At 38.0% G+C, this 60,948-nt stretch overlaps 7 protein-coding genes across 8 annotated transcripts; 3 read left to right on the forward strand and 4 right to left on the reverse strand.

The window, feature by feature from the left end:
- Window positions 1–6,873: 6,873 nt before the first annotated feature.
- Window positions 6,874–7,692, reverse strand: LOC122050896 (zinc finger protein 36-like). The gene has a single exon (XM_042611764.1). It carries the CDS (start codon window positions 7,690–7,692, stop codon window positions 6,874–6,876), a length of 819 nt encoding a protein of 272 aa, XP_042467698.1.
- Window positions 7,693–14,401: 6,709 nt separating this feature from the next.
- Window positions 14,402–15,100, reverse strand: LOC122050898 (zinc finger protein ZAT10-like). Its single transcript, XM_042611765.1, has one exon. The coding sequence runs from the start codon at window positions 15,098–15,100 to the stop codon at window positions 14,402–14,404; it is 699 nt and encodes a 232-aa protein (XP_042467699.1).
- A 5,562-nt stretch (window positions 15,101–20,662) lies between these two features.
- On the reverse strand, window positions 20,663–25,798 carry LOC122050899. Its single transcript, XM_042611766.1, has 4 exons — window positions 25,130–25,798; window positions 24,337–25,062; window positions 24,127–24,145; window positions 20,663–20,958 (listed from the first exon to the last, which is right to left on the reverse strand). The coding sequence occupies exons 1-4, from the start codon at window positions 25,796–25,798 to the stop codon at window positions 20,663–20,665; spliced, it is 1,710 nt and encodes a 569-aa protein (XP_042467700.1).
- A 3,816-nt stretch (window positions 25,799–29,614) lies between these two features.
- On the forward strand, window positions 29,615–37,167 carry LOC122053414 (MADS-box transcription factor 50-like). 2 transcript variants are annotated; one of them, XM_042615459.1, is made up of 9 exons: window positions 29,615–29,786; window positions 29,865–30,063; window positions 34,904–34,982; window positions 35,271–35,332; window positions 35,449–35,548; window positions 35,631–35,672; window positions 35,757–35,798; window positions 36,211–36,252; window positions 36,881–37,167. In XM_042615459.1, the coding sequence occupies exons 2-9, from the start codon at window positions 29,882–29,884 to the stop codon at window positions 37,001–37,003; spliced, it is 672 nt and encodes a 223-aa protein (XP_042471393.1). In that variant the 5' UTR covers window positions 29,615–29,786; window positions 29,865–29,881; the 3' UTR covers window positions 37,004–37,167. The 2 variants fall into 2 exon arrangements, with proteins under 2 accessions (XP_042471393.1, XP_042471394.1); XM_042615460.1 differs by lacking the exon at window positions 36,211–36,252 and having other exon boundaries at window positions 29,616–29,786.
- A 418-nt stretch (window positions 37,168–37,585) lies between these two features.
- LOC122053413 (ribose-phosphate pyrophosphokinase 1) lies at window positions 37,586–43,525 on the forward strand. The gene is made up of 10 exons (XM_042615458.1): window positions 37,586–37,826; window positions 38,125–38,304; window positions 39,254–39,502; window positions 40,380–40,523; window positions 40,679–40,846; window positions 41,614–41,683; window positions 42,177–42,258; window positions 42,843–43,002; window positions 43,094–43,175; window positions 43,304–43,525. Exons 1-9 carry the CDS (start codon window positions 37,728–37,730, stop codon window positions 43,130–43,132), a joined length of 1,191 nt encoding a protein of 396 aa, XP_042471392.1. The 5' UTR covers window positions 37,586–37,727; the 3' UTR covers window positions 43,133–43,175; window positions 43,304–43,525.
- Window positions 43,526–45,339: 1,814 nt separating this feature from the next.
- On the forward strand, window positions 45,340–48,153 carry LOC122053415. The gene is made up of 2 exons (XM_042615461.1): window positions 45,340–46,425; window positions 48,000–48,153. The coding sequence occupies exons 1-2, from the start codon at window positions 45,543–45,545 to the stop codon at window positions 48,023–48,025; spliced, it is 909 nt and encodes a 302-aa protein (XP_042471395.1). The 5' UTR covers window positions 45,340–45,542; the 3' UTR covers window positions 48,026–48,153.
- A 9,380-nt stretch (window positions 48,154–57,533) lies between these two features.
- Window positions 57,534–58,148, reverse strand: LOC122050900 (zinc finger protein GIS3-like). Its single transcript, XM_042611767.1, has one exon. The coding sequence runs from the start codon at window positions 58,146–58,148 to the stop codon at window positions 57,534–57,536; it is 615 nt and encodes a 204-aa protein (XP_042467701.1).
- Window positions 58,149–60,948: the final 2,800 nt, after the last annotated feature.

Genomic DNA, 60,948 nt, shown 5'->3' on the forward strand with positions numbered 1-60,948 from the left:
AGGGATTTTTCATGTAAATAGATTTGCTTAGCAACCTAGGTATTGTTTCATGAAAATCCATGGTTTTTAACCAAGATCAAAAGAAAGAATCTAAGTTTAAAGACCTAACTAGATGTGCTCAATATACTTCTTGTGACATGTATATTATGGTAGGAGTTTATCCTTATGTTTTTACGCTAAAAGGGTTATAGGTTCATGAACTTAATATTTCGGCCAAGCATGAACAAAAGAACTAGAAGAGCTTCAAAACTAAATTAAGCATGATCTCTTGTACTCATAATATGTGCTCTATGATAATAGTGTGGTTAACATATTTGTTCCCAATTGTATGTTGATTTAACTTAATTTTCATTCACATGGGTATTCGGCCATGATAAAACTAAAAGCCTAGGAGAGCTTTAAATCTAAAACTAAGCATGCTATGTTTCTCTAAGATAGGGTAATTATGATGTGCCATGATTGTATGAAAATATAAACCCTATTTCATATGCAAGAAGATTCGGCCATATTAAGATGTGAAGCCTAGGGAAAATTTATAACAAGTCTAAGATGTGCATGACCTTCTTGATGAAATGATATGAAGTTAACTTGTTGCTTTTATGCTTATTTGTTGCATAGAATGATGATTACATGTCTATAACCTTCGGCCACTTAAGGTTCCAAGACCTAGGATGATTAGAACTTGAACCAAATTGCTTATGTTAGTTCCTTATAAATGATACCATGAAATTGTGTAGGTTCTCATGCTTTTTAGGACACTTGAACTTCGATTTTGAGTCCTACACCATTCGGCCATATAATGTTTAAGGGCCTAGGAAACCTAGAACCTAACTCAACTATGCTCATGTTAGTCCTTAAAATGTTTGCTATGAAATATGTTTAAGGTTCTCATGCTTTTAGGACACTTGAACCTTGGTTTTAAGACCTATACCATTCGGCCACATCATGTTTAAGGGCCTAGGAACCCTAGAACCTAACTCAACTATGCTCATGTTATTCCTTGGAATGTTTTGCTATGAAACTTGTTTAAGGTTCTCATACTTTTAGGACACTTGAACCCTAGCATCAAGTCCTACAAGTTTCGACTATGATGAAAGTAGAGACCTAGGAATCTAAGAACCCAAACCAAACATGTTCAAAGTATTCCTTATGATGTAAGATATGATAAAGGCTTGGGGTTCATATGCTTTCATGTTGCTTACTAAACTAGGTCACAAATTAGCATGTTTCGGCCATCACATGATATTAGGGTAGAAACCTAATTATGATCTTTTATGTGCCTCACATGCAATGCCTTATGACATGATAAGAATATGCTATGTAGCTATACTCATTTATGTGATTAGGACTTATGAGTAACAATGTGCTATATGCCTAAATTCATGATATGTTGTGTGCTCAAATTTATGATGTGTTGTGTGCTTAATTATGCTTATGACCATAATATGCTGTGTGCTCAAATTCATGATATGCTATGTGTTCAAATTTATGATGTGCTGTGTGCTTAAATTATGTTGATGATCATGATATGCTGTGTGCTTAAATATGCTTATAATCATGATATGCTGTGTGCTCAAATTCATGATGTGCTGTGTGCTTAATTATGCATGTGATCATGATATGCTGTGTGCCCAAATTCATGATATGCTATGTGCTCAATTTCACATGCTTTAAGTATGCCTAAGAGTTGCCTCCCTACAAGTGGGATCAAGAGCACTCTTCATGATATGAATATGACATGAAAGTTATGCTAAGAATTATATTATTATGACATACTACTTTACTTTTAAGGCTTGTACCAAGGGTGGGCTCCATAAGAGCCCCGGGGTCGATGGACTAAGAAACGGACCTCATTAGGGATGAGCTTCTAAGTATCCCTAGGTCGATGGACTAAGAAACGGGCCTAGTATGTATGCCTTGTAGGGTTCAAGACTTGCTACCTTGGACCTACATAGGACGCGCGCATTTATGTATGTGGTACAAGCCGGGTCCCTAATCATGTTGAGATTATGTTTAAGTATGTATGTTATAAGTTTTAAAAGACATGTTGCATATGTTTTCATGATGCATGTTTAAGAGTTCACCTTGCATACACCTTAGGTGATGCCATGATACCTTATGTTTATGACATGATGATGTCATGATATTTATGATGATGCTTATGACATGTATGATGTTTATGTTGTGTGATACCATGATATCTTATGTTTATGTTGTGATCATGCCATGATATGCTACAGGATATGATGAAATTAACTCCATATGATATGACTTGTGTTCTTAATATGCTATACGGTTTTTGTGAGTAGGAAAGGAACTTACTGAGCCATGAGTGCTCACAGCTTACTTTCTTGTACTACAGATAAGGGCAAGGGATGGATGAACTAGGGGAGCAGCAGGAGGGGCTAGAAGGATGTGGGTGGCAGTGATTTGGCTAACGAAAAAGAAAAGACCTGCTTTCATAAAAAAAAAATAAGAATTATGCCTAGCTTTATGTCACTACTTCATAACTCCATGACATTTTATTATGTGTTTGAGTATCATGTCTCAAAAATATGTTAAGTATGCTGTGTGGTTTATATGTTAGATGATTTGTCATGGTGATTTAAAAGCTAAAGAAAAGTTTTAAAATTTTACGAATAAGACTTCCGCTGTAATTAGTAAGTAAGTATGGTAAAGTAACCCCCGTGGCCTTAGCAGGAGGGGCGGGGCGTTACATGTGATACGGTGCGTAATAGTGAGATCCGATAAGTTGGGCAATCAGAAGTCAAGGGGATATGGCAGTTAGAAGCCAAGGGGATGTGGCAATTAAAAGTCAAGGGAACGTGACAATCAAAAGTCAAGGGGGCGTGACAGTCAGAAATCACAGGGACGTGGCAGTCGAAAATCAAGGAGAGGGGTAGTCAACAGGTAGGGAAAGAGGAGCTAGGACCGTGTAATGACGTTAGCAACATGATTCCCAGTCAGGTTCTCACAGACTGAAACTCTATATCTGAGATACTTTGGTAGGCAGTCGGGGTGATACCTGACCTAGATCTGACTGGTCGAGCTGTCACAGCCTGGTTGTACCTGCTCTCAGTAAGCTAAACTCCTGGTCAGCTAACTCCCGATCAGCTCTTGAACGATCTCTCCACAGCTCCCGACCCTCAAGGTTAAAGCCAGGTGGTATACCCAATTGATTATCCCGAGCTGCCCTATTCATACCCGATCGGGATAAAAAGCGCTACATGACAAGAAGGTCAGGGAATAGTGTCAGAGAATAACTGCTGCATGTCAGAGAATATTTCGATGGTTTGCGGTCATCTACTAATGGAGGCTTCCTTCAGCCTACCAAAAGATGCCAAGTGTCCTCCATCACTCGACAGGACCTGACACCCGACATTCTCTGACATCGATCAGCCTCCAGAGGTATGCACTGACATATAAAAAGGGAGGTCCTCTCCCTTGAGCAGGTACGCTCTCTCGCACATTCGTACTTGTCTTTTACTTTCTTTCTCCTTCGTACACTGTTATTCTGGGGAAAAAGTATCTGACTTGAGTGTCGGAGGACCTGCTGCGGGGACTTTTTTCCTGATTTTTTGCTTCTAACGCCTGTGTGCCTATTTGAGTGTGCGCAGAGCTCAGGTACCGCCAGCTCAGTCATCGTTGGTCATCAGCATCACGTGGGAGTTCGTTTTCAGAAGCGCATACGAGAAAGGTATCTCAGTCACCCCTCCGTCAACACCAGCAACAGCACACCCGCCTTTAATCCGACTCAGATTTCGGACAAGATTACTGCACATTAGAAAAAAAGAATATAAATTAAGAAATATGCGGAAAGGAAATGAAAAAAATACGAGAATGATTATTATCGTGTGTATATATATATATTTTTAAATTTATTTAAAAATAATAATTACTGAATTTTTGTATTTTTTAAAAACATAATATTTATAAACGAAGAAGTGGTCGTATGTTTTTATATTATTTTTTAAAAAAATAATATTTTTAAATTTATTCAGATATGTATGTTTAACCGTTATATAAATTTTTAGAATTATCCTACGGATAAAAATATTTTTTCAAATAATTTTGTTTAAAATAGTTTATAAATTGTAAAAATTAGATTTTTTTTAAGTTTATGAAAATTTTTGGATGATAATCAATGTATTGTTATCCTTTAGTCTCTTTTTTAAATTTATTTCAAGTAATACCTCTATTTTTAATGTGATCAAAGGGAGAGAACTATAGGTCAAGTTTAGGAGAGGGTACATCTTGAGTTTTTGACCATTTTTTTAATTACAAAGTTTATACTAATTACCTTACTGTTATTTGATTTTGGTTTATACTAACTTAACTTGGATTGCTCGCATCAAAAAGGGAGAAATTGTAAGTACCCCGTGATAATTTTGATGTAATCAACCAAGTCAAAGTTAGATTCTGTTGTCTTTTGATGCCTTGTGTTTAAATGTGAAGGAACATAGGAGATTAGAAAGTTGAGCGAAAAATGCAACTAGCAAGAATGACGGCACAACAGATAGTTGACGGACTCGGTGTGTCTGAGGACGAGGTGTTGCAGAAGAGTACGTTGGTGAACAACATGGAGGCATCGACGTTTCCGAGGGACGAGAAGTCGGAGCGGATATTGCTTGTGAAGTTCGAAAAATGGATTCGGGTGAGTTATATTCCGAATGGCCGAAATCACCTAGTGAGCGGAGCCGAAACGAAAAACCCGGACAAAAAGTCAACATAAAGTTGACTGGCATCCGAGCGCCCAGAGCTACTCCGGGCGCTCAGACTAGTTTAGTCCAACCGGGGCGCCTTGGCGAGGCGCCCCTGTGCGAAGGCGATCAGGGCACCTGGAGCTATTCCAAGTGCCCGGATCAAGGGATCATAGAAATTTATCCAGATCGAGTTGTTGCGATCCGTTGCACCGTGGATAAAGTTTTATCCATACCAAGGCACCCGAAACCCTTTCAGGTGCCCAGAGTAAGGCTATAATGATCTCAACACTCAAAACAACACACTCTATACTCCAATTCTATTTCTGTTTTAGTTTACGAGTTTAATTTCCTTGTACGAGGCTTTTCCGCTTCCGACGTTTTGTTCGAGAAGGAGATTTGTCTATTGAGCCAAGGGCGGAGCTAGGCTTTAGGATACCTGGGCTATAGCCCGGTGGCCCAATTAAAGTTGTGTTAATTTTTAACTTTGATTGTATTGATTTTTTTCATTCCCAAATAGAGCAAAATGGGTCTTAGCCCGGGAAACCTTTAGAGGAGATTTGCAGCCCAAGCGGGCTACAAATCCTGGCTCCGCCAGTGTATTGAGCCGACTTTTCTTGAAGTAGCAATCCTCTGATTGTCATCCAAATAAAAACTCTTTTGTCTCGTACTTGTTTCATTTCATTTTTTATTGTTTAAAGTGTGTAATTGTATTAAACCCAGATTGTTTGAGAAAAGTATTTTTTTTATTTTATATTGTGCAATATAATTCACCTCCTTTTGTCGTCGGCCGCCAAAGGATCAACAATGATATTTTGTTTGTTGGTATAATTTTTCTAAAGTTTTTTTTAGTGAAATTGCACTAATTTATCTTAATAATAGCTTCATGTGCGATTTATAAGTTTCTGGATATGAAAAATATGGTTTAGAATGTTTTCAAAGGCTCCGTATGTTTGTTTAGTTGTTTAAGGGTTTTCTTTTATTATCGAATAAAATTTCTTTCTTCTAAAAAAAACCTCTTTGTTTGTCAATATAATTTCTTATCTTCTTCAATCGGTCTACAAAATAATCATTATTTTAACCGGTGTAATTTGGCCGTGAGAATATTGTAGCAGTGGCAGCGGTGGTTTTGCTCCAAATTAAAATTTTCCACTGTAAACTCTTGATCGCATCCGGTGTTTGTGATTTTATAATGTTCACGATTATTTCACATTACTTAAACCGTATGCTAGCAGCTGTGGCATTAGAGATACATATATGCATATGCAACTCATGGAGTCGTCTGGAAATATAAGTGACTCTTGTCCGTTGAAAATTTGAACCATCGATCTATTTGACCAATTTGAACTCCTTAAACTAATCGGTATATATATATATATATATATATATATATATATATATATATATATATAATTTATTTAAAAATAATATTTACTGAATTATTGTATCTTTTTTAAAAAATAATATTTATAAACGAAGAAGTGGTCGTTAGTAGAAAAATATTAACAAAAAAATAATTCAATTATTAAAGAAGAAAAGTAATATCATACCTCTCGTCCTCCTAGTGTAATCGTCTCTTCGTCGGTATTGTCCAAGTGCAAATTAGTGTCGTATTTAGTGTTGTACTATTTTATTCATAATTAATTTCCAACACTGTTAAAGATCAGAACTAAATGGATAAACACCCATCGATCTCTTCCGTTACTAAAAACTTATTCGATCTTTTCATGAATCTCCCACCACCTTTAATTTCGAACCGCAAACGGGAGACTTTGGATCAAAAAGTAGTATATATCATCTTTGACATTCCAGAGTTGGGAGCAGCATCTCGAGGATGGAATAACGCTCTTAAATCAAACCAAGAGTCTTCTTCTCCTATTTCTAAAAGTTGATTATCACAACGATAGTGGAATAAGCACTGCTCTGATTTGATGCATTTATACAAGTAGTGTAATTCTCCAACACTTTGATATAGTCATATAGATTGTCAATGCTTCCGAGATGCTAAATAGATAATCTACAACATCCGCTCCCGCTTCAACATAAACAATATCGATCGCCATTAGTTTTGTTCCCTTGTAACTTGACAGTTATTTGTTGATCAGGTCTAGATTTCCTTAAATGAGACATTAATTAATCAAACTAACCAGATTAATTAATGTCTTAAAAGAAATTAAAAGAAAGTAAAGAAGCGAGGAGGGGGAGAGGTGGCCGCCGCCGCCGCCGCCGCCGGATGAGACCTCACTGTTTCCTCTTCCTTAGCCAATTCCGCTTCCGGCATCGCCTTCTGGTTGAGGTCAATTCTCAAGCCCATCGCCGTCGAGCACTCAGTCAGCGAGGACGATGGCCCAGCCATCGGCCTGTTCTCGGCTGCGGCTTGCCGTCTCTTCCTCTCGTAGTGAGCCCTCATGTGCCCGCCTAGCGCTGGCCCCGTCGCGAACGACTTGGAGCACAAAGAGCAAGCGTGAGGCTTGTTTTGGTCCGCTGCTCCGGTGACGACGGCCCCTGATGCGGCGGCTCTGTATTCGGCAGGGAACTTCCGAATATGGCTGGCTTTGTGGCTCCCCAAGGCCTGGTAGGAAGAGAACACCTTACCGCACTGGGAACATACATACCTCGCCTGGTTGCGCTGTGTCGGAGCCGGAGATACAGACGGAGACGGCTGTCGGATAGGCGGCTGCGGCGGAAGTGGCTTGTCCTGCTGCGACAGCGACGACAGTGAAATTGGAGACAACTCTTGCCGCTGTTTTGGTGGAGACGGGTATGGCGACGGAAGTGACTGGCACCGTTTCTCCACCTCCGGCGGAGAAAGCGGGGACCTTTCTTCCTCTGCCGGAGTCATCTTTGATAAGTCCACGAGCGTGAGGGCACACTCCTTCTCATCTTCGGAGTGCCATGAAAACGACAGAGTCGATTGGCGGCGACGCTCTGTTCGCCTGCCCTTAGGCACCTTGGAGAAGGACGGCAGAGAATTGTAATCGCCGGTCGCCATTGCTCTGTTTCTTGTTGTGGAAGAGGAGAAGAGATTAGAAGAGATTAGTTGTGTTATATTTATAGGGACAAGACGAGAATCAGAGACGAATTAACTGGATGTTGTTTTTGTTAACGAATCAATGCAAATCAAATAATTCATTATTTTTTCCTTAATAGCGCTCGACTCGAATTACCCCGTGTATTCATTATTTTAGGAAATAATTTTTATAAATGTAGAAAATTTTGGTTAGAGTTTAATTTTATTAGAGGAATTAATTTATAATGTATATCAATCATGATTTAATTTCCTATATTGGGTTTGTAAATATTACCAGATAACAACAAATGTCATTACACAACTAATTAGGTTTAGAATATTTAATTAATTATTTAATAATATGATTGGGAAATCAACCCGATCTTTTCTCGTATTTGTAAATATATCTTATTTTTATGAAGAAAAAAAGAGCAAATCAATATTATTCTAAATCTTCCGATTTTTCTACAACCATAACGATTTCCATCATCAGTTGTTCTTGAACCTGAAAACAATTTAATTGTATCTAGGAAAATCATCTAATTAATATAGAAATATTTAACAAAGAGCGTCTGCTCAAAATAGTATAGAAATAATTACCAAAGAGTATCTGCTCAAAAAATACTATATAAATAATTAACAAAGAGTAACGGCTCAAAATATATAAATATTTTAATTGATCGGACATCAATTAATTATTATAAAATATATATATTCACAACAAGTAAAAGATAATTATATAACTTAGTAATATACTGATGCTGTAGATATGTATCAGTTAAATTTTACAAAATTTAGGATCATGCTCCTCTATGATATCAGAAAGAAAATTAAATAAGATACACGTTTTCTAACATTTATTTATGAGATAAGTCATATTTTATGAAACACTGATATTCTTATTAATTTGGTACGGACTTAATATCACACCCAATTTTTTTTTAAGTTCATGTTTACTTTGGTATAAAAAGTTTAACATGGTCATGTCATTAAGTTACTTGATTAGTTTTAAAGCTTATCATAATTATACTTGCTTCAAAATTTTCACACAAAGGTAGTTTCCCTACACGATTATTTTTTGTAGTATTTAATTTGTATCATACATCTGTCAATAGCATGTTGATTGTATTGTAATTAATTAGCCAAGTTGTTAGTAAGCGTTCGTGACTAAGACGTACTACTCTAAGATAGAGGACAAGTCATCCTCTATAACCTTGGTTATGTGATTACCAGGTAATTATATAACCAAGGTTATAGGGAATACAACATAACTTATTAGATATTTGGTTCAACTAAGATTATGTAATTACTTAGTTTTATATTTATTAATTTACCCTTTAACTTTTTGATCCACATCAAGGTCCAACGAGAGAACAAGAATTAGGATCGTTTCACAGTGGGGAACACATCTGATCTACCAAAATTCAATTAAAAATCATGATAATATATTATAGCCCGATCAACAAAACATCACAAAAATCCAAAGAAACTTGCATACTTTGAGATTTAAAGAAGCCAGCTTAAAGCCGACGGAACCCCAGGTGGGCCAAGCACCACCGATTCCACCGCCGCTGCTGGTTGGGGGCGAGAAGGATCCGATGGGATGAAAATCATAGTTCGGAAGGATCTCAGGCTCCTGATGCTGTTGCTCTTTTTTGACGTCTCCCCCGGCGGCGGTGCTGATAGGATGCTCCTCCTGGGGGTTAATGAGGTCGAAGAACTTGTCGGGCAGCTGCGGAGATCCTGAGAGCTCCATGATTTGCTCCGATCGGCGAAGATCCTGAGAGCTCCATGATTTGCTCCGGCCGGCGAAGATCCTGAGAGCTCCATGATTTGCTCCTCTAGGGTTCTCTTCTCCGGTCGGCGATCGGCGAGAGATTGCACTAGATCTCAGATTTGGCGTGAGAAGAGACTCATTCCACGGGCGAGGATCGTGGGATGAGTCTTTGGTAATCGACGAAGTGACGGAGGACGAGGGCGGAGGTGGAAGGGTCGAAGATCGGATAGGTTTTGATCTGAGGGCAATTTTGGAAGAAAAAGATTGATAACCTCGGAATTGTGAAAAACCTAAGCTTTCCAAGGTTTTCTGATTCCGGGTTATATTCCCTGATTGCTGACATGGCGGGAATGTTATATTACCGGGAATCACTGATTACTTAAACCAAACAAGGTTGTCAATGATAACCTACCAAGGTTATCATTGATAACTCCCAACCAAACATGCCCTAAGGGCTGACGAGCGTGGTCGTTCAGCAGATATCCAAGTATACTTTTGATTAATTATCTCTTTGTTGGAGTTGTATTTGGTGTTCCTCGATAGTCGCACAGTCATCATCATGTTGTCTTCCTGATCGGTAGTAATGGCGGCGTTCAGGAGAGGGCGATAGACGACAGAATGCTTAGGGGAGTGGGTCCGCACGACTTTGGGTTGAGATTGTAACAATACTTCATATTATGAGTTGTTGAGCGGTGATAAGAGCAGAAGAGCGGAGTCCACTGTCAGGGCCCAGTGATTTTTGCTCGCTTGACCTCCACAAATTGGACCACATGGGCTCGGGGCTCCTGATGTTGCTGCATTGTGCCTCCTTGAGGCCCTTTTAACGGTTGATGGGTGTGGGACGCTCGGCGCTCCGGGATAGTCACTGGCTCGGAATCACTTCTTTTTTCGAGCTGACTGGTCTCTTCAACATTGATGCAATTCGTGGCTTGTCTGAGCAGATGATCAAAGTCTTTTGGAGGTTTCCTGATAAGCGAGCGAAAAAATCATTATTTATAAGCCCTTGGGAGAAGACATTTACCAAGATTTTCTATGTGGTTGAGTCACCGGACCAGCGGACCCTAATAGCAGAACTGTCACACATCCTGCCTGACATACCACTAACCCATGAGTGGTGGTGTTTGTAGATTTATGTAACTGGCGATGTGTTCAACAATAATGGAGCCGACTATCGCACAGCATGCAATCATGCGAGATGGTGCATGACACTAAGCATGGAAATATCTTGATCCTATCCATTTCTACATAATGTGTATCATAGGATAAATAGATTCAATCAATAGTCTAGGTACACAGATCAGATAAGGTATAAAAACCTAGGTCATGAACATAATAAGGCATGGTTATGTCATTACCTCTATAAGCATATAAAAAATCAGGTGGGTACTAACATGGAATGCATAAAAAGTAAGAAAAAAATAATCATGTAACAGGTATCCGGTAGTGACAAACCGATACAGATAAGAAATATAATTATTACTACTTGTTAAAAATTACTATGCATATCAAATGACATATCTAAAAAGATAAGTCAAAGTACCCGCCTCCAATAGAAAGGTCCAATCCGGTCTAAATCCGCCGTCGAGATACTCGTCTCGCGTCAAAGTCCTATAATTAATCACATAGTTTAGCTAAATTTAATTATAAGAAAATAGCTAAACCAAATTATTTTCTCTAGGAACCCTAATTAAATAGTTAATCCCAGTTAACTATCCCTAATCTGAAACTTAGGGTTCCATTCCACTGTTCGATTACATTAAAATCTACACATGAACATAATTCATCCACATATATAATATTCATTTCATTACCCTACTCTTTACCTCAATTTACATCCGTATTCACAGCCGTAGAAACTCATCGTCAAAATCTAGTGGCCGAAATTACAAAGAATTTGCTGCTGGAAACCAAAAACCCTAATCAGCAATTTCCCTGTCAAACCAAATACCCCAAACCAACCATCCCACATTTACTCGCCCAAATCGGTGGTTAGGGTTGAGGACTACCTCGGATTCGACCGCAAGGAGTGTGAGGGAAGAAGCTCTGTGACTGTGAAGAAAATAGGAGAGGTTGGCTGGCCGGGAGTCCTCACGTCGAAGCAAGAGGAGAAGGGAAATGACTTCGTGCCCGAGAGAGAAATCGGAAGGCTAGGGCTCCAACAGCGTCGACAGCAAGAAGAATAGAGGAATAAGGCTCAGTCACCTATGCTAGGGCAGAAGAGAAATTGGTCGGCGCTAGGGCTGAGGAGGAGCGGCACCCGGCGATCAGTGGCGTCGGCTATGGTGGCGATCGGCGTCGTCGCTCGGCGAAGTGGTGAAGCAAGGGTGGCGCGAGGCGTCTGTGTGCGTCGGGTGTGCGGCTCGGGAGGGAAGGAGAAGAGAGGGGGACAAACGGCAAGGGTTGGGAGACGATCAGGTTCGGGAAGAAGAAGAAGAAGAGGCTTTGACTTCCCTTGGTCATTGCTTTTGTACCGGGGGGAGGAAACCGTCACGAAGCAGTTTGGGCAAGGGAGGAGACGACGCAAAGGAGGAGGGGGGGACGACGTTCGGCAGGGGAGAAGAAAAAGAAATAAAAAAAGGAAAAGAAAAACAACTTTTCCTTTCTTAAATGGGGTACCTTAAACAGGCTTTTCCCGGGGTCCAGTTTTTATCCCCGTAACCGAAGTCATACGATTTCTGAAAAATTCCTAAAAATTTTGGAAAATTCTCTTATGGTGATTTGTCCATTTTTGGTATTTTAGATAGGCCCTTGTTTGATTGCGAACAAGTTCACGTTCGTCTTATGGTGGCGACGACTGCTAACAAAGTATTGTAGAGAAGCTGCTCGGAAATCTTTGAAGCTACAGATCGATCTGATAGGCAAGCGCTTGAACCACCTCTGCGTCGATCCAGAGAGTGTGGTGAGGAACACTCGGCACTTGACTCCATCGGTGTATTGGTGGAGCTTGGCTATGTTATTGAATTTCAGTAGATGGTCCTCGGGGTCAGTTGACCCTGTGTACTTTCGGATCGTTAAAGGTTTGAAGTGAGGTGGCAATTGATCGTCGAGGATCTCTTGGGAGAATTGTCTGTTGCTCCGCTCGGGAGAGTCATTGAGTCGGGTTGCTTTGCCCTTTTGCGTGTTCCGGACGAGTGCATTCTCGGAGATGATCCTTGTGTCCTTTCAGCTCGGCCATGCTCTCCCGAGGGTGTGCGAAATAACAACCTGTGGTATGGGATCAACACATTCGGTACTTGTTGGTGGTTTGGTTTATGGTCAATAGGGTCTTTTGCTCGAGCTCTTTGGTTAGCTCGCCGACCTGTCACCAATATAGCTAGGTCGTTGGACGCTCGGCAGTCGGCTACCATCTCATGTTGTTGTTGCACCATCTTTGCAGCTTGGACATTAATTAGTATCTCTAACTCTTTGAGTTAATGTTACTGTGGTGAGTTGTCCAACATCTTTCATCTTCACGTCTCAGATGCAGGTGTAGTTCCGATATACGACGCTAAATATGATCCTATCTGAAAGCTGAGAAGATGGTTGGCTGGGCACACGACTTTGTTGTTGATTGGAAGAAGACTCCGTTGTGGCTCTAGTGTTGATTGGAAGAAGACTCCGCGGTGGCTTTGGTGTTGACGGGAAAAAGACTCCGCGATGGCTCTGGTGTTGACTGGAGGAAGACTTCGCGTTGTCCTGCAAGATCAGGAGCATTAGTGTCGGGCTAGGGAAGGATGCCCGACGTTGGCCCACCGATACTCAAGTCAGTGATTCGTGTACGAGGAGAAGAATAGTAAGTAAGCTGTAGCAATGAGCATGTTCAACTATGAAATATCACATACCCCCGCTGTGAATGGAGATCCCCTTTTATAGTGACACTATAGCGTTTGTGCACGTATCTCAAAAGTATATGTATATTTTCCAAAGCGTCTTAGGAAAAGACAAGTCAAAAAGTGTCTTCTGACACATTTACTTAAGCAAGTACGTAAATATCTAATATGACTAGCTAGAAACTTCTAAAGTACTATTTGTTTGCTAAACATTCTCTATTATCGATGACACAAATATTCAAAAGAGTACGATAAGATGTGTAGGTGGATCCCGTTGTAGGTCGACTGTGAGTCGTTCGATCGGGATGTCACCAGCTCAGCCATATTGAATGGAGTTATCGACCTATTCTTCACTCAACTATGCTATTGTCGAAGGGGTGTATTACGTCCGATCAGATCGGAGGTCCGATTGGCAAGGACGGTGGATCGGATAGCTTAGTGTTAGGCTCTTAACCTTGACTGCAAGTGCTGAGGATGATCGCTTGAACGGTCCGGTCAACCTTTTAAGTCCGCCCTGCCATGTAATATCTGCTCGGGCAATCGATAATATTACGGAGTACCTTTGACCTCTTATTAATTTTGACTACTATATCAATCTATCTATACTATCTTGACCCACTTTTAAAGGGACACATCTTATCATGGTATCATATATTTTATTAAATTCACCAAAGATTTTTTTTAAATATTAAATTACAGACTTCTAATAAAATTAGTTTTAATTAGCTAATTAATAAAAAAGAAAGTTTCCGCTTATTTTAATTTTAAATCATTCTCCATTCGATCTTTAATTAACAGCATTGTTATTTAAAATTAATCAAATAAGATGACATCAGTTAGATTAATAACTAAGTTAATGCCGATAACAAAATTTTAACACCTTAAAAATATTTCCATCAAAAATATATTTCATTACTTTTCAAAATAATTGTATAATTTTTCAACAGGCAGATATCTCCAAATTGACCACAAATATTGAAGAAAATTTAATATAGCAGTTTACAACAATTAAATAACAGAGACATTTTCTTTAACTTGCATTTTTTTTTTCCTTCCTTTGTTTTTTTAAAAATGTTTAACTAAACTAACCAGATTAATTAATGTCTTAAAAGAAAGTAAAGAAGCGAGGAGGGGGAGAGGTGGCCGCCGCCGCCGCCGGATGAGAGCTCACCGTTTCCTCTTCGTTAGCCAATTCCGCTTCCGGCATCGCCTCCTGGTTGAGGTCAATTAACAAGCCCATCGCCGTCGAGCACTCAGTCAGCGAGGACGATGGCCCAGCCATCGGCCTGTTCTCGGCTGCGGCTCGCCGTCTATTTCTCTCGTAGTGAGCCCTCATGTGCCCGCCTAGCGCTGGCCCCGTCGCGAACGACTTGGACCACAAAGAACAAGCGTGAGGCTTGTTTTGGTCCGCTGCTCCGGTGACGACGGCCGCTGACGCGGCGGCTCTGTTTTCGGCGGGGAACTTATGATGGCTGGCTTTGTGGCCCCCCAAGGCCTGGTAGGAAGAGAACACCTTACCGCACTCGGAACATGCATAACGCGCCTGGTTGTGCTGTGTCGTCGGAGCCGGAGATACAGACGGAGACGGCTGTCGGATAGGCGGCTGCGGCGGAAGTGGCTTGTCCTGCTGCGACAGCGACGGCAGTGAAATTGGAGACAACTCTTGCCGCTGTTTTGGTGGAGACGGGTATGGCGACGGAAGTGACTGGCTCCGTTTCTCCACCTCCGGCGGCGGAAGCGACTGGCTCAGTTGCTCCACCTCCGGCGTAGAAAGCGGGGACCTTTCGTCCTCTGCCGGAGTCATCTCGTCGTCGTGAACGGGCGGAGAAGAGATTAGAAGAGTCGGTGTGTGTGGATTAAGGAGATTTTTGTTGTGTTATAGGGACAAGACGAGAATCAGAAACGGAGTGGGATTTTTCGTTGTGTTTTATTTATAGCAAACGAATTAATGAACTGGATGTTGTTTTTGTTAACGAATCAATCAAATCAAATAATTCATTATTTTTTTCCTTAACAGTGCTCGATTCAAATTAGTCCGTGTATCTATCTTCTTTTCTTCGTCACGTATATTAAAATTTATTTTAGGAAATAATTTTATAAATGTATCAAATTTTGATTATAGTTTATGAGGCGAAATTAGAAAGGTGCACTACTTATAGTTTGCATTATTTAATCTTATCCAAATTACTAGTATGGTAACGGTAATCTTTATATTACTAACAATGATCTAATTAAAATAATTGGGAAAGACACTTGTCGCATGCATGCATAATCTATGATGATTTAAAATAGAATTATTTTTTTTAAAAAAAATAAAAAAATTCAGATTTAACACTCTCACATATATAAAACATGTTTTGAATATTATACAAATAATAACATGATATATATAAACACATAAAAGGGGATTACTTTTTGGCATCGTATCTTATATATATTTTAAGCTACTATATTAACTTTGAAATAAAAAAATATATTTTAGTGGATCTCAAAATAATTTAGGAAAATAAAAAAATCCATGATCACCTAATATAAATATTTTAATTGCTCAGATATCAATTAATTATTATAAAAAATATTGACAATAAGGTAAAAGATAATTATATAACTTAGTAATATACTTGCGGTACATATTATCAGTTAAATTTTACAAAATTTAAACCATTACAAAATTTAAATCATTAAATAAAAAGATCTAGTCAGATGTGAATTTTGAAGCAGTATACAATCGATTCAGATTATGATTTAGAATTAATAAAAAACATTAGTCTTATTTATTACTTGTTAACAGACCAAATAAAAAGATAATCTAAGCATGTGTACTTAAGTCTAACTTGGTCAATCAAGTTGGACTTGGTTAATATTGGATCCCCAAGGATGAAGTCCATTACCTTGATAAAATATATCGAGACTATGATCAAAGGGGAGCCAATAGAAAAATCATCTTGATAAATAGATAAAATTGCTTGATGATTGTTTATTTTCTCTTCTATATAATACGCATGTTTAGATTAGGCTAGATTAAGGAGCCAGGCGTAATTTACACTTGACTGATTAGTCCTAGGAATTTCAAAAGAAAAATTAAATATATAATTTCTTTGAAAGGCTCTGTTTAGAAGTGGTGGATGATCTCATACCCAAGAAGGTATAGTGTCTCACCACAGCCTGGGAGTCAATCCTTGAAATGTGTATTTAATTGACTAATTGGAGAACCTAAGTCTAACTAAATGTAAATTAATCATTAGAAATAATCTAAATTAAGGATTTGGATTAAAGCTCATAAAATTATTAAATCCCTAATTGAGAATTTAAAAAATGGTGAGATGGATCTAGGTTTAAAATTTAAAGTAGTTAACTAAACACAAATTAATTCAATTAAGTTAAATTAATTTTAAATCCTAACTAATTCTCAGATCATATTTAAAATCTCAATTTCATAATTAATTTAAAAAAGTTAATTATTATTAAGTTTCAAATTATTTTAAAATCATAATTAATTTCATAATCATTTTAAAAATCATAATTAAATTCATAATCATTTTAAAAATCATAATTAATTTAATAATCATTTAAAAAATCTTAATTAATTTCATAATCATTTTAAAAATCAAAATTAATTTCATAATTATTTTAAAAAATCATAATAATTTCAAAATTCAAAATAATTATTCACAAAATCATAATTAAATTTCAAAATCTTAATCAATTTTCAAATCATATGATAATTAATTTTCAGATTATATTTAATTCTAAATCTTAATGATACTTAATTTTTTAAATCTTAATTAATTCTTAAATCATATTTTCAAATTATTTTTCAAAATTAATTAATATATTTTCAAAATCTTCACAATTTTTTTTACTCATATTTTAAAATCTAAATTCACTGAAAATAAAAATTTATATTTCAATATCCTTAAATGTTGATAAAATTAAGTTAACTTCATCTCACACTCACTCATAAGCTGAACATGCTTGATAATCTATAATTGGTAAGATGGAAAATTAGGAAAATATAAAATAGCTATTATTTTTTTTATGATTGAACTCTAGGACCCTGAAACACTTTTGGTATTAATTTAGGGGGAGTTCAAAGAAATTTGAAGCATTTTTTTTTAAAAAAAAGGGGGCATTTTTTCTTATATCAAAGTTTAAATGTTTAAAAATTTAGTTTTTTTAACCTTATGTGAAAAAGCAAGTACAATTTTGAAAAAGTTTGTAACTATGCTTTTTATCTAAAAACCTTTCTAGAAGCTAAATGTTTTCAAAGCTAAGTACTTAAGTTAAGCTTTTATGGAAATCCTTTTAAAGTTAAGTACTTAAACTAAACTTCTATCAATAATTTTTTTTTAAAAGTTAAGTATTTCTCAATACTTTTAAGTGTTTGTCAAAGTCTTTTTAAGAGCTTAGTTTTTCAAATAGAAATTATTTTTAAAATCTTAAGTTTAGTAATTTTTTTTTGTTGAAATTGAGCTAAGTATTTTCAAAAGCATTTCAAATTTAGCTAAATAGTTTTCAAAAGCTTTTCAAATTTAGCTAAGTATTTTTAAAAAAATATTTAATTAAGTATTTTTCGAAACATTTTTTAGCTAAGTGTTTCTCAAAGCAATTATTTTCAAATGCTAAGTTTTTGTAATAATTTTTTTTAAACTCCCTTTCAGCTAAGTTTTTATCTAAGTAATTTATAAAAAAAACTAAAAATTTAAATTTAATGAAAGTATTTTCTAAACTTATCTATTTAGTAAGGTATTTTCTCAATGCAATCATTTTGAAGCTAAAAATTTAGCTAAGTTTATTTTTCGAAAATAAAAAAAAACAAATATGAAAGTTTCAAAGCTTATGCTTATCTAAGTTTTGTTGAAAAAGTTAAGCATTTCTAAATTGGCTAAGTGTTTTTAAAACTTCATTCAGCTAAGTGCTACCCTTCAGGAGGAGCTTAAAGGGGGAGTTAAGTAGAATAAATATTTTTTTTCTCTTCTTAGTGTTCTTTTTTATTTATGTCAAAGGGGGAGAGAAAAGTCAAAGTTAAGAATTAAGAACTTAAGGATAATGAATGAAAGGGGGAGCATAAGGTGTTGTTTTGAAATTATTTCATTTATGATCATGTTTAGGTTTTTTCATTTACTGTTATATTTTTGTACTTAACTTTGAACCGTATTGTCATAATCAAAAAGGGGGAGATTGTTAGTGCGGGAAGCATTCGACGATCGAACCTGTGTTTTGATTATGTCAAAGAATTTAAAGTTAAGTTATTTTGTTATCTGATATGTTTGAATGAGTTTTGCAGGAAAGACCTAAGTGTACTTAGACAAAAGTCCTAACTGTGGTTAGGCGGGTGGAAAATCCTAGGGGGTGGTAACCCTAAGTGGTGGAAAACCCTAAGGGGCGGTAACCTTAGGTCCTAGGGGGTGGTAACCCTAGGTGGAGGAAAACCCTAAGGGATCGAAACCTTAGGTCCTAAGGGGTGGTAACCCTAGGTGGTGAAAAATCCTAAGGGTAGATAACCTTAGGTCCTAGGGGAAGGTAACCCTAGGTAGCGAAAAATCCTAGGGGGTGGTAACCCTAGGCAAAAAGTTCAGTCGGTCTGGAGGACCGGACTGGCAACAGGTATACTCTCTTGAGTAGAGTAGGTGAGAACGCGTTCCCCGGAAGAGGGAACAGTAAGCATCGGTTCGACCTAGGGTTTCCAGTCAGAAATTCAAAGTCAGAACCGGACAGTCTATACTGTCAGACTTTCATATTCATATTATGATTATGTGCTAACTTTGTTTTGCAAGGTATTTTTGGGACTAACATATCTTGCAGGGACAAAAGAGCACATTAAGCCTCGGATAAACAGTACCCGAGGCGCCCTCATGGAACTTGGAGGTACCTCGGATGCAAGGTAAAAGAAGCGCGCGCAGCAAGGTTGGAGGCGCCTCAGATGGTCTTAAAGGCGCCCTCAAGGGCAATGAAGGCGCCTTCAAGAGGATAGACTGCGACCATTTCTGATATGATCCGTGCGACTAACTCGGCGGTTGGAGGCGCCTTCAAGGGGATTGAGGGTGCCCTCAGTGACCTTTATAAGGGGTACTCGACCAGCAGCTTAGGTATTCAATTCCCAAGAAATCCTTCTACTGTTTGATGCTCAAGAGACAACCCAGATGTGCTGTAGCAACGCCCCAACAACCAGGAGCTTCGAATTACTATTTTCTGTTATCGGTATAAAGATTAATTACTATTTTATTTGTATTACATTTTTGTAAACTTTGCGCTATTATAGTTGTTGCCCAAAGTAAATGCTCAACAAGCGTGGGCCTTGGAGTAGGAGTTAACCTAGACTCTGAACCAAGTAAATACTTGACGTCTTTTGTGTGTGTGTTTTCTTATTCCGCTGCTTTACTCGTTCCGTCTTTTGAATACGAAAAGTGAAAGTCACGAGCGCTATTCACCCCCCCCTCCGCGCTAGCACTTCTCGATCCAACACAGTGAAGGTGTGGAGGCGCCTCGGAGGTACCTCAGAGGCGCCGTCAATTCCCTTTGAAGGCGCCTCCAGCAACATCTTCAGCATTCTTTTGCCCTCCTCCTGCACCGATCGCCTGGGTGATGTCCGCCAACTGAAATAGGGCTCATCCGAACCTAATTTCTAGCCTTCTCCTCGAACAGGCTTCTGCTCCGGCTTCTCATCCCTCAGACAGCCGTGCGCGTCCTTCTCGTCCGTCGATTTACTCTTCTGCAGCACCTCGTCCCTCAAACGCATCAAGCCCGTCGACTCTCTCCCGTGTCGTCCTTCTCGCTAGCCGCATCTTCCGCTCGACTTCCTGTGCTCCTATGCTCCTGCACACTTAGACACAAGGTTAAACACCAACATGACCTAACATGAATTGGTTGATTACATCAAAACTATCACAGGGTACCAACAGCCTTCCCACCATTTGGGCAGCCTTTGGCTTAAAACTGCTAGTCGGGACATGTGATCAGCCTCGGTGTTCATTAGTTTATCGACCATGTTTCTGTAAGAGAGGCTTTCAATAGTAGCCTCACCATCTACCCACCGCCTGGCCATGGGACCTACAAAAGTCATGGCGTATTGAAAGTCCTCAAGGCCTTGAGATACTGAGGAGACCCTTACTCCACTAAGGCCACTATTCTCGTGTATGAGAGAGACACTGGGCCCGACATGAGGGTAAGAGGTAATGGTGCCTGGATCTCCTTACCGAAATGACATAAGGGTGAAGGCTTTAGCAAAGGTGGGCCTAGGTTGTATTGATAATTCCATAGGACTGGATGACCGAGCCTCAACTCAAGCGGTCTGGGAATGCGAGAATGGTGTGGCCTGAGCTGGGGGAAAGGGTTGGCGAGTAATCTGAGGGGAACACTGTCTCTTTCAACTTATGCGAAGAGGAGTTCTCGACTCGTCGGATAACATCGGATCAAGATTTGTAGGAGGAATCACCTCTGGTAGAGGGGCCAGAGGCAAAGAGGTATCCCCGTCAAGGGGCACTAAAACAACCTCCATCAGAGCTAACGAAGGGGGGAATGTGACGACAGGTGCTGAGGTAGGTGTGCCATTTGTAGCGATCTCCTCCTTGGTTATATCAATAATTTCAACACCTTGTACCTCCAATTCAATATCAATCATTATGAGGGCATTCTCAAAGGCAGCTTTAAGCATTGTGGCAACTGTAATAAAAGAAGTATTTTTAGTTAGTTAGAAAATAAGAATCAAGGAAAGGATCAAGATGGTACCAACAGATAGTTGAAAAGGAGTTGGAAGACGGTTTAGCCTAAACATATGAAGCGGCCCCTTCTTGAGCAAAGAAGTGCTGTTGAGCTTCATATTTTAAAGTTACTCAGAAACACAGAAGTAGCCTCATATCAAGTGATTGTCTCTTATAGGAGAAATAGGTAAATCTTGTTGCCAACGGCTTGACTAAAACATGAGAATAAGAGGCCGGATGAAGAAAAATTGAGATTTCCACCCCTTATGAGAAGTAGGAAGGTTCTTGAGCAGACCATGACCTACTCAGGAGGAGAAGAAAAATACCCCATCTTCCATCTTCATTGGATAAAAGAAACAGTGGAACAAATGAACACTTAGAGGTAAGCAATATAAATAGAACAAAATAACTATGTCAGTCAGGATGTGAAAGGAGTTAGGCCCTAACTAGGACAAGGGACTGTAGTATTACAATACTTCAGAGAAAAAAGGATGAACGAGGTAACATAGTCCTCTTATCAAGTGACTGCGGAAGAAGGTGGTACATCCTGGTGGTCAATGGTCAAGATGTTCATTACCATTAGGAAATATCAAGATATAATTATCCGAAATCTCGTAGGTGGTTCTTAAGCGATCTAAGAAGGCATTACTAAAACTAGACTCTATAGATTAGTACCAAGGAATGGACGAGGAGGAAGACCATGTCGCCATCACAAAGATCGACACCAAAACGATGAAGAACTAAAAGTAGACTGGAGAATGTTCGAACAACGGAAAAAGCTAAAAACTTTCTTTGGTATGAAAATGCAAGAAACTTGAGGTGGAAGTAAAGAAGAAAGTCGACAGAAATAAGGGCAGGATTGCATAAAATGATAAGGGCTTCTCCACCATATTTATACCCATTAGCATTTAATCGGAACCTTTAGATCATGATCATAATAGGAGTAGGGGAATACTATTGGTCGTTGGATTGAACTCGTATTACGAGAATGAAGTAATCATTATGCTAAAGATAGGCGGTTGTTCTTCTTCGTCAAAGGTCACATCATATTAATTTGATATAACCTTGGAGATAAAGGTATTCTTTAGGATTGGAAGTGAAGGCTGATAAGGCATGCCCAACTTTAAGAGGCATGTTAATAATTAAAGCGAGGATCTCATTAAAGATAAGCTAAATGTTTTCTTGTCCACGTGTACAACGAACCAAACTGAAACTTGGTTACATGATGCTGCAATCCAGTCAGTCGGACTTACACCTCCTTCGCCTAGACCTAAAAGGGGGATAGTGATGCAAGGGTATTTCCTAGATACTATGTGGCCAAGAGGGTCAATAATCAAGCTAGGATGGCATGCGGGGTCAACAAGGGATGACTCTCAACTACTCCCGACTATGCTCGACGCCCGACTCTCCATTATTTCTGACTCACAGCTACTCCCGACTCCTAGCTACGCCCGATACCTGACTTCCGATTACTTCCGACTCTCAGCTACTCCCGACTCCAGGCTATGTCCGGTGCCCGAATCCCGGATACTTAGAGCAACAAAGTGTTATGTTATTGATGGGGGATAATGAATAACGCAACTGTTACTACAAGAAAGCCGTAAAACATAGCTATTAACTTTGACATAAATAGGTCGTAATGGACATTTATTTCAGGGAAGGTGGCAACGATAGCTAGAAATAAGGGGGCATGGGGAGTACGTGATGGAGAGGTTCTATCCTATAAAAGGTATTCAACTCTCATGAGTAAAGGTACGGGAATACATACTTTCAAAACTCTAATTTCTAGCAATTACTTTCTTCTTCATAAAAAGTTTACTTAAGCGTCAGACTGGCTACGCTAGGGACTTCCCCGGCCACCATTCTAATTTATTTTGTTGTGAGTCTTCTTCTTCACAGAGCGGAAGCCGTGCCACCCTCCTGGTCAACAAGAATAGCAGCGTATTACTGGCGAGTCAACTGTCTCCATTCTCAGACAGATATCATGTGCTTTAAAGTTTTCTAGAAAGTGGACAACCACATTTGTTTTTCATAAGAGATCATTGCTGAACACAGTTATGGATTTATAGCAAGTAAACGTGTTCTATAGTATATTGTCGATGCTACAGAAGTCGGATATAGATGGGTCATATTAAGAATGTTCATTTTTCTCATAACAGATATCCATATACTTAAGCTGACATGACATTCACAAATGTAGAATTTTTGGCTATAATTACCAGAGAAAAAAAAAATTAATTTTAACTAGAATGTAGTGATTTATTAATTAGTTGTATCGGGTTGGTTGTTGCAATTGGGCATTTGAAGAACTTTAACAAGAATTAACTTCAGTTATGACCATTTAAATGTGTTTTGCTTGTTTAGATACAAAGACATGATATTTTGTTTGTTGCTATAATTTTTCGAAAGTTTTTTTAGAGAAATTGCACTAATCTATCTTAATAATTAATAGCTTCAAATGCGATTTCTAAGTTTTCAAAAAAATATTGTTTAGAATCTGTTCGTAGACTCCAAATATTTGTTTAATTGTCTAAATGTTATCTTTTGTTAATGTAAATTCTTGAGCGCGTACTGTAAACTATTGTAAATATTTATAAATGGATTCATAGGTTGTAATCAGATTATTTCAAGTTAATCTAAATCCGACCTATTAATTAATCATGTCAATTAAATCGATCCAAATTTAATCAGAATCTAATAAGATCTTATCTTAATATCATTTTTTTCATATTTGATTTAGACCATGTTGGATAAGAAATACCATCCCTAATCCATATATGCATGCAACTCATGGAGTCGTCTGAAAATACAAGTGACTCTTGCCCGTTGAAAATTTGAAACATCGATCTATTTGACCAATTGACCTCCTTAAAGTAATCTCATTAAACATAAAGATAAACTATATTACAACAATTTCAAGACTACATATGCAATATTATAGCCACCATAAATCATCCCATTCATGGAAGAGAAAAAAAAAAAAGAACTACTTCAATCAATAACAGAAAAAAATATTTATTTAAATACATGCAAGGGTTCATATCATAGGATGCCCTGTTATATTCAAAGTCGAACCACAAAAGTATACTAACAATTTAATTTGATGACTAATACGGTAGTTTTAAACTACCTTTCAAAACTATCAAACCCTACACATAAAAAGAAACAAAAAAATTAGAATATAAATAAAGAATTATGAGGAAAGGAAATGCAAAAAATACGAGAACGATTATTATAGTGTGTGCAAAAAATAATATTTATAAACGAAAAAGTGGTCGTTAGTAGAAAAATATTAATAAAAAAACAATTTAATTATTACAGAAGAAAAGTAAGATCATACCTCTCGTCCTCCTAGTGTAATCGTCTCTTCTTCGATATCGTCCAAGTGCAAAGTGTCGTATTCAGTGTTGTATTTTTTCATAATATCCAACACTGTTAAAGAACTAAATGGATATACACCCATATCTTCCGCTACTAAAAACTTATTCCATCTTTTCATGAATCTCCCACCGCCTTTGGAACCACCAACGGGAGACTTTGGATCAACAAGTATCATCTTTGACATTTCAGCAGCTCCTCGAGGGAATAACGCTCTTAAATCAAGCCAATAGTCTTCTTCTCTTATTTCTAAAAGTTGATTATCACAACGATAGTGGGAGGCCACAAGTGGAAGTGTAAGTTCCCATAAGCACTGCTCTGATTTGATGCATTTATACAAGTAATGTAATTCTCGAACACTTTGATATAGATTGTCAATGCTTCCGATGCCAGAGACCCCATCTAATAGATTCACCACAGCCCCCAAAGTAAGTGTAAGAAAACTAAATAGATAATCTACAAGATCCGCTCCCGCTTCAACATAAACAACATCGCCATTAGTTTTGTTCCGTTGTAACTTGACAGTTATTTCTTTAGATATAGATTTCCTCCCTAAATGAAATAGTGGGGATATATTTCTAGAGATAACTACACCATTGCCATTTTGCTCTAATTTCCTCTCTTTCAGGAAAACATTTGTCAATACAGTTTTGGATTCTGCCAATGAGTTTTTGAGTATATCCAGAACCTACAGAAACAAATTCAATTACAAGAATTATATAAGTAGATCTATTAAAATATATATATATACGTACCGTAGATCTTTGGAGCGTCACTTTCCTTTGCTCCAAGGGGCAGCTGTCAAAATTTTCAATCCCATGTTTTTTCATCTCTGCCAAAGTATTCTTCGTGGAGCTCTGCATCACATATAGATCATCTGTAACCAGAAACCTCCCCCCTTTTACTACAAAAACGCCGCCAATATTTTCTTCCTTTTTCTCTTTAGCAAAATTAATATGATCCTTTAATTCCTTGTCCACATGGAATTCACCTGCAATTCTATCATCAATCGACGAATAATAACGTGTCATGGTGCGGCCACACTGCGAACACACAGTACGTGGTTCTCTGCTACAAGGTTTTCTTCCTTTGTAGAAGCAATCAGGGGTCTCGCAAATATAAATGCTCCGTGGATATGAATCGTCAGGGCGAAGCTTTAGATCCTCGCATCTTAAATCAGACACGCTTCTCGGAGCCAGCAACATCGTTTTGCAGGCTTCTGTGCTGAAGTAATCGATATCGAGTTTCTGGACGCTCTCGTAAAGGTGATCCATGAAGCCGAGGGAGGATTGCTTCTCGAGGATACGGACGATGGTGCCCAGCGGCAACGTCAGAAAGCTAAACAATACGTCTATAAAATCGCTATTTGACTCCGCCAATATCACACGTTCCTTTTTCACGTCGATCACAAGATTGATTTCCATAGTTATTACTAGTTCTTCAACCTGCAGATCATACAATTTAATCGTATCTGCTAAAACTAGTATAGAACCTAACGATGACTCGCCTGCCGAACGATGTATATATGTATGCTCGTGAACACAAGTTTTTTTTTAAACCAAAACTTAATATAATGCGAGGAGATCTGGCTTAGCTTTTGCACTAATTTGACATGGTCATTTTTATCTTTAAATTAAACAAAAAAAAAAAAGACGATTCTATTTTTATTTTAAAATTTTAAAACAATTATTAACTCTTGCTAATTGACTGTTTCAATTAGGGAATTACTTTTCTCCATCGTGTATATATTTATATATATATAAGATTTTGCTTAAAAGGCGGCACTAATTAATTTGACATGGTCATTATTTACCTTTAAATTAAATAAAAAAAAATAAAAAGAGACGATTCTAATTTTATTTTAAAATTTTAAAACATATAATAACGCTAGTTAATTGTCTGTTTGGATAAGGGGATTACTTTTTGCCATCGTATCTCATATATATTTTAAGTTTGAAATAAAAATAATATATTTTAGTGGATCTCAAAATAATTTAGGGAAAAAAATAAAAAATCCTTGGTCACCTAATATAATTACTTTAATTGGTCAGATATCAATATTAATTATTATAAAATATATTGACGACAAGCTAAAAGATAATTATATAACTTAGTAATATAATGCTGTAGATATGTATAAGTTAAATTTTACAAAATTTAAACCATTACAAAATTTAGGGTCATGCTCCTCTATTAGAAAGAAAATTAAAGATACACGTGTTTAGTAACATTTATTTTCGAGATAAGTCATTTTATGATTCTTATTAATTTTGGTACGGACTTTCGTATCACACCAATTTTGTTTTTAGGTTCATGTTTGCTCAGGTATAAAAAGTTTTGTATGGGCATGTCGATTAAGTTACTTGATTAGTTTTAAAATTTATCACAATTGTACTTGCTTCAAAATTTTCACACAAAGGTATCTTTTATACACGGTTATTTTCTGAGGTATTTAATTTGTCGGTGCATTTCTTATCATACATCTGTCAATAACACATTGATTGTACTATAATTTAGCTAAGTTGTCACTAAGTGTTCGTGACTAAGACATACTATACCAAGGGTTGATGAGCGTGACCGTTCGATAGATATCCAAGTATACTTCTGATTAATTATCTCTTTGTTGGAGTTGTAGTCGGTGTTGCTCGATAGTCGCACGACCTTCATCATATTGTCTTCTCGATCAGCTGTAATGGCGACGTTCAGGAGAGGACGATAGACGACGGAATGCTTGGGGAGTGGGTCAGTACGGCTTTGGGTTGAGATGGTAACAATACTTCATATTATGAGTTGCTAAGCGGTGATAAGAGCAGAAGAGCGGGGTCCACTGTCAGGGCTCAATGATTTTTGCCCGCTCGACCTCCATATATTGGACAACATGGGCTCTTGAGATGGATATTTACAGAGATAGAGCTACAGGGAGATTATGATTGTCTCAACGCAACTATGACCTATGTGGAGAAGACGTTAGATAGGTTCAAAATAAAGAATACAAAGTCGATGAGTATATCCCTGGCGTATCACTTCAAGTTATCTGGTACACAATGCCCAAAGATGGATGAGGAGATCTAAGAGATGCCAAAACTTCCTTATACTAGTGATCGCAAAAAAGTTCAAGCACTGCTTGAACTTGATCCTTATCTCTATATCCTAGAGGAAGGAAGCTTAAACCCAAAGTTCCAGATGAAGTTTTGATCAAATAATCGTATTCTTCGAAGGGGTGAGTATTCGTCAAAGTGGAGATTGTTGATGGGTGACTCATATCTAAGTAAAAATAATGTATGGACGTAATGGAAGAAAAAATTATTACACTATTTATAACAGAATTCTATTATTATTTTTCAGAATTTGAGCACTATTTATAGGAATCATTGTAAACTTATTGAGAATCACAATGTAGATTATCTTGTGTAGAGATAATTCTAATAAAGCATCTTTTTTGAAATAAGCACGTCGCCGAATCACAATAACTTTTCTCCTTTTTCTTCTTTCTCGTGTTTATTTTTCGTGTATATTTTTGTCTCGTTACTCCGGTGATTTCTTTTTCACTTCCTCTTCTTCCACATTAGTGGTTGAGAGATGATATCCCCTCTTTGCTCAACAAAATATAAATTATCAAAATTATCTAAAATATATTAGATATCAAAAAAGTAACAATCAATAAAAATAATAATAAGTATGGTAGAGTTGTGAGAGACACGTGTGGGTTAATAAGTTGGCTCGAAATAACTATAATATTCTCCATAACCAGACATATTTAAGAGCATCTACATCAGTTACCCTATTCAAAGATTTTACCCTAAATTTTGGATAAGTTAACTAAAAATTCTCTACATCAGTTACCCTATCCATTCCCTAAATTTAGATTTGATGAATAGTGATTATCTAAATTTAGGGAATGAAACCTCTACCCTAAAAATAAAATAATATTTCTTTTTAATCTCTCTCCTTCCACTCAATCTCTCTCCTTCCACTCATTTCATAAATATAATAATAAAAAAATAGAAGAAAGAGAAAAAAATAATAAAAAATTAAAGATGATGGAAATTTTAGGGTATTTGATGTAGTGTGTAGTGAAAAGTGATTATCTAAATTTAATAAAGTGGATCATTTACCCTAAATTTTAGATATAGTAATAGAGAAACTGATGTGGATGCTCTAAGATTCGTCTTTCAACTAAAGCGCACCTAATAAGGAAAAATATTTTAGTGATTATCTAAATATGGATATGATCATGTGTGTGGGTGGGAGGATTATGATATTTATTAATTTATAGATAATTTTCTCGCATTTCTTAATTTATGACGTTAAAATCTTCTATTTGTGCGTAATTAAAATGCAAAGAGATAGATTAGAAAATATTCGAATATCAAATCTTTGTTAATGAATCATGCCTCAATTTATACCCTTTTTACCGTGAGTTAAAAATTTAGATTTATGAAAAGTTGAGAAAAATCATCTTAATTGAAAGAAACTTAAATTTCTCATTTTTTTTGTTGAAAAAGAAATGACAATTTATTTTGATGATCACGTTCAGGTTCAATTTAATTAAAATACTTTTTATTATTTTCTAAAGCAAAAATGATATTACTCATCTTAAATTAGTTATTGATCTCACAACAAAATACAGATAAAATATTTTATCCTAACAAAAGTGAATATAATAGTCCCGCGCTACGATGCCGCTGCATTGCGGTTAACGAAATAACATTCCGTATCATCACCAGATAATACCTACCCCGTAAGCGCTCCGTATAACGAAGGGCCCACGCTGGCTCACTTATGGGGCCCACCACTGGTTGCGGCCTATGGGGTGCCATCCGAAATTTTCGTCGAGCCAGCAAGAGCCACGTGCCCCTAAGCCGCCCCCGCTTCCCGATGTATCCATCATACGCGTGTCTTGCTGTGATAAGCGGGAGGACTGATGCCAAGGCGACCTCGTACGAAGTGGGTCCCACATCGAGAATTCGTTCATGGCCCGTTACGCAGTGGACAGCTGGCTCTTGGGCGGCGCCGATCCATCTCGGGTCTACCGTCTACAGCCCCTCACCACTCGTTCCTTGCCACCTGTGTAAAGCAGCACCATCATCGTGCGTTAGTAGTCCTTCCCGTGTCGGGTGTCTCGTTCTAGACAAAACATCGGCGGACAGACTAACTCGGCCCACTCGGGCTGCCCACACGGCGTGCGGGTTGAACAGAAGGGGACTCAAACGCGAAGACTTGTTGGGGTAGCCTTAAGAGGTCACGCACATCGTAATCTCTATTGGTGGCAACACTTTTGCTCTCCGTCGATGGCGTTGTTTTCCTTAATGGGAATGGATCTTGTCCTAAGCGAGAAAAGGAAGAAGAAGAAGTCTTGCTTTCGTCTCTTCATCCTGCCTTGTTCCTTTCTTACCATTTCTGCGGCGACAGGTGAGATCGACTGCTCTTGCGCATCCTCATTCTCATCCGCCTTTTCTTTTCTGGATTCTAATTTGGTTGCGGCAAAAGAGTGAGGAGGAGATCAGATGGTGAGGGGGAAGACGGAGATTCGGCGCATAGAGAACTCGGCGAGGCGGCAGGTGACTTTCTCCAAGCGCCGCAACGGCCTCCTCAAGAAGGCCCGCGAGCTCTCCGTTCTTTGCGACGCCGAGGTCGCCGTCATCGTCTTCTCCCTCAGCGGCAAACTCTTCGAGTTCTCCAGCTCAAGGTTCCCTTCCGATTCCTATTTTTCCCCTTGCAAAGTTAGATTCCGTATCGATTTCCAATTGCGAAAGATCTGAACTTTACAGTTTCATGCGCCCCGCAAATATTCATCCTCTTGCTATTTTTCTCTATATATCTTCTTGTTCACATGATACTGGTTCTTCGATTGGTCTCCCAGTCCGTACGACTAAGGTTTAATCATCGGAACTTCGCAACATTTCCTCGCGGATCCTGCGACAAAAAAAAAAGTGTCTTTCATTTAGCTGGATCAAGTTGTCGATCGTCTTGGTGTTGGCGTCCTTCGAAGGGACCGAAAGTTTGCATTGATTGGCGATTGCATGTGCCATAGGTTTTGATGTGGGTTTCAATACATGTCCGGCTTTGTTTGTGCCCGACTTTGTAGACAATGGAAGTAGTAGCTTTGTTCGCGAATTAATTAACTTCCAGAAGAGGAATCAAGCTTGACGAAAGAAGTAACCCCTAACTAAGGCAGTTTCGTCCTAACTTCTCTCTTCCCTTTCTTTCTATATTCTTCTCCAATAATTCTTCTTTCCTACAATAAATTATACACGGGAATCCGCTTCGGTCACGAAAGAAGTAACCCTTTCCTGTCGTCTTTAAGCAGAAACTATCCATTTGAGCACGAGTTTTATTATCCACATTTCATCCATGCTTCAACATACATCAATGATATTTTCTTCTTATTCTCGATAGAAGTAGACGTTTCATATATTGTTTCTAGAATCCTACTATTAGGAACTTGTTGCAAACATTCAGTTGCCACGTACACTATCCATTCCATGCTCGAAGGTTTTACTGTCTTAATTTGGTTGTTTAAGCTTATTTTCTCAGACATCTATCCTTGAGATCTTCCTTGATGAAGCTACATGACTATAAAAACTGGTTTATGTTAAAAAAAAAAAAGCTTCATATTTCATAATTTTACCTTGATACGCTCTTCTAAAGGGAGTTTCTGACTGTGCTTAATTCCACAAGCAACGGAACAGTTTAAGCAATATTTCCGTGCAATCTTTTATCAAATTTGCACTTGTTCTTAATTAGCAATGAGTTAACTATTTGAATCTATCGAATCTAATATAGAATTCCTAAATGTCATAATACTTTCCTTTTGGCAGTTTAAAAGTGTATTAAAGTTCTTTTTTGTCAACTTAATACTAATAAAGACTTTCTTTTCATACAATGGCGTTACGAATATAAGCTAGGAAATAGTTGATGAGCCATGATTTAGGAATGGCCAAGCTTCAAACTATTTGTTGTCGAGTGCATTGGTGAAGATTTTCATCAATCTTTGAAATTGCTATTATGCAGTTATTGTTCAAAAAAATTCCATGAATCAGGTAGAAATTAGGGCAAGAAGTATCATCACATTGTATATTAATGAGATAATCATTATAGTAGCCAGGTATATAAAACACTCTAGACTAAATGTAAAATACTAATGTGGAACTAAGCATGCTATGCTAATTATAATACTAAATATAATAATTCTATTAATATTAATAGTTCTAATAGTTCCCTCTTATAAGCTGGAGCATAATATCAAGCTTATTGTATGAATTAGAGAAACTAAGTTAGCATGAAAATAATTCAATGACGTTGATAGCCGTATACATGCCAAACAAACCTGTGTGTGTAATGAAGTGAAAAAAAGAAGAAGAAAAACATGATTACTTTGACTTTGATCAATAGAGCAATATATATATATATATATATGAGCTTAGTGGTTAAGTGTAACACTGATTCACGTGTATCAAACTGTTCGTGAATCACTTAATAAACAAAATGAATGTCATTAATTATATAATAGATTAGCTTGTTTACATTTTCAGTCTAAATAAAATACAAACATGTATTGCTTGTGAAATGTTAAAATTGTATTTTTATTCATTTGAAGAAGTATATTGCAATTGATACAAGTACTATTGCATTAGTACGTATTGTTAAAACTTGTAAATAAGTCTATATACAAATTTAGTAAATTGATTTGCTTAAAGCTATGTATAAATTATTTCATCAAAACAGGATATATATATAATGGTTTTAACCTTGAAGAATCAAAATATGTTGGTTCATGAGAGTGTATCAACCCATGGAATCTTTAGAAACACATGAGAAGAGATTCAACAAGAGGAAGCAAACTCTCATTGAGAGATATGATGAAAGCTTGGGTATTGGAACGAGTGTAGGTAGTCGTGTATGAATGCCTAGTCATGGAGGAGGTTATTATTCAAATGGTTCAAGAAGATAGAAATTGAGGTTACCATGGTTCAATATATAGAAAGAGGAGATTTATATAAGATGTCAATGTTTTCATATGTATGATCACTAATTTTCTAAATGTACTATTAAATATACAATGTAGAAGAAGAAGATTAATTTCATGGAAGGATAAGCATGAAGATCAACTCAACTTATTCATGACTCAGGAACAAAAAAATGAAAGAAGAGAAGAACATGTGGTACACAACCATAAAATGGGAGGAGGAATGTTCATCAAGCTTGATGAATCATTTAGTGGCAATATTCTTTTGGAGGAGGTTCACTCAAAATATCAATGGAGAAAAGGTCAAGATTCTCATCAACCTAAGATGCGAGTTATCAATTTAATTTATTCAAACATCTACTTTGTTCAAAACACGAAGAATAATAACTTAAGCATGGTTCAGTTCTTGATGGAAAAAAAAAACAACTAATTAATAACCAAAACACTAAAAATTAAAGACTGCTTGAATGTTTTTGCTACTCAAGAGTATGATATTGCATACTGGTTGAAATAATGCTTTAAAGAACCATCATGGCTTGAGGACTTGAATTTTGGTAATAAGAGAATTATTTACAATTTTTCTACTTTCTTTAAAATTTTCTATTATGTCTTGCTTAACAAACAATATCATAGTGTATAAAGTATATACCTCTTAAAGTAAAACCAAATTCATTTTTGATACGGTGGCTAAGGTGGGTCCTCCCGAGACAAGTAAAAGTCTAGGAGGCCGGCTAACTGAGCAATCAGAATCAAAAGATGGTTAACATTTTGAGCCAAGGTTATCATCATTCGGACCAAGAGCTCGCCTGACTTAACCCCCTGACAAGTCGGGCCTTGAGTTCCAATCTTCTTGTACATGGATGAAGCTTGCAGCCATGAGCTTGCCTAACCGGACTTTTTGGCCGGTCGGGCCTCAAGTCTTGATCTCCTAACATAGATGAAGCTCCAGGTCAAGTATTAATTAGCTCGATTGAGTGTTCCAACCAATCGGATATAATCGGTGCTTGGTCCACCCGAGTTCTCTATTCAAGTGAAGAGCCTGAGTGAAGGCTGAGTCGTTGACTGCATTCATAAAAACTGACCGGGTACCTCTCATGAGTAATAGTCGGTCTGACTATATTAGTGATTCGGTCGGTTGGCTAGAATAGCATATTATGGGCCTCATAGTCAAACGACCTAATATTCTTTTTTGACATTTTGTGCCACGGAGGACAGAGAATATTCTGCATACAAACTGTACTTTCGAAGTTTCTAGCTTGTCAATTGCAAAGCTTGCAGGTATATTTTGGGAAAGGTGTTACCTTTTCTAGAAGTGCTTCAAAATTCGTGCATAGACACAACAATAACATTATAAAAGGGATCTCTATCAATAAACGTAGGTACGCAACACTATATAATTTTACACTCCCCTACTGCTGTTTATTCCACTTACTACGACTCGATCACTGGCTTGTACGTCAGAGGGCCAACGTTGAGGACTCCTTCCGTAGCCTGACCACTAATGCTCCTTTTAATATGCAGGACAACGATGAGTCTTTGTTTGGTCAACATTAGAATCACGTTTCCAGCCAACCATATTCTCAGCTTTTGGACCGGATCAATTTTTAAGATTGCTTGTCCCATTTCTTACTCTTTTATCAGTTATTTTTTCTCAAAATGAACAAAGAGATAGAAGATCTAAAGAAAGAAGGTAAAGTGGCAAAGAAATGCGCATACATGCAATGTTTGAGTTTCCTATATAATTTTGTGATCACTTTCCTCCTTTATTTTATTTTCTCTTTCCAAGTAATCAAACCCTTAAGATATTACTTATCAATTTGATGCCTCTGTAATTAGAACACGCAGAAATATTTTTATAAGTAAAAATCAGGGAATAAAATGTTGGCTTCAAGAAATAACGCAAAGGTATTGTGAAAAAAATGGAAGTGTTCATACTATTTATGCTTTCAAAACCAATCAAGGATATAAATCAAAATAGTGGAATTATCTTCTCATGATAATTCCTTAATCCACACAAATGGAGTTGTGAAACAAAGAATAAACATGGATAGAAGCAGCCTACGTCTAGAGCAGTGTTATTCATCTTCAGTGAAAGATTTGAATAGAGGAAATGTCATATTCTCATTTTACTATACGTTCTTAAAGAAGTAAGCTGTTATATCCTTCTTTCCTCTGGAATATTGAATATTTTCCTCTTTCCTTATCATATTTCCCATATTCGTAGTTTTGAGAAAAAAATCCACTCGGTGAATTATAGTTCCTGAGGTTTCTTTTTATTCTCGTTAAGTTCTACTTCATCTTTCTCTCATTATCAGCTCCCGTTGCCTATGTGCTTTCTCTTTGCCGATGTACTGATTTCAAGTCAAAGTTATAGTTGTGTTGTGCTAAGTTGAGTTTAAAATAATCATCAGCTACGTCAACTGACACATCAGCCCTTAATTAGGATTAAGATTTTATCATGCCGTATAATAATTATTATTTCATGTGGAAAATAATATTATCTTTCTCCAGATTTAGAATTCTACAATTTATTCATGCCTTTTTCAATTGAATTTTTTAGCGCGGAGAGGACGATTGAACGTTATAAGCAGCAAACTGGAAATGGCAACAGAGCTAAAGGAATTGAGAAAGACGTGCAGGTAATCCATCATCTAAGACTCACACCTCTTCTACAATCTGTCTTTTCGTAAGCTCAGATTGCTCCAACCTTAGACTCATAAGGAACCATTTCATATTCTTATTGCTTAGCTAAAGAACATATTGAGCAACAAAAAGTAGTTGAATCCGTAAGAAATTAATATGAGCAGATCTACAGGAGCTGCTAAATTAAGCATGAAGAGATTTAGTGTTGAAAATTTTGCATTTGAACTAGCACTTAGTTTAAGTGGTCACTTAATTTATGCTATATGGATACTGCTATATTGCAGCATAGGAGAACCGAAGCCATTGATACTGCAAACAAAATTGAGACTCTTGAATCTCACAACCGGTACTGATCTATATAAACTCTTATTTACCTGCACCTTGCTTAAATTTTATTACTAGAACCATCAAAAGTGTTTTAAATGAAAATTTCTGCACTCCTTAAACTTAAGTTGGCTCCAGAAAACTCTTGGGCGAAGGATTAGATGGATGTTCTCATGACGAGCTGCTTTCATTAGAGGCTCAGATTGTAAGAAGCTTACAGAAGATTAGAGGAAGAAAGGTGCGGAGAGCCCGTTTTTCTTTAGATGTTATTTGAAGAAAATAAAATAATTATGTCGACTAAAATACAATATCTTGTACAGAAATCGATGTTTGAGGAACAAATTGTGCAGCTAAATGATAAGGTAAGTTCTTAGTTTACGAGGGAGGTTTTAACATTAACATCATCATCGAGTTGTGTTTTCCTTAAATCTGCCGATGCAATGCAGGTGAGGGTGCTTTTAGAGGAGAATGTAAGCTTGCATCAAGAGGTATGAGATCACACAAAAACTTACCTTGTTGAATTTGTGCATGAGAAATTCTTTTAGGGGACAACTTATTAGTGCCAGTTCCTTTCGTGGCTGAACACTTAGTGTCATGTGCTGTCAAAATGTCATCAATTAATTCAAAGATATATAATTTGATAATTGTGCGGTGGCATCTTAGAGAATTGATTAGTGGTTTCTTGCAAAATTGGTGAGCCTTTAATTATATATATGATCAGCCACGAAAAGGATCTACTCAGTAGAATTGTCCTTCTTATAGCTCTAGGCCTGATTTCCATTCAAGCTGCTAGTGATTTAATTTATGCTAGTGATTTTAACTAAGGTAAGTTCTTAGTTTACGAGAGGTTTTAACATCATCATCGAGTTGCGATTTCCTTAATCTGCCGATGCAATGCAGGTAAGGGTGCTTTTAGAGGAGAATGTAAGCTTGCATCAAAAGGTATGAGATCACACAAAAACTTACCTTTTTGAATTTGTGCATGAGAAATTCTTTTAGGGGACAACTTATTAGTGCCAGTTCCTTTCGTGGCTGAACACATGCATGAATGCTAAAGTAAACCTCATGCATGAATGCTAAACCGGAGCACACACAAATCTTAAAGTAAACCTCTTCGAATTCATGGCTCCAAGCTGTATTTTAGAAGGTGCCATCGAACACTCATTAAGGAAATACTATATATATTGTGTTCATGATCCCTGGTGACATCAAATAATTACAAAAGGGGCCGCTAATCATTTAACGGAGGTACTACCATATTTATCTAAAGTGTCATGTGCTGTCAAAATGTCATCAATTAATTCAAAGATATATAATTTGATAATTGTGCGGTGGCATCTTAGTGAATTGATCAGTGGTTGCTTGCAAAATTGGTGGCCTTTAATTATATATATGATCAGCCACGAAAAGGATCTACTCAGTAGAATTGTCCTTGTTATAGCTATAGGCCTGATTTCCATTCAAGCTGCTAGTGATTTATTTATACACTAATTAATCAATCATTGATAGGAGTTACAATAACGGGATGACCCATCTATTTCTAACTTGATTTTGATGGTTCTTTCTCAAGAGCCATCGCCATGCAGAGGCTCAACTGCAGCTAAGAGCTGGCAGAGATGCTGATCCAACAAATAACGTGGAGGTAGAAACAGAGCTCGTAATTGGAATGCCAGGAACTAGGGAGGTTAAATGAAAACATAATCCATGTCAATGTTGATCAAACTTACAACACATGGAATTTAATTTTAACTTACTAGCAATAAATTTGAGGAGCTTTACTGTCATGGGCTGAGGGAACAATTAATGTGGAGAAATTATTAATGTTTCTGACACTTCAATAAAGCCACGAATTATTTACATCAGTTGTTTGTATTACACAATTGATCATTAATTAATTGTTTCCGCGTGCTAAAGTCTAAATTAGAGCCAAACGTTCTTCATGAATAAAATTTAGAAATTATGAATAAATTTATTTTTATTTTTTTAAAAATTATTCATAATATGTTTAAATAAAAAAATATAAGTTGTATGGATTGTATAACATTACATTATTAATTGAACTTATAAAAAAAATGCTAAGTTCAATAGCATTTTTAATAAATAAGTTTGAATAAATTTAATAAATAATACAGTTAAATTCCGATCGGCACAACTCACTCCGGTTCATTTACACTGACTGATTTACCTAAATAAATGTGCCATTTAAATAGAAAAATGGGGCAAAAAATGAAACTCCACAAATACTTTTCCACGGGCCCACTTTTCTACGGTCTTTATTTCCCAGGAAAGGTATTCTCCTCAGGACCGGTATTACTCCTCTAACTCGCGTACTCTACTCGCTCCGAGGGCGTGCTGCTCGAGGGTTTTCGTCGGTGCTGATTCTAGAGATATCCTAATCAGTTCCCCTCGAGCTCCCGATGACTTCGTCGGCGTTCCTCCATACCGCCGCCCAATTGGTTTCTCTCCGTCACAAGAGCTTCGTGATTTCCCGCGCTTCTCCCTGTCTCCCGGCTGTGGTAAGCTTTTTCAATGTTAGATTTGAAGGTTCCTTTTTATACTTGCTACGCCGCTGTAGTTCACGCTGCTATCCTCTGATTTTTGTGTGGTCTTGATGTTGGGATCTGCTCTTCCTGATGTTTTTTATTCCTCTTCTTCTCTGGGTGTACTTTCTTGTGTGGAAGTAGAGCGTCAAATACTCAAATGGCAGAAAACAGTCAAAAATTCTTTCTATTATTGTTTTAGTTAGAGCTTTCGTGTGGATGTGTTGTTTGAGGCGTTCTGCCTGATCTAAATGCATCCATTGAACGGATGCAGAGTTGCAGACTGGTTGGACCGTTGCAATCGTCTAACAATGGCGTACTGCCGGGCATCTCACTCTTCAGTGAGAAGATATTACCTGGGCCTTTGACACTACCAGGAACGAGAGATGCTGGCCCCAAGTACGACACGAGACTGCGTATCTTCTCAGGCACTGCCAATCCGTCTCTTTCTCAGGTAAATTTCACTAGTAGTTTGGTTTTCTTTAATTGGTTTCCTTGAAATTTTTGTCATACTTGAACGTTGATTTGATAATTAGAAATCAAAAACAAGTTATTATCTTACAGCTTAAATGCTGATGTTTTATACACTAATTTGATTGGGCAAATTAATTCTTTGTTTTTTCATTTCTGGTTCCCTTTTTAGTAAATACTCGGAGATAGCGTGAGTTATTTTAGGAAACTGCTTAATTAATGAGTTGAGTTCTGTCAACATAACTTTTGCAAGATATGAAAATTTTATCATCATGAAAGTGGCTGACTGACTAATATTGCTAAAGCAATTCCACCAAATTCAAAGTTAAGTTTCATTTGATGGTTTCAATGTTATAAAACTCATGATTCAAAGTTTGAAACTAGTCAGTCAAATCTAGATACCATTTAATCCTTGTGAACAATTGAGGAATTCAGTCCTTAACTATCGGTTGAATCTATCTGCATTTCCCATATCACTTATTTTTTTAAGGATTAATTGACTGCAATTAAAAGTGTAGAATAGAGATAAATCTTTACTATCTCTTACTCTTATATTGTTAAATGGCATTACTATCATTTTTTGTTCAACCTTTATCCTAGCAAGAGCCATTTAGTTATTTGCCTATTTATTAAATTGTGAAAGACTATTTAGTAGTTCCAGCTTTATCAGCTATGACTAACTGAACATTCTCTACAAATTGTTGCTTGCCTTATTCTTTGCTCAATAGTCAAAAAATTAATCTATCTTCTTCTTTGGTAATTAGAGGCTCTAGTATGAGATTGATCAGTTCTCCTGGAAAATCATTTTTAATGCAATTGGAATACCATTTAATCTGATATTTTAAAGACGCGGTACTTATTTTCTTCAATATTTTTCTATCCCTTTTTCATAGTGTTAAGTAATGACCATATTTCCATCCTTCTCTTGGTAGGAAATTGCTAGCTATTTAGGCCTGCAACTTGGTAAGATCAACATAAAGCGTTTTGCAGATGGGGAAATTTATGTTCAACTACAAGAGAGTGTTAGAGGATGTGATGTCTTTCTTGTTCAACCAACCTGCCCACCAGCAAATGAAAATCTTATGGAGCTTTTGGTGATGATTGATGCTTGTCGTAGAGCTTCCGCAAAAAACATCACTGCAGTCATACCTTATTTTGGCTACGCAAGAGCAGATAGAAAGGTAAAAGTAACTTTGTTTTGCACAAAATGATTCTATTCTTTAGTGATTCTTATGTAGATACACACTTGTGTGATATATACACACACAAGAATGTTACCCTACTTACCTTATGGTGCTTACCTTGTGAGCACCAAGTATATTTTTTTTAGAGGTTAGGGTTTAGAATTTAGAGTTTAGTCTTTAGGGTTTGGGTTATAGTATTACAGCTAAAGAAATTAAAAAAGAGAAACCAAAAAAAATAAATAAATACACATGGTGCTTACTTTGTGAGCACCATAAATATTTTTAGAGCTTAGGGTTTAGAATTTAAGGTTTAGCCTTTAGAGTTTAGGGTTTGGGTTATAGTATTAAAGCTAAAGAAATTAAAAAGAAAAACCAAAAAAATAAATAAATAAACATGGTGCTCACAAGGTGAGCACCATAAGGTAAGTAGGGTATCAAGACTCTCTTTCTCTCTCTCTCTCTCTCTAAACACACACACACACACACACACACACACACCTATGAAGATGTTAGCCTGCACACTCTGTTTGTGTGCAACGTTGGGCGACTAGTGGGATTCCGGGTGCCCCGATTAAATTTCGAGGACTCAGGACGTCCGGAATCCCACTCAGTTGCCAATGCGTCACACACAAACGGGGTGTGCAGGGTTTATATATATATATAATTCCATTTTATTAGTCTGGTAGTCTGGTGGTCCTTGCTTATGCCTATTGCATTTCTTCTGAATTGTATAATTTCATTATGCTTCATTTGTGGTTTGCAGTATATTTATCAAGTTTTCTTCATTGGTGACACTTTGAGAATGTTTACCTGGATATACTGTGTTGATTCATGCCAATAAACTTTAGTATGATTTGTTTGCTTTCTTTCTCAGACACAAGGTCGTGAATCTATTGCTGCAAAGCTTGTAGCTAACTTGATCACAGAAGCAGGTGCAAACCGCGTAATTGCGTGTGATTTGCACTCGGGGCAGTCCATGGGATACTTTGATATTCCAGTTGATCAAGTGTATGGCCAGGTAACTTTTTTTTTTTCATGTCTGTTTTTACAAGAGCTTTTAGTTCAAATGTTGATTTTGGCTTCTTCTGGAGGTAAAATGTGAGACAATTTTGATTTGATGCATTGGTTTTCTATTGTAATTGAATTGAGTGTGTTATCTCTTACTGTTTGTAGCCTGTGATACTTGACTACCTGGCTAGCAAGACAATTTGTTCAAATGATTTGGTAGTGGTATCACCTGACGTTGGAGGAGTGGCTAGAGCACGTGCATTTGCAAAAAAGTTATCTGATGCACCTCTTGCCATCGTTGATAAACGGCGTCATGGGCATAATGTAGCTGAGGTGATTTTAGATATTTTTATGGATTGATTCTTATCTAGTTATTACATTTTTCGTTTCATATAAATTGGTTTTTCCTGTCTTTTTATGTTGACATTATAACCTATTCAATTTGAACGTGGGAGAGATCAGAAAGCTGATTGTTATTCTGCGACTGACAACACTTGTTTGGGGGAAAAAAATGAAACCATAATAAGATGGTAGATGAGTTTATTTATAAATCCATAAGACTTTGCTTTAGTGTTTTGGTGTTCAATTGGAATGAAAACTGTACATTAGGATTTTGAGTTGTGTTCTCGTGTGAACAACAATAGCTCATGACAAAATTGAAATAACATAGATATGTGTTCAAAGAAGTCCAACGTGCATTGATTCTAGTAGCCGGCAAACTTATGCTTGTTACATCCATGGTTGGTTCTGACTGACATGGTAGAAATTTCTTGACTATCCTACATTTGTATTACATATTACACATTCTATTATTATTATTCTCAATGGTATTCATCCTGTATTTTCTTATCTGTTGCTGAAATTTTCTTATAAATATTTTTCTCTTTACCTGTAGATTTTTAAGTTGTCATATCTTCACAAACAGGCACATAAAAGTTCAGTAAATTTTTAAACTGCATTACTGTTTGTGCTTTATACTTCTATAATTTAATATATCACCAAGTCTCAGAACTTTTTGTTGTATTACTTGGCTGAAGAGTTCAAGTACAACTTTATATTTGTATCATGAATGTGGTTGACTGACTGTTGCCGTTGTGAAGGTGATGAATCTGATCGGTGATGTTAAAGGAAAAGTTGCTGTGATGGTGGATGACATGATAGATACTGCTGGTAAGTGAGACTATGGTTCTATTAGAACTTGATCTCATGCGCATTGAAAATGAATACAATGGTTGCAACTTGAATATTGGACCGAATGTATCTGATGTTACTGATGGCACATATCTGTCTGTCAATGGTTTCAAATATCATTCCATGCTAGTTGACACTGATGAAACATCTCGTTACACTTTCTGATCATCAAGTGCATCTTGGTTCCACTTGTGTGTAGAACAGACATTCAATCTGATTGCATCAATTTGTACTTATTTTATCTTAACTTAATAGGCATCTCTGTTTGGTTTCATCTAAATAACTTTTGCTAGTTGGCTTCAAGGTTTAAAGCCGTGCTTGGTTACTGGTCCTGTACAGAACAGGCTTTGCTCCAGTAAAATACATGTGGTCAACGTTATTCAGAGTTTGTATTGACAATCAAGAAACCATGTGAACATTACAGATTTGATTTTGTTGGTTGGGACTCAGATTAGCATTTTACTAAGCGTAGGTACGATTGCGAAGGGTGCAGCGCTATTACATCAAGAAGGGGCAAGGGAGGTTTATGCTTGCAGCACACATGCTGTCTTTAGGTATGTTTCTTTTTCTAACTGTAATATAATTATATTTAATTTACAGAACTGGTTAAATTTTAATGTTTACACTGAATTGGTAGGAGACTTCTTTTCACAATATCAACGATTGTTCTTCATTGATGTAATTGTCAAAGTCAGTGAGATACTATAGAATTTTCTCAGATTAATTCGTACATAAAATAATAATAGTTATTAAATTCCTTTTAACAAATTTGGCAGTTGCCCTACAAAATATGAAACTTTATTATTTTTGTCAGATTTGTCAGGTCTCAATATGTATCTCACACTTATGATTTGTATTATATAAGTTTGTTCAAATATATTAGAATTATTATACAACATTGTTGGATACACGTTTGAACTTTATGATGCATGTTTTTTTCTTTGGACTTCACTTGTATTTCTTAGTTTTTTTTCTTGTTTTTGTGATATATCATAAAATCCATGTAGTATATCGAATTAAAGTAGGATAAAATCTGGTCATAGTAATCAAGATAAGAAATGGTCATAGTTGTCTTTTCAGGGTGTGTTACTTTTTTACATCTGTATGGCCGTTTGGTAACTGTTTCCATATGTTGCAGCCCTCCTGCAACTGAGAGATTGTCTAGTGGCTTGTTCCAGGAAGTTATCGTCACCAACACTATTCCTGTGTTGGAACAACAAAATTTTCCCCAGTTGACTGTTCTTTCTGTTGCAAACCTGTTAGGCGAGACAATATGGCGTGTTCATGATGATTGCTCAGTAAGTGAAATTTCCAAAGTTTCATTCTCTACTAGATGAAAATTGTCAATACCTCATTTGCCCTCTCCTAACATTCACAAGCTTCTTCTAGGTTGGTTATGCACCCTATTCGAGTTTGGACATCGACTGATGGTTCTTTTCAATTCAGTGTTGCTGACTATCATGCATTACTTGTACGTTTGGTATCTCTCTTTTCAATATCTGATGAAGATTTTAACTATCTTTACCCAACTTAACAAATTGGTCCACTGTTAGTTCAATATTGGCTGGACTTAGCCACCTAAAATCTAGCTTTGGGCAGGTTTGGTGACTGAAGAAACGTTCAACAGAATAGCTGGAAAATCACTCAAAAAAAAAAAAAAGATACAGACCAAGGAACATGCGATTTCTATGGGGTTTGACTGGGTAAGCAGAAGTACAAACTGTATTTTTTATGATTTGATTCTCTTATCTGTACTCACCAAATTACTACTGTAATAATGAGGGAGATATCATGAAGTTTTCTTGGAGATTAGAAATTTAATACTATTGCTTAAAACATGAGCCTGTAAACGTAGCTGAAGCACTGGAAATTATTGCAGTGTCACATCAAAGCCAGTGGACCAGCTTTAGGTGAACAGTAGACTTGGACCAGTTTTTTTTTTGTTCTTCTAAACGTTGCAGTTCGAAGAATGCAAGCGAACGGGATCTTCTATGAAGTGAGGTGATATGGGTAAAAGTCACCGTTGGCCATAAGGATCTTGGCTTGTAGTCACTTCTACGATCAGTACAGTTTGATCGCAAGTTGATCCACAGCAAACAAATGAAACCGATCGAAGTCCGACTCTTGGCGTTGGTTTAGAAAGCAAGAAAGACAAAAGGTGTCTTTCAGTCTCTCCTGCTTGACAGGCTAAGCTAAGTACCTTGGCCAATTTATGCCCACCCTAATAAGCTCACGCTAAGGCATCCTTGATATGCTTTCACTCGGAAGACCCACATCCACCTCATGCCCATACTTGTATTATTGTCTGAATTCCGCAGTTATTTTCAATCTAATAAAACAACCATATCACGATATAAATTGATTTTTTTGTCATTAGTTTAGTTATTTTGGGGAATATGGTTTTCCTTAACCACCTAATCAATATTTTAAAAAATTGGGTGTGTAATCTGGCCAAGTTGATGGTTGGTCTAAGCTTTAGATAGGACTGAGCATAAATTTATGGTTTGAATCAATCAAAAGGACAAGCGATAGGGATGCAAGGCGTCATTTAGTTCTTAAACAAGATTATTCCTGTCATTTTGTAAATGTTTCCAGTTTGACTTTCTTTGCTTCGGATAAATGTTGTAGAAGGGAGACTGCACCGAGCCGGTGGAATGTGCCTGAATAGTTTAGTTAAGGAGGTGTCAGAAAATTAAATTTGGTCTATTATGAGACGCTAATTAATGCTGTGACCAACTTGCAACAGCCAATTGTTTAAAGAATATCGCATTAATTTCAAAGGAAAATGATAGTTAGGACAAACAATTAAATTTAGAAAATTAAAGCTGTTATTGTATATGAACTAATCACGATCGCGAAGTTACTACTAATCAACCATTTCACGTCTTCGTATACCATTTTATCAAATCATTTTGTAGTTCTATTTTGATTCCCAAATTATCATTAGAAAATTGCATAGAAAAAAAATTTCTGGCGGCAACACCTGAAATTTAGGTTATGGTATAAACACTATAGAGAGAAAATCCAAAGGTAAATTTGGGGGAAAAAAAATAAATACCTGTTGCAGTATGCTTCAAATCTCAATCGGCGTGGGAATGTTTTATTAATAAAGTTTGACAGAGGAGAGAGAGGAGAGGTTTAGAATAGAATTAGAAAAGTTAAAAAAATCGCTTGAACGTGATTTTCAAAATAGGTTAACTATTAGTTGAATTTTGTTTTAAAAGATATTCTACTTTTATTCAGCACCTTGCATTTTGTCCCTTATTAAAAAATTGGGGGCACTAACCCAATTAATTGAAATATGAAGGCAAATTGTTAATTACTCCAATCTTCTACCTGGCCGAGGAGGGACACGGCAACGGCAGCGACCGGCGCTCCCACCAAGAAAATTAATTGGCCCCTTTCTCTATCTGTTTGCATTGATTTATTATGGACCGTGCGATTCGTATCAGATGGTCATCGTTTAACAGTTGATGCCCGATCTGCAAATGATCCATAGAAGGTAAGAAAACTGGGTACCGAAGCAGGTAGTTCGGAAACACTTTTCGGTCGGTTAGGTAATCATGCTCCGGCGGCGTGACTCTTTCTCCTAAACTGATTTCGTGCGATCCTCGCCAAAGTGTGCACTGCTTAAGATGCATCCGGGAGCTCACCGTAACATCGTTTACAAATATAAAAACTCTCATTTATTGGCTCTTGAAAACGGGCAGGTCAGCGGGGCATGGTCTCTCCCTCTTTCTCTCCCAGCGCCAGCGGTGGATGGCCGTAGTGACGAGGAGTGGCGGCGGCCGAATACAGTGAAAAGCGACTTCGAGGCGGCGTCATCGAAGGCTGCGCGATGAAGTGCAGGATCCATCCCTATGAGTACGGTGACGGCGTCTGCGCCTCCTGTCTCCGGGAGCGTCTTCTCACCCTCATTTCAGCCCAAAATGAGCTCTCCGCCACCAACTCTGCCTACCGGAGGTTCGACCTTGCTGCTTCCGGATCGGATCCGCCTCCTCCTCGTCGAGCCCCTTCTCCTCACATTTTTCACCGCCGATCCGTCGGAATCGAGGCCTCCCCCGCCCACTCCCGCGACTTCCGTCGCTTCTTCAGCACCCCGCAGGCCGGCCCCGCCTTTAGGGCGGCAAACGGTGGCGGATCGTTGGGAGATCTCGATGGCGGTTACATCCGGAAGCAAAGATTCTGGGCTTTGAAATCCCTCTTTAGGCGCCGCAGATCGGAGAAGGTGGAGCCCGATTTGGGGCCTTGCGAGGGACCGTCCTCGAGTTTTTGGCTCTCAACGCTGATTCGTGGCCGGCGAAACAATAACCCTAAGAAGAAGCCACAGCTCTCTGGCGAGGAGGAGTCGACGCGGCCGTCGCGGCGACCGCGGAGGTCTGGCCGCTGTTCGGACAGGGGAATGTCGCCGGCGATGGACGACGAGGATAACTTCGATTTAGAATCCTCAACTGACTCCTCGTGGAGGAGAGCGACCCCCTCACCGATGCGAAGGTTCTCGGCGAACCCTCGTCCGCCTCGTAGCGTCAGCGCGGTCTCGGGGCTCTCCGTATGCCTCAGCCCACTTGTGAGTTTCGGGCAAGAGGCGAGACGAAGTCATCCGACGGATTTGGGGATGTCCGGTGAGCTTCGCAGCCCGGTAAGTTCCATCCACCGCCGGACTCCGGCCGCCGGGCTCTCCACTCTCGCGCCCAACCGGTCGAGGAAGCTCTCTGACATTGGTAGGTTCAAATGACGGTTTCACCCCTCAACTTTCCTTGTTTTACCTCATCATTCATCGCCATCGTTATAAATTGTCTCTCTCAAAATTACGTAGCGTTGTATAAAAAAAATATGAAATTAAAAAAAAAAGAAGAAATTGCTGGGTCGAGGCATTAATTGACCTACAATAGTGAAGTCCCCTAAATTAACAGGAGATTTTTTTGCAACGCTTTCAATCAGTCAAATGCTGCAATTGTTCTAATGGATTTTTTTTTTTGATATTTTTTAAAAATGTAAATGATGATGCAACTCTGCCATGCCTTCTTCATTTTTCTATTAATGAGATTGTCCAGTAGTAGGAACTCTTGGTGTTGGAAGTGGGAAGTTCAGATTAAATGCCATGATGGGCTTCCTACATCAGGCCCAATACGTTGGGCCCATGGAATTAAATTAGGAATATATCTAAATATATATCATGCGAATCTAGTAAGTAGTATATTACACTGCATATTGAATTTAAACAAGTTGATTCAGAACTTGTCATGCTATTTTGTATGGTTGAAGTCAATTTGTAATTGTAAAAATTCTAAACTTATCTGGTAGATGTTGGTAGCGTGTTTTGTAAATCAATGAAAGGAGCCTTCTGGTGACATGTTTTTTATGTGATTGTGATTCAGATATGAGAGGAGTGTTGTTGTCTTTTGGGTGGGGTGGGGTGGGGTGGGGGACAGATTATAGTGATGAGTGGTTGTTGATGATGGGGTACTCGAGCCACTTCAGTATTATTAATATGCAGGCGATTGGGTGTCACTTCACTAATGATTTTTTCCTCAGTGCAAGATATGATGATTCTTCTGGTTGGATTGAGATACACACATAAGGTCAAACATGCACAAACCTTTTCTGCTCATGCTCAAACAGTGGTGCCACCACTGGTCAGCTCAAAATAATTTTATTGTATTAAAAGTTTGATAGAGCATTTTTCCTAATCCTTTGTGTATTTTTTTCTTTGGTTAAACAAGTCATGTTCTAACATTGATTTTTTATTTTAACCGAATCACGACTCAATCATAGTGTTTCCTCTTAGTATTTGAGTTGGACTTTTGACCTCTTACATTGACTTAGAAACCAACTTGCATTGTTAAAAGTATATAGAATATACCACGAGTTAGAGTTTTAGATAAGTTTAGGATAAGATTTTCTAAATAGAAATTAGAGATTAAGTTAAGATGGTCAATAAGGAAGCTTTCATATTTTAAATTTGACTTTTGACTTTTCAAACTCATTTGCAAATTAATTTAGTAGTGTAAAACGAGAGAATGACTCACCAGTCATGTGAATTGTTTTACTAGATGAATCGTTGACAAAGAAATTATATCTGAGTTCTTTGTAATTAAGTTGGTTTAAATATTTTATAAAATTATGGTTATACTATGTATATGATCGCCTAACAAATGCTTCACAGAGACGCCGTTGCTTTTGTGAGCTACTATTTCTTTCGTCTTCTCGTTTGATTTCAATCAATCATGCTAATTTCGTCAAAATTAAAGTACGTTGTGATTTTGAGTACTGCTGAAAAATATAATCAATCAAGGGCGGCGGCCGGCTATACGAGGTTGAAACAGGGAGGAGAGATGTCGCTTGCTGCGGAGGTGAATCTGCCAGGGCCGTCGATCTCTGTTTCGCAATCGATTGCAGTGTTTGGAAGCACAGGATTGGACGTGTTTGGGGTTGGATTGACGATTTGTTTGGTTGGGACGAATGTTTGTTTGTTTGTTTGTTATGAATAATCACAATTTGTTCTTGAAGTTAATTTGTTGTTCGACTTTGATTTTCAATATTTCATTCCAGAAAATTTTGATTCCTTGCGTGCAAAGGATGCAACTTTGATTTCGGTACAAGGTTTAAATCTGCATTATTATTATTATTATTATTATTTCCATTTTAGTAAAAGACCGCCTGATATGGTTAGTAGAAGACAAATATTATGTTGGATACAAATAATTTGTTGCCAAGATATACAGGATATTAGTTAAATTTAAATTATTTTGAATTAAATTCAATTTACAGTCAAGATGATTTAAGCGGATAATCTCAGACTGTCAGTAGGGACTGGTTTTTATCCAAGCGTCAACCTCAGAGTGACTGAGTGAGCAGAGCGTCCGAGCTGAGATGACAGGCCGGGAAGACAAGTCTAGCGAGAGGTAGGCCTGTCGAAGCAGTCAGGCCGGGCTGCAGATCGGTCGGGAAGACAGGTTTGGTCGAGCAGATAGATCGTGCGATGCAGACAGGTCTGGCGAGAGGTAGGCCTGTCGAAGCAGTCAGGTCGGGCGGCAGATCGGTCGGGAAGACAGACTGGGTGAAGTAGACAGGTCTGGTTAGAGGCAGGCCTGTCGAAGCAGTCAGATCGGGTGGCAAACCGGTCGGGAAGACAGACCGGGCGAATCAGACAGGTCTGGTGAGAGGCAGGCCTGTCGAAGCAGTCAGACTGAGCGGCAAACCGGTTGGGAAGACAGACCGGGCGAAGTAGACAGGTCTGGGGAAGCAGTCAGACCGTGCGGGAAGACAGGTCTGGTCGAGCAGACAGGTCGGGAAGACGGAGAAGTCTGTCGGTCGGATGAAGAGACCGACTGGGCGAGCTAACCGAGGCCTACGAGTCACAGTTTCTTTGAAACAAATTCACCCCATCTCCGGCAGTGCTTTGAGGTTTACTCGGGTCATTTGTTTTCCAGGATACAACGGTTGACTGCGAACTCCACCAAGCACCGGTGGTCATGGCGAACTTGTAGGATCGAAAAGAATTTAGATATCTCCACAATTACATGATATTGTCCACTTTGGGCCTAAGCCCTCATGGTTTTGCTATTGGGCTCTCCCCAAAAGGCCTCATGCCAATGGAGATATTTTTTCTCTTATAAACTCATGATATTTCCCATGTGTTTCTAATATGGGACTATGTTTGCAACCTTGCAACCCCAACAATCCCCCCCTCAAACAAAGGACTATAGGCTTCCCACGTCCGATCCTTGACCCATCAGGTCTTCCTGTCTCTCGGTCCACCCGACCTACTATGACTTCCTTGCCTAGTCGCAACTAGGACTTCCTGCCTGGTGTCTGGTCGTCTTGATCTGAACATAGGGGCCCCTACTTTCTTTGTTCGAGGTCAATATTGTACCCACATGGCTCAATCAGACCATAGCTCTTGTGCACAGTCAACGGTTAAATCTTCTGGCAGTCCGGGCTCTAATACCAATTGTAGGATCGAAAAGAATTTAGATATCTCCACAATTACATGATATTGTCCACTTTGGGCCTAAGCTCTCATGGTTTTGCTCTTGGGCTCTCCCCAAAAGGCCTCATGTCAATGGAGATATCTTTTCTCTTATAAACTCATGATCTTTCCCATGTGTTTCCAATATGGGACTATGTTTGCAATCTTGCAACCCCAATAGAACTGAGTGACACCCGATTGCTATCACGGCCACTCCTCCGAGCAGGAGTTGCACGACAGAGGAGGAGGAGGAAAATGGAGAGCCTATTCCTTTGAGCCTATTCCTTTGCTTGCTGTGCGTCTTCTCTGTTTCAACCTCGTATAACAGGAAATAGGCTCTGCACGACAGAGAAGGAGGAGGAAAATGGAGAGCCTATACATGTTTTCTATTTTTAGGAGTCGAATTTGGAGAAGAATTGATGTTCGTGGCTGATTCTATAACTAGACGACGGAAAGAAGGCACTAGGTGTGACTGCCACACAACCATACCAAGGGGAGTGACCTTGGCCGTGTGAGGGTGAGAGGGTCGTGTAACTTTAGCAGCAAAGGAGAAGGACATGGCCGTGTGAGAGCCACACGACCGTGTCACTTTTGAAGCCAGTAAGAACACGACCGTGTATAGTTACAGGGCCATGTAGCCTTTCCAGAGATAGAGATTGCCCTGGCCATGTATTCTTACATAGCCGTGCAGCCTTACCAGAGCCAAAGAATGACATGGCCGTGTGTGCCACACGGCCGTGTGACACTTCCAGAGACAAAGGCTGGGCAGGCCGTGTGGATCTGCACGGTCGTGCATGCCAGCCAGGGATGAAGCTTAGCATGGTCGTGTGAGGATCACACGGCCGTGTGACCTTAGTCGAGAAGGGGACTGGTAGGGTCGTGTGGTACCCAAATGCCCAGGGCTTCTTCCTCTTTGAAAGGGGGAGGATCTCCCTTTGGGGAGATCAGTTCTTGGGCATGTTTCTAGCATTCGAAAGGCGATTTCCGTCCAAGATTCGACTCCAAGAGCGGAGGATTAGTTCCAAAGATCACTCGTCATATTGAGATAAGCATTCCTTTATATTTTATTGATTTGGATCAGAATGTCTATAATCTTCTTGTCTTCGACTCTTTCCTCATTTTCTATGGAGTAGATCCCTTGTTCTATGAAGGAGGGAGTATTTGTGATGTAAATTGATGTAAGATTCATGGATTTGCCATCTTCTTGATTTAAGGATATTGTTATATTTTGTATCAATCAATCTTGTATGGATTATTGTGTTTTGTGCCTAATTACCGTTCTTGATTGGTTGTTTGTATTTCTTGTGAATCTTGTAGAGGAATTCACTAAATTGTATGACTGAGGGGCGTCGTGATAGGACTGCCCCGCTAACGAACATTTAGGGAATCACCTTGAGGGGTGAATCAAGAACCTACAAAGAAGTAGGACGGATTGATATGCTGAATTCTATATCTTAATGTAAATTAATTAGTGATGTGTTTCTATGTCGTATGACCGAGGGGCATCGTGACAAGGCTGCCCCGCTAACGGACTTCGTAGGGATCATAACTCTTTGATTGCTTAAGGTTTAGATGTGAGCCCTTGACCGGTGTTTTCTGCAGGAGATAACTGGTGACTTCTTACGAATACATTACAATTGAGGACAAGGATTGGTAGATTGTATTATATTAATGAATATCATAAAGAAAAACTAACTAGTATGATGCGGAAAATAATTACTAGATACACCTTCCTCTGTATGCAACAACCTCTTGATCTTCTACCGTGTTCCTCTTCTTATCCCGGACGTTGTGTGGGCAATGATCTACTGAGATGAGAACTACCCAAAGTCTTCTTCTCCTTGCAAGGTTCGGCCACCACAAGTACTCCAAGAATAGATGAGGTTCGACCACCACCACCAAGCTCCAAGGGATGCTTCCTTTCTCTCCTTCTTCTCCAAGCTAGAATCCAGCCACCTTCAAGCTCCATGAGATGATGAGGTTTGGCCAATGAAGAAGAAAGAAAAGGAAGAGGGAAAAGCTATAGGGCCGACCACCACTAAGAAGGAGAAGAGAGGAAGAAATAGAATAGAGGTATCGCCCATGAAGGCACCTCTACCCCCTCTATTATAATCCTTGGTCTTGGCAAATAAAGAAATTTAAATAAAAACTTCCTTAATTCCCTTGCCATGAAAAGGAAAATTTATTTAATTAAAAATCAATTTCCTTTTCATTATTAACATGGTCGGGCCACCTATTAGCTCAAATCAAGGAAAGTTTAATTCACACAAGAATTAAAACTTCTTAATTTGTTTCCGAAAATTTATAAAAAAAAATTCTCTAATAAATTTTCCCTTTATGGTGGGTTATAAAAGGAAATTTTATAAATTAAAATCTTTCTTTTTAACATGTGGATTATTTCAAAAAAGGAAAGTTTTCTCTAAAATTAAAATCTCCTTTCAATCTACAAATAAGGAAAAATATCAAATCTTTTCTTAATCTTTTGTAGAAACTTATAAAAGGAAATATTTAATTTTAAAACTCTCTTTTAAAATCATGAACATGGTTAAAAAAAGAAAGTTTTATCAAAATTAAAATCTTCCTATCAATCAACAAATAAGGAAACATATCAAATTTTTTCTTAATCTTTTGCAGAAAGCTATAAAAGGAAAGATTTAAATTTTAAACTCTCTTTTAAAACCATGAACATGGTTACAAAAAAGGAAAGTTTTATCAAAATTAAAATCTTCCTACCAATCTATAAATAAGGAAAGATATCAAATCTTTTCTTAATCCTTGATAGAAAACTATAAAAGGAAAGATTTAAATTTTAAACTCTCTTTTAAAACCATGAAATCCACATAAGAAAAAAATTTTAAAAAATAAAATCCTTTTAATTAATTATAGCCGGCCACACTAAGCTTGGACTCAAGCTAGGGCCGGCCACCTCACACCTTGGTTTGGCCGGCCCTAACTTGGGCTCCAAGCTAGGCTTGGCCGACCACCTTAAGGTGGGTATGAGTGGGTATAAATCTCTATATACAAGCGGCTACGATAGGGACCGAGAGGAGAAATTAGTTTTGGTCTCCCGATGAAATTAAGCTTCCCGTGTTCGCCCCGAACACACAACTTAATTTCATCAATAATAATTCATTCCACTAAAAAAATATTATTGAACTACCGCACCAATCCCAAATTACTTTTTGGGCTCCTTCTTATTATGAGTGTGTTAGTCTCCCTGTGTTTAAGATGTCGAACGTCCACTAATTAAATGAGTTACTGACAACTCACTTAATTAACATCTTAGTCCAAGAGTAGTACCACTCAACCTCATCGTCATGTTGGACTAAGTCCACCTGCAGGGTTTAACATAACAATTCTTATGAGCTCCTTTTGGGGGCATTCTCAATCTAGATTACTAGGACACAGTTTCCTTCTATAGTCAACAATACACACTATAAGTAATATCATTTCCCAACTTATCGGGCCTATTGATTTATCGAGCTAAATCTCACCCATTGATAAGTCAAAGAAATAAATACTAAATATATGTGCTTGTTATTATATTAGGATTAAAAGCACACACTTCCATAATAACAAAGGGTTTGTTCTTTTATTTAGTCAGTATAAAAAGAAACTACCTCAAATGGTCCTACTCAATACACTTAGAGTGTACTAGTGTAATTTATTAGTCAAGATAAACTAATACCTAATTACACTACGACTATTCCAACGGTTTGTTCCTTTCCATCTTAGTCGTGAGCAACTGTTTATAATTTATAAAGAACTGATAACATGATCTTCTGTGTGTGACACCACACACCATGTTATCTACTATATAAACTAATTGAATAATTACACTTAGCATATAAATGTAGATATTTGACCAATGTGATTCTTTTATTTCAAAAATAGATGTTTACAAAAAGCTAGGCTTTTAGTATACACTTCAACATCTACCCCCAGCTCTGGCAAACATTCACGATATAGTTCATGTGTCTATGGTGAGGAGATATGCGCCCGACCCCGCACACGTTTTGTCAGATATATCAATTCTCATTCAGTCTGACGTTACATACAAGGAGGTTCCGGTATAAATTATGGACCACAAAGTGCGTCAGCTGCGGAACAAGACTATCAGACTAGTTAAAGTCGGATGACAGTATCATTCTGACGAAGAGGCTACTTGGGAGATTGAAGATACGATCCGAGCTCGATACCCCCATCTTTTTACTTGAGGTATGTGGGTTTAGAGTTCTGTTCAGCATTTATAATGTTTAGCTATAGCTAGTACTTACTGATGGTAAATAACAAAAATTTGGGAATTAAATTTTTATTAATAGGGGAGAATGTAAAATATGACACCTAAATAAAAATAAAATAATAAGGTTATTTGAGGAATAACCTTAATAGAATTTTTAGAAATTTTTAGAGATTTTTTGGAAATTTTTCGAAGCTCATATGACGAGGTTAAGGGGATGAATTAATAGGCTTGGGGAAAGCATGTTTGGAATACCACTCAAGTGGGAGTTGATTGAGGAACTAACTTAGGTTTTAATTAAATAAACCTAAGTTATATATTTATAAAACCTAATTATTTACTCTCTGTAACGACCCGGCCCCTTCGGCCCATTTGGCGACCTCTTATGTCATTGACCGACGACCCTCGGTCATACCGTTACTCACTAGGAATTTCCACCCCTGGCCAGTGGATTTTTGCCTTCCCCGGGATTCGAACTCTAGACCTCCAGGCTTAAGTACTAGAGTTTATGAATCCAGGTAGCCAAGTGAGTGGCACGACCCGGCCCCTTCGCCCCATTTGGCGACCTCTTATGTCGTCGACCGACGACCCTCGGCCGTGTCGTTACTCACTAGGACTTTCCACCCCTGGCCAGTGGATTTTTGTCTTCCACAGGATTCAAACTCTAGACCTCCAGGCTTAAGTACTAGAGTTTATGAATCCTGGTAGCCAAGTGAGTGGCCGCTCACTTGGCTACCAGGATTCATAAACTCTAATACTTAAGCCTGGAGGTCTAGAGTTTGAATCCTGGGGAAGGCAAAAATCCACTGGCCAGGGGTGGAAAGTCCTAGTGAGTAACTACACGGCCGAGGGTCGTCGGTCGACGACATAAGAGGTCGCCAAATGGGCCAACAAATGGGCCGAAGGGGTCGGGTCGTTACACTCTCCTCTCACTGTCGCACACCCTTCCTCCTGATGCCGCTTCTCTCTTCCTCTTCCCCTCTTCCTCTTCGTCAAGCTCGCACCGCCACCGCCCATTCTCGATTCCTTCATCTCCCTCCCCTCTCGCCCGACGCTGCCTCTCCCTCACACGGCGTGGAGCGTCGACCGCCTCCTCCTCTTCCTCGAACCCGATCGTTTTTCCCTTCTCCCGACCCAAGTTGCGACGATCCCCTTTCCCTCTACCACCTCTGTCCGATGTCGTTGTCGCTCGATGCAGCACCACTCATCATCCGATTGCCGATGTTGCCGACGCTCTCCCTCTTACGAGTTTTCTTCCTCTTCGAGTCGTGCCCCAGCGGTGTTGTCTCGTCATGCCACCCGTTGTCGTCGATGGAGTAGCCCTAGTGTGCAGCTGTGCGATGGTCGGCCAACCATCATCTCCCTCTTTCGATTTGGGTCGAGCCCTAGAGCCAATCTTTCCTCATCACCATGTGCATAGATCACCCTCCTCTGTTGCGATTTGGTAGCACAATAGCCACACCCGAGCTCTAGCTTCGATTCATTGCCACCGACTATTCAAGGGAAGAAATGGTCACTGCGACCCTCTACCCTATACTCGATCTTCCATTTCCATTTGTTGCCGGGAGTACTACATTTCCCTACTGTGAATATTGAAGGTATGGTGTTGGATTTGGGTTTTCTATCTTTATATGACGCTGATCTAGGTGATTATCTTGGAAGGCAGTGGCATAGCTTTGCTCCGGCCGTTGCAGCCACCAGATCTTCTGCTCCGGTCATTCCCTTATCTATGGAGTTATGCTAAACTTCTTTCTTGGATCCAACAGGAAGCATCACCAGTGGGTTCCAACAGTGGCAGGCAATGGAATTGGGTAAGTTTTAGTGTTGATTTTTTATGGTTATTTCATAGTTGATTAAAGGATAGTTGGGTTTAATCCGAATGATGGAATGATTAGGGTTAATGGAGCTAACCCTAGTTGATCAATGGATTAGATTTAGTTGAGGATTTGATTTAGCTAATAAATTTATGTAATTAGCTAAATCTGTATATCATGTATTGCAGGACTCTGATTCGAGACGAGCGTCTCGATGAAGGATTGGTTTAGCACGACCTTTTTGAGGCGGGTACCTCTAACTTATCTCCTTGATATGGTCATTTTTAATATGCATAGTAGTTTATAGCTAGTAATAATGATTGTGTTTACTTCTACTTTGGTATGTCACTTCTTGGTTATTGTAGTCTGCCTATATTCCTATCTGTTATGCATTCATACTTATATTCTCTTGTTTGTTGCCATGTTTACTTATGTTCATAAAAATAGTGACATACATTGCCCTACTATGTAGTAGTCTAGTTATTTGACATGTCTGACTTGTGTACCTAGTTTATTGTTACCTAGATCATTGTATGGATTTATTTCCTTTTTGGTACATTTTATATGGAGGTGTATACTGTCAGTATCTACATATTTAGTGTCATGCACTATCTTGCAAGATAGCATGCTGAGCGATTGTCGACTCTATTATTGTTGAGCACATCGCCAGTTACATGATCTGCGCACACAACCACTCATGGGTTAGTGGTACATCAGGCAGGGTGTGTGTAGTTTGCTCTATCAAGGCTCCACTGATTCGTTCATGGGTAGCATGACTGCAGCGTGTAGCGGGTAAAGATTCCTCCCCTGGACCATGATCTTTACGGAAATTTGATTTGCAGTTTTAGTCATGGGATCAATAGAAAATGATAAGTATAAATTTTTCTGCTCTTTATATATATAGGACTTAGCTATTAATATAAACCCATTCCTTTTCTCTAATTTTTTAATTATGGCAATTTTGATTACTCCAATATTTTTTTTTAAAAAAAAATAATAATAATAAAATATGGAACTGCCACATCAGCGGCCCCTCTAGAGGGTAGAAAATGCAAAATAAGCTATGGTATATGAAAATTATAAAATTTTAAAATAATAGATAGAAATATCATAAAAAGGGTCATAACTATACCTATTAATGGTGTAAGCCCGGAGTTACTTTACCATATTTGAATTCAGTTATTTTAATAAATTCTCTACGGCAGTTTATCTGGGCCCTGATTAAAATTATCCTTAACTATTTGTGTAACAATGAATCTTATTTATTTAATCATTAATTGAGATCTCTTGATTTTATACATTATTTCGTTGTAATTGTAAATAAACGGTATGATAATAGATCTATGTTTTATATATATATATATATATATATATATATATATATATATATATATATATATATATATATATATATATATATATATATATATATATATATGAATTACGGTTTATGATGACAGAACTGAAATTTGATTTGCAGTTTTAGTCATGGGATCAATAGAAAATGATAATATATATATATATATATATATATATATATATATATATATATATATATATATGAATTACGGTTTATGATGACAGAACTGAAATTTGATTTGCAGTTTTAGTCATGGGATCAATAGAAAATGATAAGTATAAATTTTTCTGCCGTTCTTAAATCATATATAAATCAGATTTATTTCAGTAAAATAGTGAGAAATTGAAACAAGAACCAATAGAAAAGCATACGAATCTAAAATCCAAGAAGCATTAGAAAAGCAAACATGCATAATTGTGGAGCCAACCAACGTAACGATGAGTCTAAAGTCTAAGTGTCAAGTCAATAAAGTTGGACGAGTCTCCTGGCGTCGCGTTCGAATATGATCCTCCGCCTTCCCCTCCTATCCATTGCCTCCCGATCGACGCCACTTCGAGCTTAACAGCCGGCGCCGGAAGTGCCGGCACTTCTCTCCACGCTGCAGCGTCGAACTGCAAATATCCGTTGTGGCGCCTGTACAACGGCCCACCTGCAGCGGGGGACGCGGACGCGGCCGGAGCACCGAGGTACGGCTTGTGGATCACGTCGAGCCTCCGGCCAGCGTACTGCAGAAATTCCGCGGCGGCGCCTCTCTTGGCGAGGTTTTGCTCGCGCCTGTGAGCATTCTTATGACCACCGAGAGCCTGAGGGCTGGAGAACGTCCTAGAGCAGTAGTTGCACGAGAACACTCTCGGCTCGCGCCTGTGAGCATTCTGATGGCCAAGGAGAGCCGGAGGGCTGGAGAACGTCCTAGAGCAGTAGTTGCACGAGAACACTCTCGGCGCGGGTTCTGGTGAAGCAGGCTCGGCCTTGATCGCTCCGAGCTTGCTTATAAGGTCGAGCTCGAGGACCGACGACTTCGGGTACACCCCATCGCCGGCGTCCTTGGCCACGGTCATGCTCAAACCTAGGATGAATCTGTTGGTCTTCATCTTCTCCTCCTGAACCTTGGCGTTCTGTGAGATACAGATTTGGGACGACGATTTATATAAAGAGGGAGGGACAAGGCAATAGACGAGGATGAAGGTATGAAATCATGATTGATTTCTTAGCTTAAATGGAGGATACTTCCATAAAGCGACTTAGCTATTAATATAAGCATATTGATTTCTTTGTCTCTTTCCTTTCATTAATTTTTTAATTATGGCAATTTTGATTACTCCAATTCTTATAAAATTCTTGTACGTGTATAAATGTTAAATGAATCAATTATCTGTATTTATTAAGGGAAATACATCTGAATCGAATAAATTAGAGAAGATTACATCCCCTATGTGTGTCCGTTTATTTATTACCGTAATTGAGGAGTTTAATGTGGCAATATATGATTTTTCCATTAGAATATTAAATGCTTTTCTTCGAGGTTAAGAATATTCTTAATAATAATTTCAACTTATAATTTCACTAATAATATATTCGAAGTGGGGAATTATATTTGTTATAAGAAAAAAAAATGATAATTCAGTGATAATATAGATGTCTTATTGTGGAACAGAAGATGATTATATTTATTCTAAGGAATATATTTCGTTTGGATCGACCTTGACAAATTTTATTATGTTAGATTTATAAGACAAGCTTTCAATGATTAATTACCCATTATAAAATTTACTAGATCGACTTCTTCGACACACTGACCAACATGCATGCATAATTTTCACTTTCATATATCGATTAATTTCAACATGTTTTGGTGGATTTTAAGGATTTTTTTTAAAGTTAGATTTCAACATGTTTTTCACTTTCACTTTCGACACAATGTTTTTTCATCAGCCCATTCTCGAGCGCCAAAGAACTGTGAGAGAAGTTGATCGAGCTTCATGAAGGAACATCCGATACCAAGGTAAGTAAGAGGGATTTAATACTTAATAAACTATATAATATTAAAATGCAGGAAAATGAGACAGCTAACCAACTCCACACCCGGATACAAGATCTACTCAATGGGATTCATGCAATCAGACAGAAAGTGGAAAACTGCGACATATTGAGATATGCTTTAAACGCCTTTCTGAGGAATACCTTGTGAGCATCCATGGTAGATGCTTACAAAGTTTCTATAGATCTCTCTTCAATTAAATTCGATGAATTATTTGTAGAATTTGAATTACATGAACAGATTAACTCACGTCCAGCTGAGAAAGGGATTGCTTTGGTTGCAAGTACAAGCAGAACCCGAGAAACTAAAACAAAGCGTAGAACCGAACCGGAATCAGAAGAAGAATCAGATTCGGATGATGATGACGACGAGCTCACGACCGAACTTGTCAACCTGGTGAGGAAACTCAACAGAAAGAAGAGAGGCTTTAACAAGAAGGATGTCAAAAAGGTAATCCAGTCCAAGGAGGCTCAACCAAAGGTAAAGTTCGAGGTGACGTGCTACGGATGCAATCAAAATGGGCACATTAAGGCCAACTGCCCGAACCAGAAAGATGCGAAGAAATCAAGAAGGAAGAAGGCTCTAAAAGCGACGTGGGACAAGTCTTCTTCGGAAGAGTCCGACTATGAAGAACTCGAACAGACAAGTTTCCTCGCAATGACGACCCGAGACCAAATCAACAAATCCATAAGCGAGGACGAATCGAAAGCTGAGTCTGAGAGAAGCCACGGATCCGTATCCGTTTTCGAAGGGCCGAACCCCTCTGTAAGTACATTCGTTTGTATAATTTAATAAATTACTTAATGCGTAAACTAGCTAAGTCTAATATTTGGATCAAGTCACTTCTAAAGGAAGTAACATCCCTTAAAGAAGTGACTGATACCGAATCCTTGGCTGACCCTGTTCAGACTGGAACCTCAACTCAAGTCCAAAAACTTAAGAAAGAAAATTCCAGCCTAAATATTCAAGTCAAGTATTTGAAAACTGCATTGGAACGATTTATACTGAGTTCCAAGAATCTTGACTTGATTCTTGGAAAACAGAAAGCCGTATACAATCAATCCGGACTTGGATTTAAAGCTAAAAGAAAATATCAGTCTTATTTATCGCTTGTTAACAGACCGAATAGAAAGATAGTTCAAGCATGGGTACCTAAGTCCAACTTGGTCAATCAAGTTGGACTTGATCAATATCGGGTCTCCAAGGATCAAGTATATTACCTTGTTAGACCATATTGAGGCTATGATCTAGGGGGGGCTAATAGAAAAACTATCTTAATAAATAGATAAATTGCTTGATGATTGTTTATTTTCTTTTAATATGCATGTTTAGATTAGGATAGATTAAGGACCTAGGCGTAATTTACACTTGTTAGTTAAACCTAGCGATTTCAAAATGAAAATTAAATATATAATTTCTTTAAAAGGCTCTGTCTAGAAAGTGGTGGATGATCCCATACCCAAGAAGGCCTAGTGTCTCGCCACTGTCTGCGAACCAATCTTTGAAATGTATACTTAATTGACTAATTGGAAAACTTAAGTTTAACTCAAATGTAAATTAATCCTTAGATATAATCTAAATTAAAGATAATCATCTCACAAAACTATTTAAGATTCCCTGCTTGATAACTTAGAATCAGGTGAGATGGATCTACGATGAACTTAGTCTAACTTACTTAAAATTCTCTCAATAATTATTTAAAAAATTATTTAATTTTTTTTTAAAAACTTATTTAAAAATTCTTTTAAAAACTTGTTTAAAAAAATTATTTAAAAAACTCTTTTAAATAACTTAACAACTTAATTAATTTAACAAATCAA

Source organism: Zingiber officinale, chromosome 3A, assembly GCF_018446385.1.
Source record: "Zingiber officinale cultivar Zhangliang chromosome 3A, Zo_v1.1, whole genome shotgun sequence".
Lineage (NCBI taxonomy): Eukaryota > Viridiplantae > Streptophyta > Magnoliopsida > Zingiberales > Zingiberaceae > Zingiber > Zingiber officinale.

Bases quoted from the DNA above. Each gene is read 5' to 3' on its own strand.
- LOC122050896 (XM_042611764.1), bottom strand. From the start codon at position 7,692: ATGGCGACCGGCGATTACAATTCTCTGCCGTCCTTCTCCAAGGTGCCT.
- LOC122053415 (XM_042615461.1), top strand. From the start codon at position 45,543: ATGAAGTGCAGGATCCATCCCTATGAGTACGGTGACGGCGTCTGCGCC. The intron at 46,426-47,999 runs GTAGGTTCAAAT...TAATCAATCAAG, and splicing joins GAGGAAGCTCTCTGACATTG to GGCGGCGGCCGGCTATACGA.
- LOC122050900 (XM_042611767.1), bottom strand. From the start codon at position 58,148: ATGACCGTGGCCAAGGACGCCGGCGATGGGGTGTACCCGAAGTCGTCG.
- LOC122050898 (XM_042611765.1), bottom strand. From the start codon at position 15,100: ATGACTCCGGCAGAGGACGAAAGGTCCCCGCTTTCTACGCCGGAGGTG.
- LOC122050899 (XM_042611766.1), bottom strand. From the start codon at position 25,798: ATGGAAATCAATCTTGTGATCGACGTGAAAAAGGAACGTGTGATATTG. The intron at 25,063-25,129 runs GTACGTATATAT...TTGTTTCTGTAG, and splicing joins TGACGCTCCAAAGATCTACG to GTTCTGGATATACTCAAAAA.
- LOC122053413 (XM_042615458.1), top strand. From the start codon at position 37,728: ATGACTTCGTCGGCGTTCCTCCATACCGCCGCCCAATTGGTTTCTCTC. The intron at 42,259-42,842 runs GTATGTTTCTTT...CATATGTTGCAG, and splicing joins AGCACACATGCTGTCTTTAG to CCCTCCTGCAACTGAGAGAT. The intron at 43,003-43,093 runs GTAAGTGAAATT...AGCTTCTTCTAG, and splicing joins GTGTTCATGATGATTGCTCA to GTTGGTTATGCACCCTATTC.
- LOC122053414 (XM_042615459.1), top strand. From the start codon at position 29,882: ATGGTGAGGGGGAAGACGGAGATTCGGCGCATAGAGAACTCGGCGAGG. The intron at 30,064-34,903 runs GTTCCCTTCCGA...TGAATTTTTTAG, and splicing joins TTCGAGTTCTCCAGCTCAAG to CGCGGAGAGGACGATTGAAC. The intron at 35,549-35,630 runs GTGCGGAGAGCC...TATCTTGTACAG, and splicing joins AGAAGATTAGAGGAAGAAAG to AAATCGATGTTTGAGGAACA.